This window comes from Homalodisca vitripennis, chromosome 3, assembly GCF_021130785.1.
Source record: "Homalodisca vitripennis isolate AUS2020 chromosome 3, UT_GWSS_2.1, whole genome shotgun sequence".
Taxonomy (NCBI): domain Eukaryota; kingdom Metazoa; phylum Arthropoda; class Insecta; order Hemiptera; family Cicadellidae; genus Homalodisca; species Homalodisca vitripennis.
The window spans coordinates 26,826,899-26,898,987 of record NC_060209.1 but is presented as its reverse complement, the minus strand read 5'-3'; the positions used below and the strand labels follow the sequence as shown (position 1 = coordinate 26,898,987).

The following is a 72,089-nucleotide window of genomic DNA, read 5'->3' as shown; positions in this document are numbered from 1 at the left end:
CGGCGGCATTACATTTTGGTAATAATTTATTAGATTATGATGTTTGTAGCTGATTCATGAAGAATCTCATTTCATTTATGAATACTAGTAACCTTTTCCAGGATGAATGAGGGCTTTGGTATATTTCAAAACAAGCAGTCCAAAATAATGAAGCCTTAATATTTTCTCTTGGGAGATATTTTTACTGGATTCAGTCCCTCTAAACTATGGCCGTTTATGTAGTTAAACCCAGAATTCACTTAGGTTGCTTACTTATAGGCCGATAGTTAATTTCTATTTCAGGTTTGATAAATATTTTAACACTTTAATGCATTGAGGTCATTTCTGTATTTATTATTATAACGCTTATTATTTAAAATTATAAGGGTTTGAGTAAATATAAAATATGCACACTTCTTGCACCAAAGAGTTGAAAAATAAATGGCTAAGAGATTTTTAATATATTACTTGGTTTTGTTAATACAAACATTCTCTCTAAACCAAAATTCAAGTATGAGAGCGATTCAAGAAGTAATAATATGAAGTGTAACGTTTGCAATCCTTATAACAAGCCAACATGTGGCATTTGTAAGATGATAATAAATTATAAATCTTTTAAAAGTAGTACAACAGAAAAAGAATATCCCTTTAGAGACAACATATATTATACCAAAAATAAACGTAATCTATCAACTAATCTGTACATTCTGTCCCTAAAATCATCTTGGAAAAACCATCGATTTTTCCAGTCTAATTAAGTCTGAGAATGACCAATGATCGGTCTGATGTTCATCAAAATTATGAATGACCCATTATATTCACATGCGATTCAACACTATGAAAATAAACTAAAAAATTGCTTCAACCTAAAACGAATTTATCCTTTAGTGCCAAATCCCATCCAAAGTACTAATCTAATTTAAGAAATGTTATAATCTCACATCAGTTAATTTTAAAATCTAGTCAACCAGATGGGTTGAACGTAAGATTTTACATAAATCTCTTATATTATCTCTATTACTTCTTCATATAAATGTTTAGTTCTATATAAATATTAACAAATATTCTACATACAGCTGATTGTTGTTTATGGTATTTATTTGTGAAAATTATTATTATTGGTAATGTTATTAATTATTGGTTTGAGTTATGTTTATTTGTTACATTAAATCAGTGTGTTTCTGATGAAGAGTTCTGGGAACCCAAAAAAAAAAAACATGAACACGGAATTTTACCATCTTTCTATAACTTCGACCTACTTGCTTGAGTATATATATATATATATATATATATATATATATATATATATATATATATATATATATATATATATATATATATATATGTATGTATAGTCCCGGCGGAGCAAGTACTTTTTGCGATTCAATGTTTATTGAAATTAAATAAGGCTATTGCCATTTATACAATTTTTATGTAAATAAAAGTCATTTGACAGGTATTTGGTCTTCCGATCATATGTTAGTTTGGTTATTTAAACGCATATGTGACAGATACAGCCAAATACAATATAATTTAATCGTAAAAAGTGAGGGATCTGTGGTGTAATGGTAGCACATTCACCCGGCAAGTGAGAGATCCGGGTTCGAGTCCCGGCGGAGCAAGTACTTTTTGCGATTCAATGTTTATTGAAGTTATATATATATATATATATATATATATATATATATATATATATACACATTTAAATAACCTTATAATTGTTAAAAAAAATTGTTTTATATGTATAAAATATCGTTAAAAATATTTAACATCTGGAATACAAAACAATATATACCAGAAACCGCTTACAAGCCCACTGGGTATCATATTTACAAGTGTAGATGAAACTTGCAAGAAAACTACATACAGGGCTGGTTATGTATACCACAACTTTAATTGGAAAAGTTTCCAAATGGATTTTGCTGACACGATAAACAATCAGAACATTTATCCTGTAGTGTTATTTGCTTGTGAGTTTTGTGATACCAAAACATTGTTCAAGAAATGCAAATGCTCCTTGTGTATGCATTAAACTCTAAGGAGGTAACTATTACTGATTTAACAGCAATAATTTGCATTGATGATTTCTATTCTTGCTATTTTCACTTTGTTAGTTTTGGAAAGTTTAAATAGACCCTGCTGTAATAAAACAACCTTAAGCTTTACTCCATAACAACAATGTTAAACTTAATTTTTAGTTACAGAAGTATAAGAGATTTTCCATTTTAAAATTATGATCAAAAGACATCCAGACGCTCTTTAGCTTTTCTTTATAATGTATACTTATTTAATATTCAAACGATGAATTACAAAACAAGTTTTAGATAATTTTCCTGAGTAATAAATAAAAATATAGAAATATGTAAAATAAGTTTTGTATCGTATTGATTACATTTGAAAAAGCCATACACCGTCCATAATTCTATGGCTGAAATAAGGCTGCAAGACCTTTTTAAGGTTTTTATGAAAATTTGTATTGGGGTCTAAAAGCAATAAGGCCACCATTACAACTATATGAAACCGGAAAAGTAAACGTCTCTTCATTTTTATTAATAGAGACGTTCAACCAAATCAACACACTTTGAGAGAAGCTTTAGCTATTTTTTCTCATAAAATAAATCACGTATTTATATCTTTAGGTGGGGGGGGGGGGGGCGAGAGCACAAAAGTAATCTAGAAGTACGTGGGGTAGGGGGAGACACTCGTCACATTCTGCCAGCACACCAATTGAGATTGATAACGTCACATCTTTTACTTGTCGTCTTTGTGGAACTCAGATGGACTGCTTCAGTAGTTTGTCATTGAAAATAAAATAAATATTTATTATTCTGAGATAATACTGTGACGGACAATGCAACCCGTGAAATATACTTAAAATATTATGTCTGTAAAATTGATACATGTCAAGTGATTGTAAATGTTGAATTTTGTATAATAATGTTAAAATACATCTATCTACCTACAACTGTTGATTTGGCGAACATAGTTTTTATTTTTAGAGTCATAATGCTAATGTTTTTTATTTATTTTTGTCAAAACGTAGTGCATCCTCCGACTAAACCAAAACTAATTATTCATCTCCGGTTTTTCGGAGGAGAATAGTATAATTTTCGATTATGCATATTTTTAACTACATACGAATTACTGTTTGAATACTGTATTACAGAGATTAGCACTTCTCGCTCCCACTTTAGAAAGTAGTAGTATCAGTAAGACAGTATAAATAAGTATTGATTGTTTGTGTTTTTTTATTTATTATGTTTCGAATCTCCCTTATCATTCAAATCAGAAATCTTGAACTTAGTCCTGTTCTGTGGAACTGAATTTGCATTAATATTGGAATAGCTTTATTTAGTCGATAAACAATTATTAGTAATAAAGTTAATGATAGTACACAATACCATGAGTCACTTAAGATTCGCTGTGGTTGCATGCGAAATTCAGGCCTGTAGATCGTTTTACTTATGACATGTCCTGTGGAAAAAGTAACAAACAGATGATTATTTAGAAAAAAACCATTAGATCCCTCAGACAGACAGAAGATGAATTGTGCTCCTCTGATATGCTTTAATTCCGCTCAGCCAAATGCCATGGATGGATATGTACCATCATAGAAATCATTTTTCTTTTGTTAGAAATGAAGTGTCACACACAACTATATGTATACAGATTATATCATTCACAAGATACCTTATGGACAAATGTAACACATGATTTATTACGTAAAATTTGAAAAAGTCATATGATTGTACACAGTTTTTTTTATACATTCATTTATTCTTCAATGTTCTCATTGATAGCTACTCATACGACCAATTTAGAAATATTTGAACTTAATGTTGCCTATAGAGAAATGAAGCTTTATGCAAAATTTCAAATATATAGATTAGTTTTTTCTCGATATATATCGTGTTGACAACCAGACAGAAATGAGTTTCCCAGTCTACCCCTCCCCCCCAAACCACGAGTAAGGCCAAAAAAATTTAAGACATTCTCACTTCGATTAAAAGTGATTAAAATCATCCTGTTTATGCAGATTTTTAAACGGAATAGGTTTCATAATTTTTGCTTGAATTTAAATTGTGGCTTATTTAAATAATTATAAAAAATATCGTTTTACTGTCACAACTAAGTCGTATGACCTCTTTCATGATCAAATCACATTAATAAATTATACTCAATCCTAAAAATAACATTATTTGAAATACTATTTGTAAAAATATAAAAAAAACATTGTTTTAATTAAGTTGAGTAATAAGAGTATAGTAAATGAAAGAGTATATTAGAGTATAATGCAGAATAATGATTATTGTAAAAGTATGGATGAAGTAGTTGATACCACGAGTAAATGTTTGAATTTCAATTGTTTAATTAAGTTAAATAATGAGAGTATAATAAATGAAACAGTATATAAGAGTAAAATACAGAATAATAAATGGTTTTAAATGTATAGATGAAGTAGTTGATACGATGAGTGATTGTTTGAACTTAAATTGTTTAATTAAGTTGAATAATGAGAGTATAATAAATGTAACAGTATACAAGAGTAAAATACAGAATATTGATTACTGTAAAATATTGCAAATGAGGAAGTAGTTTATACCACGAGTGACTCTTGAAAGGGAAACGTATTTACTATGTAATATTTATTTTAATATTTTATGATCAAAGGTTAATGGAAAAGGTATCAGTAAACTGTGAAGAGAACTCTGTAAGAGCTCCAAGCTATATGTGACGGTAAAGCAGGGTATATGTTGATGTGTGCGTATCATCGTAAATCGATTAGTTTATCGGGATTTCTTCCAAGCTCCCTCTCTATATAAATCCCACACTATCCTGACATCCAACAGCTGCCGCCAACAGATTGTTCATAACTCTTTTACAAACAGGATCAAAATATAACCTTTACAATCACGTAAGCTACGTTTTGAATGCACTATTTAAATTAAATCATTTTATTATGATAATAATATGTTCTTATAAGTGTTTTACGTATTAAATATATCAATAATTTTTAAGACAATTTGCTGAGCGACAGCGAAGTTTATCATTCGTGGGGCTGGAAAGCATTTCTATCTGGCTCTCTATCAGTACGATTCCTCGAGAAGGAACAAAACTCTGCCGCCAACAGATTGTTTATAACTATTTTAAAGATGCACTCAAACAGGGTCAAAATATAACCTTTACACAAACGCACACGTAAGCTTCGTTTCTATTATAAATTTTAAATTAATTTTATACGATTCTAATACTGTGTTCTTATAAGTGTTTTACGTATTAAGTATATCAATAATTATTTCTAAGATAATTTGCTGAGCGTTAGCGAAGCTTATCATTCGAGGGGCTGTAAAGCATTAGTTTATCTTTCTATCGGTACAATATCATGAGAAAGAACTTACTTATAGACTTAAAATTTGGCCTGAAGCTTCATTTATATTCAAGGAAATTCGAATTTGATAATGCTAAATTTCATTCCATGGAATTTGGCTGAGCGTAAGCTAAAGTAACACAGGTTATAGGGTAAGTATGATGGCACTAAGTAAGTTGCAGAATAAATAAATTTTAGGCAAACTGACTACAAGTATATGGATTTTTAAAATGTAACATACTAATACTTGTAGCCAATGGAATGAGATGTAGATTGTACATGTTACCTTGCAGTCTTCTGTGTTCTGTATTCCTGTTTTCCTTCTTGTATTTAAGGTATAGAACTTTCATCTTTTTCATTAGCCAGTCGTCTTAGGAAGACCAAAGTCTGGCTCTTTGCCGAAACAGTAGTGAGCTGAGGTTTCTCAATTTGGCTGAGCGTTAGCGGAACAACACAGGTCTTGTGGGTATGTATGATGGTAATGAGAAAGTTGCAGAATAAATTAATTTTAGGCAAACTGAGTTCAAATATATGGATTTTAACATATATTAACACTTGTAGCCTATGAAATAAGCTATACAGTTGAAATTGTACATGATACCTTGTAGTCTTCTGTGCTATGCACTCCTGTATTCCTTCTGTGTATTTAAGTTATAGAACTTTCAACTTTTTCATTAGTCAGTCATCTCAGGAAGACCAAAGTCTGGCTCTATGCCGGAACAGTAGTGAGCTAAGGTTTCTCAAGGTCATGCTAACACTTAGAGTACACAGGCTGGCGCCGAGCTGAAGGTTAAGCTAAATTGTAACTCCGAAACATTCCCAAATTGTTATTTCTAATTTTTTTTACAGTCAAAAATTTAGATGTACCATAAAAGACGTATCAAGACTAGCTTATACTTGATACTAGTTTTATTCAGAAGTATCTAAGAGCAAACTGAGAGCAGAGAGTGCAGTACAATGATCTTGGCATTTGACAACAACCGGGACACGAGTGCATTAGGATGCAGCGAGCGCGGGAATGGCTATGCCGATACCGTTATTAGGCTGTACGTGTGGCAGCACTGGTGTGTTATTGGAAATGCAATACAGCAGCATTGCAGCATATCGAGTTCGCCGAAAATCAACACTGGGAAATGTTATACTTTTCATGTTTATTTAGAAAGCCATCAAATTGCAATGTGCAATACTTGCGTACTACTTAGCGTAATAATTCCAAATTTAATATGAAAAAGTTACCATTTTATCAAATTATTTAAATATTAAGTAGCGAACTATCGTAACTAGTACATAACTTCATAGGATGAAATATCTTTTGTTATTATGGCAATTTGAAGAAGGAACTGTATACCTAAGGATGACAGTAGATATCCTTATTCTTACTAAGGATTTCTGACGCTATTTGCCATTCGTTAATAACTACAAACAAATTTTCTTTCATTAATTTCCTAGATGATATAACGAATGAAATTCTATTTCAACATTTAGATTAGGGTTAAACTTTCAAAGTAAAGGTTAAATACTATTTAATGATAAGTTTACTTTTTATTCCTTATGAAACTCGTGTTTTTAAAGATGAAAAATACAATTAATTTTTCTATCAATAATTGAGCATTTTTAGCTTACCATAAAGAGAGAGACATTTCAAACTAAGATTAATAACCTGATTTTGAAGACTTTTCTAAAACAGAATACTAGAATCATACCACATGGCCTAAGAACATTAGTGAAAGATTTTAGGGCGACAGAAACAGTTCGATTAAACAATGCTTCAGTGAACTTTAAACAAAGTTGAATGATGTAATGTCGCTGACGATTGGAAGTTTTGGTCGAAATGAACTAAATTCCTAAGTAACACCAACTCTTCTTCCATTAAAAAGTTTTATTACGAAATCGATTACGTTCCTACATCATTCATGGGAGAGCAATGTTGGCTATAATGGTAGTCAGTAACACAATGTTAGCTATAACAGTTGTCAGTAACACAATGTTTGCTATAACAGTTGTCAGTAACACAATGTTTGCTATAACAGTTGTCAGTAACACAATGTTAGCTATAACAGTTGTCAGTAACACAATGTTAGCTATAATGGTTGTCAGTAACACAATGTTAGCGATATAAAACTACGAGAATTACTAAAGCAAACACTCTACCTGCACTCTAGCGGAAGCACTTACTGTAACCGCACTTGTGTATTTTGCAATACAACATATAAATCGATAAATTACAAAGTTGTTTGTCAATTTTTAAAACTCAGCTTCCAAGAAATAACATTGATACGTACTATTGATTTATTTAGCTGATCGTAAGCGAAGCCTATGAAGGGGCTGGACAAATATTATTCCTGTATGCCTGTCCCATATGAAATCCTGCGAACAAACTGAAAATGTTTGCATGGAGCTTCTTTATATAAGCAACAATAAAATCTATGATGGTACATATCGTTTAATTAGGTTTGGCTGAACGTTAGTGAACACCTTTACAATGGTCTTTTGAGTAATCATGATGGAAACGAGAAAATCATAGATTACATCAATTTGTAGTCAACGCATAACGTTAAAATGTAACATAATAACACATGCAGCTAGACCCGAATATATTTTATACGTGACACCTGCAGTAATGTACTCCTACCTTTTAGCAAAATAAATTAATGTAAGTTTATTATTAGCTTACTAAGATATGAATTGGGTTATGAAAATCGGATTTGCTTAGGATTAACAAAAATATGCATATCCAGCAGGAACGTAAAGAAAATGTTTCTGACCAAACTCTAATATATGAATATAAACTTTATTGTACATCCCTGAATGTAAATTCCATGAACAGCAATACCACTTCATAGTTGTAACTTTGATAAAACAACAATGTTTGTGCGAAACGGTATGGCATTCTATTTATATTATACTGTAGTTACTATGAAGTTTAAATAACTTTGTACATTAGAAGAGAGCAAAGTGGTATCATTAAATATGAAAGAATAACAATTTCTTAGTGTTAAAGTGAAACCAAACTGTGTGCAGCAGGTTCGATAGTAAATGAAGTATAATCTAACTTACTAATTATGGAAGCGCGTAACACTATAAATCCTATTGACGCTTCATGCCGCTATGTAATTTATGCTCAATTAATGTCTCATTCATAACATGAGCTAATGGGTGGCTACTGAGGATGGCCCCCTGTAATTTTGCAGAATAGATTCCGTAGGATTTTCTTGTCATGATAGATAAGTTATTGCCTTTTCCTAACACCTGAAAACTGGTGGAACTTATGTTTCTTCTATCTGAAAGCGAAAACTATTAAAAGACGCAACTTGTTTTTTTTTAAGGGGAGGCCGATCCCCTTTTAAGCCTTATTCTGTCCGTCCTCATGGGCCACTGGCCTGTGCGAGAATCTTATCAAACAGAATAGAGCGGCTGGGTGTGTGTGAGAGAGAATGAGTGAGAAAGTGGAGGAGAGTGTGAGTGAATGTGTAAAAGGGAGTGAGAGGGAGATTGACTGAAAGGAGAGAGTGAGAAAGAGATAGAGAGATATATTGCTGAATTCGTCTTGTATTTGTTGATAGTTTCACATGCAAGACAAAAATATGCCAAAGTTTTACAGTGTTACATAATTTTATAAGTTAGGTCATTGTAATTAGCTTATCGAATAAGTAGTCTCAAATTGTATTACCTTTTTTCTGCTCGATTACTAATTCGCTAATGTAAGTTATTTTAAACCTATTCATACATTGATTACATGAGTTTAATTTTTTGTTTCTTTGAATTAATTCTACTATCTTATTTAAATTTATACTTTATGGTTGTTATATTTGTTTACTAGACTTTTAGAGCTCGTTCCCAGCACACAGGCATATGCCTTTGCTGGGAACATATTTAACTTACAAATATGTACGTATATGATGCTTACTTTGTGAAATAAAGTTTCTCATTTCTTTAATTTCTTCTTAATAAGGGTGAGAGTCGATACAGTACAAGGTCGATGGTACTAATAAAAAGTGTAACGGACACAGACAGGATTTCGACCTGCCCTATCTCTATCTCAGACTCAAAGTCAACGTCTTCGACATTTCGGCCATCTGCACTCCAAATAGTATTTTTCTAGGCAAAAAAAATCATCATAAATTTTAGCTGTTTGTTAATACAAATTTATAAAGCTTAGACCAATGTGGTTTTACAACACGAATTGAGTGCAATTTAAATCAGATGTATTACAATTAAGAGGTCAATGAAATTCAAAACCCCGTTAACTATTATTACTTCTTGCGGTATAATGTATTTTACTTGGGCTGCAACCTTGTTCCAAAGAGGCTGAGTTGGGTCGTTATGGAAGAGCTCTGGAATATTTTTACTCTTCAAACTCTCCCTCTGAGTAATTAAGTTCGTCTCACTTCTGAGTGTAAATTCGAGAGAAATTGTAATAAGCCAAAATAAACTTTGTTGAGGATAAATACTTTGAGGATGACAAATTCGTAAATTTTCGTGGTTTTAGTAAAAATAATGAGGAAATTACTCTTAATTTTCCTCATTATATTTTTCAATCTTAATTTTAATTTTTCAACTGCATTGTGTTTGTATTGAATTTTTATAATTTTTCTTTTAACAATAATGAATTTAATACTGGGCTTAGTCATTCATCGTCAACAGAATTAATGCTGGAAACAACATAAATAACAGCATAGTGTATAGCCTAAAATGGGTTTGTAGTTAGACAATATTCTTGTATTACATCATTATTTGATTATAAGACAATTTAATTATAAGATATTTAAAAAAAAATATGTTAACTATAATATAAATTTGTTTTCAAATATATATCAAACTAACAATCCAATTTATTTATTTCAGCCATACGAAATGTGTACTGTCTGTTGTTACTAAGTAAACATATTTGAAAGCCATTATTTAATATTATTACAAATAACTCATCTGGAAGGGATCAGAGTGTACAGACAGTAACATAAATTTTTGTTTAGTGTTTAAACTACTGCAGAACACGTCAATCTATTAAATAATATTATGAGTTCTGCAATCTGCAAAGCTGCAAACTTTTATAATAATCATAACGTTTCCCATCTGGGTTTTAAAACCGTTTTTGTAAAGAGCCAAGTCTAAACAAAGTTTAAACGATGTCGCCTTCAGTCACAAGAGACAGACCGTGATATCCAACGGATCAGTGATTCAAGTTTTAGCTTTAATCAATATCCCAATATTTCAATATTCCAATATTGGTTTTACTCCTCCAATATTTCAGCAACCTTTCCATTTAACAGAATTTGCATCTCGGTTGGCCCAATAGGAAGTATCACAGTCATGGATTATTAAAACTTTATTGAGGGCTAAATCGAACTGCATACAATGAATTTGGAATTTATCCGCTTGGCTGTTTTCCTTTGTCAGACTTTGAATTGGCCCTTTGTTGATTCATTTTATGCCGGATTAATTTGGCTTTCAGTAAAAATAATATCAACTGAACTTATTCGATTGGCTCTAAAGGTCGATTGACACAAATAACCAAAGGTGTCACAGAAATCATATCTGTGATTTTCTTTATTATATATATTTATGAAATTGGAACAGTGAGGAAAGTTATGATATAATATACTATTACTGTTCGAAACCAGGTTAAAGTTACATAAATATTTTGAAGATGAATTAAAATATAGTTTTGTTTCAATAATTATACTTAGTGTGTTGTGGGTTTTTAAAATATTTTCAAAAACACAACAGCAACTTTTGAGCGTTGAAATCTTACAGGATACCAAAAATTCATAACTTTTTATCAACGACACGGTTATTATAAAATCTAAACAAATTTCTATCCATCGCGTATCAGTGCTTAATATTTAAAAATAACGATTCTAACTGAAACTTACGAGACATCGAAAAATGCAAGTATTAAATTAGGTTTGAATAATTTTGTTTAAAAATTCATGCCTTTGGTTTATAATGTATGGCTGCCGAAATACAATTTTTCTAAAATACGAATTAAAATTGGCCATTTTGTAATTTGTGATTGGGCAGGCAAAAAAATTTTGCAAGCAATGTATAAATAATGATGGCTGCCGAAATAAAGTTGTTCTAAAATACGAATTAAAATTGGCCATTTTGTAATTTGTGATTGGGCAGGCTAAAAAAGTTTGCAAACAATTCATAAATAATGATTTTTATGCTATGTACTGGATGGAATATGTTATAGTATACCCAGTAGATTCTTTAGTGGAGGTGATTGTAAAGTTCTATATGTGGAGTGTACGTAGCAACTTTTATAACAGATTCAATATAGTCAAAATAGAAAATATTAATAGTTGATCCAACAATGTGTGAAGTGACATATTAGTCGGGTTGGCCAACTATCCGAATAGCAGAGTACTTTTTACACAGGCATATAAAAACGGGTATAACATAGGTGGTATTTTTGAAATCAGTAAAAAATTCAATTTCTTTTGATTTGGAAATAAAAGTTGTATTAAAAAATACAGCTCCTGTTTGCTTGTCTTGAAATATTTTTTCAGTATAGTATTTTAAAACGAATAAATTAACGCAAATTTTATGTAAAAATCCTTTCAATACTAATAAGAGAGATGTGGCAGTTTAAAAATTGTGATTAAAACAGTTTTGTGAGGGAAGCGACTGATCAATGCAACCAATAATCAAATTGACAACATTAATTTGTTTGTCTAGTTATTACGCTCAACTTTACCTAGTTAATCTTTGCTGCATCTCTTCTAGTTTCAAAGATACTTTCAGCGTGCATAAATTAGTATTATAATTAGTAAACACACGGTACAATAATATTAGTATTAAAACATTCTCACGAAGATGAATTATTTTATGTTTTCACATTGAAAACATGCACGCGTTTTCATATCAACCTATAACCAAAGAAAATATGTTTCAAATCATCTTGTAGTATTAAGGTTTCCCAACACATACGGCTTCTTCCAATATTTACCACCTGCGAAGAGTTACTTACCTGTGATCTTACTTCACCAATATCTTTCTTTAATCGATTATACGCCGCGTATGTGTCATTTATAAAAATATGTTTAGTATCTGGGATACATTAATAATACAAGCTTTTAGATTTTAAACACTATAATTGAATCCACACTCATTCTTGGTAGATTTTATCCACTAAAGTCTCCCAGATCATATTATATGTAATTTATATATCCTTAAAATGTCTATTCAACTTTAGTTTGTTAAAGAGTTTCAAATAATCTTTTTAGTAACATTTTTATGTATAAAGTATTCATTTAAATTTTACATATTGTGTCATTTATAAAAATATGTTTAGTATCTGGGATACTATTCAACTTTAGTTTGTTAAAGAGTTTCAAATAATCTTTTTAGTAACATTTTTATGTATAAAGTATTCATTTAAATTTTACATATTGTGTCATTTATAAAAATATGTTTAGTATCTGGGATACTATTCAACTTTAGTTTGTTAAAGAGTTTCAAATAATCTTTTTAGTAACATTTTTATGTATAAAGTATTCATTTAAATTTTACATATTTTGTCATTTCTAAAAATATGTTTAGTATCTGGGATACATTATTAATACAAGCTTTTAGATTTTAAACACTATAATTGAATCCACACTAATTCTTGTTAGATTTTATCCACAAAAGTCTCCCAGATCATATTATATGCAATTTATATATCCTTAAAATGTCTATTCAACTTTAGTTTGATTAAAGAGTTTCAAATAATCTTTTTAGTAACATTTTTATGTATAAAGTTTTCATTTAAATTTTACATATTGTGTCATTTATAAAAATATGTTTAGTATCTGGGGTTATTATTAATACAAGCTTTTAGATTTTAAACACTATAATTGAATCCACACTAATTCTTGTTAGATTTTATCCACAAAAGTCTCCCAAATCATATTATGTAATTTATATATCCTTAAAATGTCTATTCAACTTTAGTTTGTTAAAGAGTTTCAAATAATCTTTTTAGTAACATTTTTATGTATAGAGTATTCATTTAAATTTTACATATTGTGTCATTTATAAAAATATGTTTAGTATCTGGGGTTTTTATTAATACAAGCTTTTAGATTTTAAACACTATAATTGAATCCACACTAATTCTTGTTAGATTTTATCCACAAAAGTCTCCCAGATCATATTATATGCAATTTATGTATCCTTAAAATGTCTATTCAACTTTAGTTTGTTAAAGAGTTTCAAATAATCTTTTTAGTAACATTTTTATGTATAAAGTATTCATTGAAATTTTACATATTGTGGTTTTATTATCTACCATAACCAAAACTATCCTTAATTTCAAAGCACAACTAAAAATAACTTATATAGCACGTTTTGATAGAAAGCGATATTATATCGCAGTATCTTGAAATTTCAAGTTTATACCTTATTGGTAGGATGATGACATCATGCAATTAAGAAGAAATTGTCGTCTTAACAAGAAATGACACAACGAGAAAATTTTACATTATTATAAAGCGAGTGTGAATTCCTTAAGTTGCCTTATATTAATGAAGCAATTCACTCGTTTCTTCTGAGAAAACTTTACGATCTCCAAAATTTAAAGCAGAATATTTACAATCAAAGTATCAGATATTTATAGTTTTAATTTTTTGTTCCGATGCAATATAGGTTGAATAGCTATACCACTACGAGTACACAGATAATTACCATAGTTCGTGTGGATATGTTTTATAAATAGTTAGCAAGTAATTTATTAAATCAATTGTTCATATAACTGTAAAATTTAACGTTTTTTAGTAACTTTTCGAGAAATGTTATCCAAATAATAAAAAGCATATCAAGACATATTTTTGCTATTGTTGCAGGTGTTTGAGCAGTTGATTTTAACGAATTAACAAATACCATTCATAGTGAAAAGTATAAACAAGAATTACGTGAAACATCTGTTTATTAATAGCGATAAAACAATACAATGAATTACGTATGGAATACTAGAGCCGACCTAATTTATTTTAAATAACCATTTGTTGATTTCGAACCACTCTAATTTATTTTAATAAAATAAATAAAAATACCTTAAGATTATACATTTAAACACATTTTATTCTGAAAATCATGTTTTTTTTCTAACGTGTACCGTATTTGAGATAAGAAAAATACATATCCAAATTTAAATTCTTAAGCTATCAAGTTTGCAAAATTCAACAAAATTATTAGTAATGTGCCATTTTAAAATTTGGAAGCTATGATAATGTCAAACTTTTAAAACTTGGAATTGAACCTAAATGAGTTTTTTTTAAACAATTATATCATGTTACATACCAACATAACTCTTATGTAGAGACGGTAAATTTGAAAACAAATATTTATTTATGTGGACAAATTCATTCATTGAAGAGTAACAAGTAAAGATATGCATTTTACAGTTGTTTTAGTCTGTCAAATTATTTATTCAATCTTCAAGTTGTAAACATTATTTAGTTTGTTTTTTGCTATCATATTTAGTTAAAAAGATTTATATATTGGCACACAGCATTGCATTTATTTTAAAATAAAAAACTCGAAAATCTAAATTATTTTTAAATGTTCCAAAAGGTGATTTTTGTACGGAAACAGTTAATTTTTACAGATATTAGCTTCTTATTGTCATTATTATTAATACATAACAAACTATTTATTACATTTTTTGCCTGTAGAAAGAATAATCCGTTCTCTCGCATTCAATTTCAGACCTAAATAACTCCTTATAAGAGATTTACTCCAAACTAAAACGACCGTCATTTTAAAACTTATAATAAATAAAAATGCTTTATGAAGTTGCCAAAAATTATAAAAGTTGTTCACATTTTACTGAAGTTATAATATAACAGATAATAAAATATGCATTTAGAGCAGTGGTATAATAATAGTTGGTCCAATGTATATTAAAATTGTGACAAAAATCTTCATCATTACTGAAATTAAAAAGGATGGCGTCTAATAAATGTTAATTGTATTTAGATTTGTGGGATAAACTTGTTAATAGACCCGTGTGGGGATCGCCATGTTGTACTCAAACAAAACTCGAGTCGCAGAATAACTTCTGATAAGACTTAGACAACTCTAATCTGATCAAGAACTGACAGCAGAGCACTTAAGATCGAACAAGTCAATACCAAAGTTTCTCCTATCAACCGTGCTCTTCCCTTATCATCTTAAGAGTGTTACCCTACTTAATTACTTTTCACTGTCCCTCTTTAATACTTTTACTATAAGATTCCAAATTATTAGGAATAATTTACTCCGTCTTTTCGGGAATGTTGTGGCTATAATAAGTAATATGCCTCTAGCAGATTATCACACTTATTTGAAAATGTGTGTATTTATAAAAGATTTTTGTGTAAAATTAAGGTCCAGAATCATGCATGAATACCAGTTAATAGAAAAAAGACGTCTGTTTATAAGCAAATTATTAAAGAAATTGCACGTCGCCTACTAAGTTTTGACGCGATTCAAACCTTTCATGATATATAAATAGCTAGGATCTTTAGGTTTATTTTGTTTTTTTCGTATTCTTCTACTTAGCATGTATAAAGTTTAATACACCTGACGAAGAGAATAGATTTCAATCCTTGAAACGTTGTGTTATACATTTTGTGGCATATAACGATGACCGAAATCCTATTACACTTTTAAATCATCCATTGTCAATCATTACATAACGCGGATCTACTAAGTATACTAACATTAGTTGCATTTGTGAGTTTGTAGGATGTGTACATTTATGAAGACATGCAACAGCAGATTTTGCAAGTTACACGATTTCGTGTGACTGTTTCATGAAGTTAAGTTACAGAGAAAGAATCTTGAAATTTTTGAACGTTTCCTTGATAATAAATCGATTTTTATGACTACGGAAATAAAACCGTCTACTACTGATTCTTGAGTTTAGCTCCAGTTCACCTTCCTGTTAATGCAGCGTCTTCAATCTTATACTGTTACAGACATCCAGGAGTAAAGGCTGCAGTAGCATCAAATACCAGACTCTTCAATCTGATGCTGTTACAGACATTCAGGAGTCAAGTCTACAGTAGCATCAAATACAAGACTCTTCAATCTGATGCTGTTACAGACATCCAGGAGTCAAGTCTACAGTAGCATCAAATACCAGACTCTTCAATCTGATGCTGTTACAGACATCCAGGAGTCAAGTCTACAATAGCATCAAATACAAGACTCTTCAATCTGATGCTGTTACAGACATCCAGGAGTCAAGTATACAGTAGCATCAAATACCAGACTCTTCAATCTGATGCTGTTACAGACATCCAGGAGTCAAGTCTACAATAGCATCAAATACCAGACTCTTCAATCTGATGCTGTTACAGACATCCAGGAGTCAAGTCTACAGTAGCATCAAATACAAGACTCTTCAATCTGATACTGTTACAGACATCCAGGAGTCAAGTCTACAGTAGCATCAAATACCAGACTCTTCAATCTGATGCTGTTACAGACATCCAGGAGTCAAGTCTACAATAGCATCAAATACAAGACTCTTCAATCTGATGCTGTTACAGACATCCAGGAGTCAAGTCTACAGTAGCATCAAATACCAGACTCTTCAATCTGATGCTGTTACAGACATCTAGGAGTCAAGTCTACAGTAGCATCAAATACCAGACTCTTCAATCTGATGCTGTTACAGACATCCAGGAGTCAAGTCTACAGTAGCATCAAATACCAGACTCTTCAATCTGATGCTGTTACAGACATCCAAGAGTCAAGTCTACAACAGCATCAAGTACCAGACTCTGCATTAAGAGGAAGGTGAACTGGAGCTAAACTCAACATTTATATTAAATCAACCATTTCCACCATGGCTACGTCGTGTGAAGAAAGCTCGGTTGCTTCACTGTGCTTATATATCGTTTCAGAAACATCGAGGTGCATTGAATTGTGTACCTGATGAGGCAATGACATCATTAGCAATTCAACTGCGTTACACTATATTTTATATTTTGTAATATAGTTGTCTCTGATTTCAAAATTATTTAAACGTTTTGAGCTTCTTCGTCGTCGACTCTTTTTCGATCTCTTCAGACTAATATTTACTTATCGTACGTGTTTAAATAATGAGGCATGCCTATTGTTATCAACTACACATCCTGAAGAGATTATCAGAATAACTTCTATACATATCCGGGTTCAGTTCTTCGATACGGAACATCGATGACAGAGCAATACCGAGAAGTTGCAGAATTTCAAAACACGATAGAATGTCTGATCAGAATATTGGCCTTTTTCTGAAGCAGTACCTGTCACTCAGTGATGAGTCAATTCACCTGCACATCGACATGACATGGTTCGTGATGGCGAGTGTGGAGTGTGTGACTGGTTGCGTCAGTCCATGCATAGCCAACCGGCGGGAATGCGCTAGTCATGGCTTTCCCCGCCGGTGTAGCTGTGTGTCTGTGTGTGGAGTATACACAAACTGTGTGTGCAGTCGAGCACAGAGAGCAGTGGAGAAAGGCAACAACAGAGAAGAGAAAGATAGGAATCGAATATTGTTATAGAGAAGCAAGCAGAGAGATGGGGGGAGGGAGGTAGGATGGGAGGGAGAGAGAAAGGGAGAGAGAGAGAGAGGGAGAGAGGAGAGAGAGAGAGAGAGAGAGGAGAGAGAGAGAGAGAGAGAGAGAGAGAGAGGAGAGAGAGAGAGAGAGAGAGAGAGAGAGAGAGAGAGGAGAGAGAGAGAGAGAGAGAGAGAGAGAGAGAGAGAGAGGAGAGAGAGAGAGAGAGAGAGAGAGAGAGAGAGAGGAGAGAGAGAGAGAGGAGAGAGAGAGAGAGAGAGAGAGAGAGAGAGAGAGAGAGAGAGAGAGAGAGAGAGAGAGAGAGAGAGAGAGAGAGAGAGGAGAGAGAGAGAGAGAGAGAGAGAGAGAGAGAGAGAGAGAGAGAGAGAGGAGAGAGAGAGAGAGAGAGAGAGAGAGGAGGAGAGAGAGAGAGAGGAGAGAGAGAGAGAGAGGAGAGAGAGAGAGAGAGAGAGAGAGAGAGAGAGAGAGAGAGAGAGAGATGGTATAAAATTTTATATGTTCTGCTTATGTTGATGTTTGTTCACTATTACAGTATTTATTTAACAGTCACAGTTTTAATAGTCACACTACGTTTCGAGATCTGCAATCTGGTCTCTTCTTCAAGGTAAATAACTAAACTAACACACTATGAAAATAACAAACACCATGTTACGTGTCAACTTCAATCACTGTAAAACATGTACTGTACTTCATACTAAATTATACACAACACTAATTATTCTAACTTTACTCAATAATACAGGTTAAAATAGGACCAACCTTTGACTGACTGATATAGTGTTACTGATTTTTTGTATCACTGAACGATGTCAAATGTCCGGAAAACTCCTGTTTCCTTCACAATCCTTCTATCGTCAAAACAAACTTCAAACAGTCAATAATGTTTGGATACACATTTATATTTTAAATTGTAACTAAACTTTGTTTTTTTTAAGGAAATGTATATGCATTTTTATAATTACCAGATATTTAGGAGATAACAGGTATATCCTCAGGATATAGTTGTAAATAATATTCCAGAATATATCCAATGTTTGATTGCAAGCAGATCTCCGTACGTCGATTCCTAAAGGCGGCTTATTTATTTTTGTGTTCAGATAACCTTTACAGCCCAACGTACAAAGGAAACGTATAGACAAAGAAGTTGAAGTGGAAATACTTAAAAATTAAATACAACAAATGAATCTAAAGTCGCCGAACTGACATCAAAAGTCGGTTGCCGAAACTAACATGACAGTTTCTAATTAAAGTAAAAAAACTCTATAAGATTTACATTGTAATGTTTTGTTGAGAAAAATAGTTTGTTTTGTTATAAAATTCGTAAAAATGTGTAGTTTGTTTTTGATATTGTTTAAGGGTTAATGGAAGAGCATGAGAAAGATCAGATTGCAGAAATCAAACGTAGAATTACTTTTTCTTTTCTTTCTTGTAATAATAATAAATGTCATAAATAGTCTTATTAATTTAAAAAACTGTCCATTTTCATACTTTTTAAATCAAGAACAAATTCACAAATCTTAAAATTAATAATAATTATGCCCCTCCATTGTAATTTTGTGAACACTTCATGACAATTGGTCATAAATAAAAATATACACTAAACAACACTTACGTTTATTTAGAAGCTTTTTTTATAAATAGAAAAATTGATTATTAGTATATGGAGGAGAAATAAATTTTTCTACTAAAAACATATCATACTTTCTTATTAAATAATAGAGAGATGCCACAGTTATATCATGGAAAATGTTGGTGGTATAAGATAAGTTATTAAAATCCTCCAAAGTATTTATTGATTCGTCGTATACGAGAAACCTACATTTGTATTACTATCCATAGCATTATATAATTTATAAGGATAGTTTAATATTATGATAAATGATAAGTTAAAGATATCTAGATTACTGAAAGATATAGGTTTTCAATTTCTCCAAATATAGAGCTCTGTTGCTTTAAACATCGGCGTGGAGGATTCATCATGATGTTTAAATGATGCCAAAATCACACCGCGTAACCACTCCAACTTCACTTTGTAGTAATTTACCGCCATCTCACGTAATCCAATAAAAACCCAACGTGGTCTGAGACTGCAGCTTGGTGCAGCCAAGGTAATGTGCGAATTTCTAGAGCTCAGCGTAACGTCCTTTGTGCTCTAATTAGAGCCTTTATCATTGTGATTAAAAGCTCTGTAATTGTTTCTAACCATCTAACAGTTCTTGTTGCCTAATTAGGGTTCATATTACCTTTGAACGTGGGTTCCCTCTTTAAAACATATATTTACACAGAGGGTGTTTTCGGTAAACATTGGTTCAAATACAGACTATTTACACAGTGGGTGTACACTTTTCCACAGAAGTAGCTTCTGTAAAATAACATTCCGAATGTAATAATACCTCGAGTTGAATATACAACAACTGGTAAAACATTATTTGGAAGAATAACTATCGTAGGTGGTATATATGGTAGTTTTAACCTTTGAATTGTATTTCCAACTAATTTGATATTGTAATAAGTATTGCATTAATTACTTTTCGAAATATTTTATCCCGTTCATTTGTATTTGTACTAATACAATTTAAATAAGATCATCTTAAGAATGTTCTATAAAAATCATAATCAGTTTTATCCAAATAGAATATACAACCAAATTTAAAACGTAAGTTGGTGGAAATTTGGTTATTTTCAATGTTGGATTCGTGTAACAGAAAACTATTAGTTTGTGTACTACGAGTTTTCAACAACTTTTATTGGATATTCTTGGAAACTCAAATAACAGATTAAGTCCAGATTAAGTGGATGCTTTAAAATTGTTTTACCGTAATGAAATATGTAAAATAGCTTTGCGAAGTTTTATAATAACGCTTATTTCTAGCTTTTACAGAAATAAAAGCAATCTTCTGTCACTTAACACAATTAAATGCTGTATAAAATTAAAGGATGGCAACAGTTACTTTTATCTAACTTCTAAGTCTGAATCATGTATAAACAGGTAAACGATATAATGAAATTTATAAGCTTCTTTTGCAACTATGCATCAAGCTGACGTACAATTTATTTGTGAGATATTTTACTAGAAAAATAAAGTACACCTCTTCTTATAATTTTGTCAGTTCTTATTCATGTATTGCAGTTCGTATTTGTTTCAAATCAGAACGAGATACATGAAAAAATAGATTACATATTTGTTATTTTTATTTAAAGTAATGTTACAGTTAAGTTTCCGTATCTCGAATATTAAATTGCCTAATAACTGTTATAACAAGTAACGGTCGTAGTCTGCTCGTTGTAAAAAAACTGCATGATTTTAGTCAGTCCTGTCGATAATTGCATTAAAAATGTTTTTAATTTACATAAAATATTATATTTTTAATGTTTTTACTTTTTAAACAGTAGTAAATTATGGTAAATAATTTAAATTTGATTTACTATCACATTATTATCAGATTTATAATTATTACATAACGTTATTGTGGTGATTTAATTTGGTTAACTATCTTTGGTACAATTAGCAGTTTATAAACTGGTTTGAACCAGCCGATTTAAATAGTCATTTTAATCCTACATTTTTAACTATTTTGACCGTAGGTAGATTTTTCCTGGTTATATTACTTATAAATTAAACTGTTTTATAGCTCACACAGTCATCACCATTTTCAGTGGTGTTTTTAATACTTGCCATTGTTGGATTTATTCACTTTTTCTATACTTACGGTATTATGACATGGGCTTATAAATACTAACAAAGTGAAATTAAACAATAAACAATGATGCGTACACTAAACATTCCTACAGACAAAAATAAACATAGTTCGTACCTAGTTAATTTTAATATAACTATGAGCAACGAACCCACATTTAAATTTAAATGATTTGGTAAATAAACAATAAATTCATATTCTAAGCAATTAAAGAGACAAATAAACAAATTATAAATGTTTCATGTTAATTTTCCTTTTTTAGATTCAAAAACTTATGAATTAATAGTGCTATTTTGTCTAGAAAAATAAACCTTTTGCATAATCCATTCTGTGGACAGATAAGCCAGTTTTTAAGATATATTAGTGGATTTATTATAAAATGAACGTTTTCGGACCTTTTTAAAGCTATTTTAACCATGTTAGTTATTTTATTAAGGTTCAAAAGACAGCAGTCCTAATTATTTCAAACATCAATTTCAGAGAGGCTTGTTGAGAAGTGTTCATGAACTTTGGATTGTTGACTTTACCCTTCCTCTATATTCTTTCTCTTTATCATTTGATTCTTGTGTAGGGGTATCCAAGTATATTTCTAGAGGGATAACGTGAGCGTTCAGTAACATTGAACAGCAGTCTTTGAGAAGCTCCCTTCGCAGGCTGGTATTAGGGTAATCATCTGACTCCCGGAGACATCAAGCAACTGCTAAGTAAAAATCATTTCCAAGCTTGCATGCAAAACTTCTCGGTGTCAAACCCCTTTTATTCCCTTTAAGAGTGCATAGCTAGTATCCGGAATAATCATTTAATGCACTTTCCTTGTTTGCTCAGTGTAAAATAGTATAAGTAACATATGACTAGTTTTATTTACGATTTCTCTGCCTTTTTACAGTTAAATGAATGTTTTATGCCATGTGAGTATGGTTTTTTTACAATAAAGTATATTGGATTAAATTTTATTTAGGTAAGAATTATTAGAATAAATGATGATTTTGTTTATGGTATATGAGACCTTATCTCTTCATTTGTAAGAAACTTTTATAATGTGTTTCTTTAACAGTTCAGTGTCTGCACTAAGTCTATAGCAGATATTGAGTTATTACTATAAAAAAGCACAACACTATAGTATCAACTATGAAACTGTAAAAACTTGTCTGTATTATAAAATTTAATGACATTTTATTCCTCAAAAATGAAAGGAACTGTTTTCTTAATTTTGCAATATGCGATTTACCTAAATCCTTATAACAGGTTTCGTAGATTTAATTCACTAACATATACACGGAAAAATGTAATACTAACGTGTTTATCAAATGAGGTTAACCACAGTTTTACAACACGAATGTTGAATCATCGCACAGTCAACTGTGTTGTAGACGGACATGTGACTGTCTGTGTACGCACTCAAGGGAGTAGCCGGTACGTTACAGTCCCTAGGGACGTTATTCGCTCTAATACCAGTTTATGATACACTTCAAGTCACTTAGGTAATGCGACGATATAAAGCTAAATTGTATTTGTCTAGAGTAGGTTCAAGGAAAGTACTTTGGGATAGTGGTTTATGTCTGTGTTATTTTATTGGACAGTAACAATACAACTTTTTGAATCCTTGCGCTCTTATCAAACATCTGGAGAAATTGTGAAAATACCTGAGACAGGAAACTTATATTTTATGCATATACTGTATAATTTCAGAATATCGCATGTATATCATTACATTTTTGAGTTTTATAATTACTTTCAAGACTGAGGTTGGTTTTAAAAGTCAGGTTTAGTAGCTTTACGATTCTTCTCGATTAAATATTTATATCTAATACATACTACCAGACAGAACAGAGGTACTCATAGAGGTACCATATCGAATATTATTATTCTGGTTGTATATATATATAAGCATACGCTTATGTTGGATATTATTCTTATTATTATAGAAAAATGTTTTTTTTCACATTACCCAACCCAAACAGTGCCACAACACATCTAGATATTTCTCACTTCCAAGTAATTCACCGAATTTATACTTAGAACTTATTCCCTAATGGGTTTTACAAAAACTATTGTATTTCACCAACACCGATGCTACCGTATACTTATTTTGTTTTCATATTTTCATACCTATGTTACCTTTACCTTGGCATACATTAACAAATATGAATACACACCTGGAAGGTTAAAATAATTGCCAGTACGCTCCCCTCACAGATACATCAAAGCTGTTTTCCAAACAAAGGAATACAGCGTTGCTTGTGAAATGCTAAACCTTGAGTTCTATTTTCCCCCACTACTCCGACTGCAGTTCAAAATATGGATGAACATTCATTGGACACTGAATCTCTAAAATTTCTAATTTGGAAAAAGCCCAAGACACGGAAATTTGTGAACTGGGTCTGTTAGAAGTTTTCCTTATCGTCTTACTCTCTCAGGTCTCAGATATGCGTGTCATATTAGCAATCGATTACTCACAAAAGGTCCACAGATTTATACCGATGCCACTGTATATTTATTTTGTTTTCATAGTTTCATACCTATGTTTCCTTTACCTTGGCATACATTAACAAATATGAATACACACCTGGAAGGTTAGAATAATTGCCAGTACGCTCCCCCTCACAGATACATCAAAGCTGTTTTCCAAACAAAGGAATACAGCGTTGCTTGTGAAACGCTAAACCTTGAGTTCAATTTTTCCCCACTACTCCGACTGCAGTTCAAAATATGGATGAACATTCATTTGGGCACTGAATCTCTAAAATTTCTAATTTGGAAAAAGCCCAAGACACACGGAAATTTGTGAACTGAGTCTGTTAGAAGCTTTTCTTATCGTCTACTCTCTCTCAGGTCTCAGATATGCGTGTCATATTAGCAATCGATTACTCACAAAAGGTCCACAGATTTATACCGATGCCACTGTATATTTATTTTGTTTTCATAGTTTCATACCTATGTTTCCTTTACCTTGGCATACATTAACAAATATGAATACACACCTGGAAGGTTAGGATAATTGCCAGTACGCTCCCCTCACAGATACATCAAAGCTGTTTTCCAAACAAAGGAATACAGCGTTGCTTGTGAAACGCTAAACCTTGAGTTCTATTTTCCCCCACTACTCCGACTGCAGTTCAAAATATGGATAAACATTCATTTGGGCACTGAATCTCTAAATTTTCTAATTTTGAAAAAAGCCCAAGACAAGGAAATTTGTGAACTGAGTCTGTTGGAGTTTTTCTTATCGTCCACTCTCTCAGGTCTCAGATATGCGTGTCATATTAGCAATCGATTACTCACAAAAGATGCACAGATTTTGTTAATTAAGTTATCACAGGTTTAGTGATTCTGTTCAGATTTGTCTACTGTTGTGGAAATTTGATCCCAGAACCCATTTTCACGCAAGTCAAGTAGTTTATGATTTATACAAAAATATTGGACAGAACCTTGTCAGTACATCATAAACTAACTAAACTGAATAAAATAATTTACTTTGATTAAGGAAAATGCAAGAAAAAACATTGAGATCCAGGTTGCACTGCCTGTCCTTAATTTATTTAGAAAACCGATCGCGTATTCTTGTCAATAGAATAAGGATGTGCTCGTAATCTACCAAACGCATAATAATGTCGATCAGATGTGTACCCACCTAGCCGAATCTTACATATTCAGAATAATTAGCTTAATCAGCATCACTATTAACCAGCTGGTGCTATGGATGTTTTTTTTCACATGACGCGGGCTTTCTCGTAGGCTAATAAAAAATTCTTGAACTGTTGACTGATATGATCTTACAAATGCTACGTAAAACTGTACTGCCGGACCCATCTACTTTGAAATACCTTCTTCATACGATAAAGAGGACGTAAACATTATCCTGAACTAACGAAGAATAACTCATTTAATTAATCATCTATAAACTCAAAATGTTATAAATTATTGTTGATATTTTTCTAATATTAATGACTTGTTCGTTAAACAAGACATTTGCAGCTTACTGCAAAGTGTAAACTTGCCAGTAAAGTTTTGTCTTTAAGATATGGACAAAAAATTCCCTGATATGTCCAGTATACCCTTATATCTATTGAAAATTTGAATTTTGTATCTTCATTGACCTCGCTGTTCAGGGTTACCCTTATCTTCGTCCACTCCAATTAAAATCTACAAAAAAGTGTAATTTTATTTCATATTATGTATGACATACAACTATCCATATAATAACATAATACAACTATCCAAAGAATGCATTTTTATTTTGATGATCCATATTAAAAATTTGAGGATTGTCCAAACTATATTTATGCACTTATTATTAAGGGAATGTGCTTTATAATATTACGCATTTACTAGTTTTAATTAATTTTATAAAATTTTAACCGCTTATTTTACTACGATTCGTAATATTGAAAGTGTACACTATTTATTGTAATTTCAATCCGAATTTAGCAGTACAATATTTATAATAACTGCACAATACTTTAACGAAATAAACGAGTGCATTTGTATTAACTGGAACTCCCAGTTCTTGCGCAATCATTGATCTTTCCTAACCTCAGCCTCAGATTAAAGGGCGATTGTCCCTAAATGGTGCTTCCATTACTCGACACATTGTAGCAAAGTGGTCCTATCATTTTCCAAGAGAGTGCCTAATTTGGTTCCGTCCGTTTTCAGTACATTGAAGTCGAAATCCATGGCCTACTTACGCTTCATTGTGTAAATTGCAGTTGCAAATTAAAAAAAAGAAATTAGGATGGTTGTGGTCGACTTTATTCATTTTAATACTATATACAATTTAATAAAGCTTTTTTTGCTTTTACAAAGGCTCACATGAAACTAAGTCCCTTAACTATTTCCATGCAAAATTTGAAGTGTACTGTAACTGAAAGGATAAAAGGATTTCGGAAATTTTCTATCGTTATAGGTTATAAAAGGTATAACACAACGTTTCGTGGATTGTAATCTATCCTCTTCGTCAGGTGGGGGTTGTAACCTGTGCTAGTGTGATGTATGATTGTGAACCTTATACTTGTAATTTGTGCTCGGGACTTGCACCCTGTGCAGTGACAACGCTAGGGCTGGATTCCAAACCGCTTGAACCCTTTTCTTTCGCTTATTTACTTCTTTCTATCCTATTTTGGTATGTATTATTACCTCCCCCATCTGACGAAGAAAGTAGATTCAAATCCTCGAAACGTTGTATTATACCATTTATAACCTGCAACGATGGGAAATGTCCAAAATCCTGTTATTCTTTCAAACTTTCCTTCGTCAATGACAAACTTTAAAATGTGTACTATAACTATTACGTAAATAAGGTAAATATACATGAGGAAATAATATAATATTTTTCATTGTGGCTAATTACTAGCTGTACGGTACTAACGATAATCTGTGTCTTCTTATTTTCTTGCAAGTATGACAAGATCATAACTATTCTGAATTGCACCTAATGGACTCAAGAAATAGACTAATTGGTGGTCATACCTCCACCTCCAAAGCTACATCTGGGTCCCTGAGTGTATACATTTAATTAGAACACTTGTCAGAAGCAAAAAAATACGAAACATTTCATGCCACTTGATTAAGAAGGTTTGAAGAGTTAACTCGAAAAGTTGCTATTAAAATTGCTTGATGCCAAAGATGGAAACTTCTAAGAAAATAATAGAAATAATTATCCTAACAAATTACTTTCACAAGATTGTCAATCATTACTTACAATCTTGATGTATCTTACAATCATGATTGGATGATACAATGTTAAGTCCTTATCTAGACATTGATGCGACTAGACCTCGTTATCAGATAGTCCGGTCGGGCCCTTTATTACTACTTTACTATTACTAATTATACATTGTGTTATTTCGACTAGTTTATATTTGTATATTAATTTTTATATTTTCACATTGTGTTGTTGCACATAGAATGCCAGACACGTGTACGGTTTGCGTTACGGCTGTTAATGTGTTTATTTTGTTTTTTACTTCATTTAATTTAAGATATACTAAAACTTTGACGGTTGGAAATACCTACTGAGTACTTTGTGGTGACTCGTTCTCACGCACAGGCTTTAGTAGCCCATGTGAGATTATTTCTCAAATAATTAAATTAGAAATATAAATTTATTTTACACATTACACTTTAAACACCCAATATTTATTTAAATACTCGTATATATTTTTTAAGACAATGAATATATTAATATGTATTTTTTGTTGAATTTTCTGAGAATAGACGATTTGATTTTGATTTGATTTGGATTGTTGTTAGATTGCACTGTTGGATTGTCATTGTATTGTTTTATTTTTTGTGGAATATATACTCCTAAGATCTTTCTTTTTTTCTAAAATAATCAATTTAAACTTGTTTATCTGTCAAATAACTTTTTATACACGAAATAAAACGAGAGATGACTAGAGTAAATGAAATTATTCATATTTACCAGTTATTAGAAAAAACTGTAGTACTAAAAAATTCTACAAGTTTTGCAATTGTTTATAAATAAGCAGCGTTTAATATTCATGAACCTAAAATACGGTCTTTATATTTTTAAGAAAATAACAACTAAATTTCTTGCAATCCCGGTAAAGAGCGAGGTTAAAAGCTTTTTAATATCATCTAGTCCTCTGCTGAATAAATTATACTTATTAGAATCCTGGAGACTGATTTGAATGTAAATGGATTTTTTAAGGTGATTTATGAATTTAAATCCTATTATTCCTTTAAATTTTACACTACGCATTAACCAATATAGAGAATATTTAAAGCGTATTCCAGTGATGTAAAGGATCTGTCATATTATGTGCTGGCTGGACATGATAGGCCCATCAGTCAGCATATTGTTAACTCATTGGAAACTCACGTTAACTCATTGTACACTCCGTCAGGCAAAGTGTTAATAAGCTTATATTATAACGCTGTCAAAACTTCATTGTTACATGATGTTAGAGTGTAAGATCTTCATAAGTTGTGATCAAATACGTTTTGCATTTTATTCCACCACAAGGTGTTAATTATTATGCAGTAAACCGTTTATAAGTGTGATATAGCATATAATATTAATTTTGTTCGTGTTTTGAAAATACCTCTTCAACCTGTGATTACCGTTCCTTTTTAATATAGCTGAAAAATTTCTCAGTTATATGTTCTAGGTGTAGCAATATAGAGATCCTCACCAAACTGTAGTTGTTTTTGGAAGCTAGATGGAATTTTGTTACCGCAGTAACGCTTAGGATTATAGCTGCCAGGAAGGTTTTCCAGTATTACGTTAGCCTTTGAACATTCGTAAGGCTTTCCAATAAATCTATATAATTTTCTTGAGAAATATAAGGAAATGCAAGAGTAAACATTATATCCCAGGGGGAGGTAAAAAACGACAAAGAAAAACTGCTAAAAACCCACTGCTATTGTTGAGGCTAACAAATGCGTAAGCTTCTCCCGTTATACTTTAATCCGTTTGAAATTGATGTATCTTATGAAATCATAAAATAATTCCACCTAAAAACGGTATGGAAGGAAAGAACTAAAACATGAATTTAACATCAGCAATGCTTATTTAGACATGATTAGGTAAACTTTTGAGATATTTGAGCCTTGTGATTACTCGAATTTAATTACATTAATACAATAAAAATAGGTTTTAAATGTGAACCAGAACGTGTATCCTTCTCACTTAGTATCACCATAGAAGTAAATCAGTGTGTTCAAAAGTATTTCAGTAAAATATTGAGAACGTTTGGATTTTGTAAACCCCTTCCCATTATCTCACATATGCATTATATTTAAACATAAAATAATTCATCACGTGGTTTCGCAACTGAGATTTAAATATTTTGAGAATTGTAATTTATTTCATGAATGGTTTCATGAAAGGTGGTTTTTCGACTGTGTTTGCCTGAACCACATAAATCCAAACACAGATTGTATTGTTTGGAAACAATCTACTTAAAATGTACCCCAATATCGTATATTTTTGCTATAAATCGTATCTCAGTTCATGTAAATGTTATCGCAGTTAACCTGATGGTGCCAAAAAATATTAAAGCTATATTTATGTTCCAAAAATGTAGTTTATATTTACTAGGCAGAGTGAAAAATTAATTAGATTAAAAAGTAATATATTACTATTGTGAATAGTGACAATTATAGTTTACAAACATGGCAAGTGTAAATGGTGAGAATGTATTAAAAATGATAAGAAAAAAGGATTCCCGACATATTTCAAAATTTAAACAGAAATTTAACTATCGTCTCTATAACAATACACAAAGTAAATAACGTCATCATGTTTCTATTTGTTTCCGAATCCAAAACCAACACCAATGTTTATTCATTTTGTCCTTAATTTGGGTGACAAAGCCACTATAAACACTAATTGTGTTGATAATAACACGCTACCATATGCTGGATAAAATGCAATAATGAGAGATAAAAGATGGTAACTACTTATTCACCAGAAAATCTGGTCCAATGTAATAGTTGTTATTTTATAAAATAATGATATGCTTTGGTATAACCTACATAGTTTACCTCTTTCACTGGCCACACTGCCAGAGTTTGTACATGAATTTTAGTTGTGGTCGGTTCCCCTAAGTTCGTGTTTCATGTAAATAGACCTCATTTCCATGATCTGATTTTCCTGCTCAATAGTAAATATTTATTGCAGTCTAAAATTACGTTTAACAGCATGAAAAGTTTTTCAGTAGCATCTTGTTGCAATGAGTGAAATAAAATTTTAGAGGTTCGATTTATAAGTAAAATATAATAGTGAATACACTTAGTTATGGTTGAAACTTTTATATTCAATGACTGACGAATACAGATATACATATACATATTAGAATACGTTTTCCTACAACTTATAAAGGATTAAAAATTAATGTACAATTATACGTGACATTTATTGCGTAATGGCATTGGCTAACGTGAATATAAGTAAATTTAAAAACAAAATTCTGTAAAAAACAATGTACGAGTACGACACACCATTTCCAGTCTATAGCTCGAGTTGTCATGCAGACATATAGACAGACAGGCAATCATACATTAAAGAAATATTTATGTCTCTCCATCAGATAAAAAGATTATGTCAGCCTATTGAGTGATAGGCTTCAATGGCGCTTGGCCAAAAGCCACGGACAGGCACCATGAACTTGCATGCTCAATTTAAAATCTAAGATTTAAATCTTTCTCGAGGTATCTTTCTAAATTGCACAATCATATTTTTCACTGAGTTAGGTTTCATAGCAGTTCTAGTAATAAAATGGAAGATGGTACAGCAACGAAACAATGCGTTTAAAAAAATATTAAAAACTTTTAACATTGTCTTTACACTCTTTATTTTCATTTTTACTGTATGAATAAGTTAAATGTTTTAATACGCCACACGTTAAATTCTCTAATGAGTGTACTGGATTCTTACAAATGTATTTACTCTGCTATTTCCTCGTTGCTATGATAGTTATCCATAAGACCAATATAAAAATATTTTCCCTCGTCCAAATCCCATGAACTAACATGCACCATCAAACTAAGTGTTGATCATATAGAGTTCAAGCTTCGTGAATGATTCTAGTCTATAGGATCGTTCCTTTTCTAGGTATCGTGTGGACAGACAGAAAAAAATGAAAATTTTGTAGCCCCTCTTTGATAGTTTTCGCTAACTCTCAGTTACTTATTTAAATTGTATAAATCGTACTTAAGTGGTTAATAAGATTTCTGGCTTACATTTAAAACGAAATTTATCATCTGAGAACGGTAACCGTTTCCATTTTATAAGCATTATATACTTAAATATGGTATGTAATTTCTAAAATGGTTGCGAATTTTTCAAACATGAAATATATGTGTAAACTGGTACAATATAGTACCAAAAGTACATTTGAATTCAATTTATACAAGACATTATTTGTGACAAGAGTATATTTTACAACATTAGCAATAAAATAATTCGCAGATATCTGTAATGTGTAATATGTAACGTGGTTAACCAAGTCAGTTTGTAATCGAGGACAAGTAAGTAAGTATAGTTAGTTTTCAGTGTAAGCTGTAAGTATACATGATTATCATGAGAGAAAACTTCATTAAACTTATTACTAATCAAAATTACTATATGTATTATTAGTAGTTATTTTGTCATATAATAGTCAGTAGCTAACATATCTATTGTGTCGTTATAAAGAACTGAAAGGATAACTAGCAAACTGAGTTGACATTTATGAATATATAGTACATTTTCATGAGAGAAAACTTCATTAAATTTATGACTAATTGTAATTAATATTTGTCTTTTTATTGGATATTTTATCTTATAATAGTAATTTGCTAATATATTTAATGTGTCGTTATAAAAAACTGTAAGGTTAACTAGCAAATTGAGTGACATTCATAAGCATATAGTACGATAGTTCTTTTTCTAAAGATTTACAAAAATGAGATTTTATTGTGTTTGTTACAGGTGGGACGGTCCCAGAGGCGTTCTGGAAACGACAGAGAATGGAATGTTATCGCATTATTGGTAAATATATTATTGTAATTAATATCTCATAATATACACTTGCTTAATCCAGCTCTATGTATGAGACAGCCTTATCTGACATTAGTTCAATTATAAACGGTAATGCATTCTTAGTATTATTACTCGATATCAAATATTGTTTAAAAAATAAAAAAAAGTAATAAAATTACCCAATAAAAAAATATTCCACTGTTAATATTATTTTTTAGCTAAATACATAATTTTACAATTAATAGTTAAAGATTTCATGAATACAAATGTTATGTTATATTATGTTCTCTTGGGCCAAGAAGATGAATATACCTAATTGAACTGTCTTAAAGGACCTTGGCTACCTATAGTTAATTTCATTTTTTATTCATATAATATACAGACTGTTTTTGTATTTGAGTCTTTTTATTTGACTGTCTGAAACTTCGGTTCTGCACGGAAAGTAATATATTTTAAAACTGCGTTTACTTCGTACCAATAGAATTTTAAATGAATATAAACGTTAATATGCGATATTCAGAGAAAAAATTAAGTAGAAGCTTAAATTTTTAAGAAATAAACCTTTATATTTCGGTAAGGAAAGATCTGAGCTATGCATGATATATTTATAAAATAATTTGAACTAAAGAGTAGTATTCTCAACCGTTGTCATAGAACTACCTAGTACAGAGACACAATAAAGTAATAAAACATTCTTATTTATTTACACACACTTCCAAAAGTCGTTTTAAACGTAGATGCAGTCAAATCACTTTAGTAAAATGTGTGTCTTGAACAAAAAATGAGGCAATATACAACTATGAAATTTTGTTTAATACAAGTCTATATGAACTCATTGAGATACTACATGCAATATCTTGTCGATTTAAGTTTAAATTTATTTGCGTTTTACTAAACTTACTATGGTAGGGTGTAAAAGAAGATGTACCCTAGTAACTTAGATAAAAATGGTTTTTATTAGTATGAGGGTTTGTCATTATATTTAAAGCAGCATATAATATTATTGATACACTAATTTTACATTATTTTCAAAAACATACTCACAGTAAAAGGTTTCAGAAATGTTTCAATTTTTTCTGTATTATATTTCTATAAACAAAATTTAGTGCGTTTGAGTCTTATTTAGAGATTGTGGCAAAGTTCAAGGCAAATTTGGATTTTCTATTAAAATTGTAAATGAATAAAAATTTATAATACGTTAATTATGTACGTTGGTAAAGCTTCAAAGGCTCTAAATCTGTTTCTTTTGAAAACAACACGATTTATTGGCTGAGCGTTAGTGAAGGCTATCTCTTGAGGTATGAGAAATTTGATTTATATCTGTTTGTCCGCACAATATCCCGAAAACTAACTGACCCATAGATTTCAAATTTTCATTTCTGGATACCATTGAATTCAATAATGTGCATGACACTGTATAAGATTTCGCTGACCTTAAGTGAACAATTGTTATATTTCAGCAACAAACGTCTAATCATTTTGGCAACTAGAACATCACGTAATAAATAAAACCCGTAAACAATTTGAGTACCATAATATGAAATTCAAAATGTGAAATAGTACCACATAGACTTGAAATGTTGCATAGGGCTTCAGCAAAGCCTGTTACGCAACTGTGTATTTGTTGAGCAGCAATAATTAAATGGAAGTACAATCAAGTCAAAAATGGTCCTTGTGAATCAAAGTTAGGGTATAATCGTATGATAGTTTGTGCTAGATATGGGTTACCTCGAAAGTGTTCTATAATTTAATTTCAGAACGGTACAAAAATTCGGACTACTTGTTAAGCAATCGCAGGTCTTTTACAATTTCTTTTGAAGACCACATTGCAAGATTCCAATTCTAGAGTTGGACCACTCCAATTTCATACTGTAACATCGGAATAAAGGGCTTTCTACAGCGTCTTTCAACAAACTGTGCGTATAATGAGATGTGCAAGACATACGAAGTTAGCAAGTTGTGATGATTTGACAGCTATAGGACTTCGACGGAAGGGAAGGTCAAGGTCAAATATTCAACCTCAACCAGCTGACCTTTCTCGAGACTTCCATACAAGTAGAAACAAAGCCTCAACCATATTTTACATCCAGCTAATGATTGATACATAGAAGATATGCATTTTAAGAACATCTAAATTGATCATTAAGTTCATGACACGAACCATAGCTATTGGTCTTAAATTTGGATCATTAGCATGGATTTTATTTCCCTGAATGTTTTTTTGTTTTTATCAGAAACTACTTTACTTTTTTACAGTTAATTACATTAAAAGTTATAAAAGAAATACTACTTTTTAATGCTATACATTTAATGTAATTCTTGATTGTATTGGATTAAAAAAGTGTAGGATTTAGCTATTAATTAAAACTAGTGCAATTTTAATTTATTAAAAAATAATATAAGTTTTCATCAATGTAAACAATACATGTTAACATTAATTCCCTGAAAGGTAGACATCACTGAATGTTTATATATAGAAGGTATCCTCTTTGTCATGTCACTGCCATAGACGGAGGCAGATCATATACCCTCTTTGGCAGTACCATAGCCACAAACTGTATATATCATTTTTTTTTAAGGAGAGACCGATCCCCTTTTAGGCCTTATTCTGTCCGTCCTCATGGGCAACTGGCCTGTGCGAGGATCTTATCAAACAGAATAAAGGGGAGAGTCAATACAGTACGAGGTTGATTGTACTGATAAAAAGTGCAACGGTCACAGACAGGATTTGAACCTGCGCTATCTCTAACTCAGACTCAAAGTCCAACGACTTAGACCGCTCGGAAATCGGCACTCATAGAGTGTAACCTGGATATAGCTCGAACTTTAATAATACAAATATCTCGATAACACTTAGTTTTTTTTTAAAGTTTCTCGTGAACTTCTTGTAATACCCATTGTAGTTCTGTAATACATCCTATAATGTAGTAGTTTCAATGTGGCGAATTTTAAAATTATCTCACACATAAGGAAATAAACCTACACAATAAGAACTTCTGTATCAGTGAATCTTAATAACATATAGTCGACCTTCATAAGACGAATTTCAACATGCCATTTACCTCACTGGGCTCAGCTCAATTTTACTTCCTATAATAGCAGTGTGTGTCTTTTGTCTGACTGTAAAACTTAAGACACGGTGAGATGTCTCATTCTAATGCACTGAGTGTAGATTAAAAATGCGAACTTATTTAGGCTTTGGAAAAGTTTTATACCGTAGATTACTCGGACCATATTATCAGGAATGAATACAATTATTTTAAAAAATCAAACCAAAACCAATTGTATTTTATTGTAAGAGGTAACACCAAAATATGGCTTCCAATTATTTTGATAACATCAGAAAGAGATATAAATTTGATTTGTTTTTCCACAGAACTAGTACTGAATTAATGTAACTTATAATACTCTGGCGTATAGTTTTAATACTGGAGATTTTTTTAAACAGCTGGATGATTTCTGATATCAGACTGGATGAACCCGTATAATTCAAAATTCTGTGATGTGAAGCACATTATTTTCTTACATTTGTATGCCATAAACATAAAAATAGCCAAGAATGCGAAGTAAATTCATCAAGATGACGTCGACTGCGCAGGTCAAACATATTCAGACGATAAAAATGTTTTCGCAGAACATTATGAATTATTCAATGCTGTTGATGAGGACTGTCCAGTGGATCTCTGGCGTGCCATTGTTTATCGTTGGCAATCAACGAGATAGTCGCCAAATGTTTACACCAGGTGCCGTTGGGCCAGCGAAATTCATATAACCAAGCTATGTCTTTATGTTAAGTAAATTACATTTAAATACATGTATTATTTATATAGTTTTAAAAATATATCAGACCAAGTCTTAATACAATATTTTAACTTCTAATTGGGTGTAAAAGTAAACAGAATTTAAAAAATTTGCCAATCAACATTATTTTACCGAACTGTATCGGAAAAAGAGTTTAGTAAGTGAAGAAGATGTATTGGTAACTTTATTGGATTCAGTTATAGGATTAGTACTAGTAACTGAAGTACGAAGGGATTTCAGGCGAAGGATTGAAGATCGTGTCTCGGTCTAGCGTTTTAATGGTCAACATTATTTATATAAAAAAATTCTCTTATATATTACTTTCTATATTTTTGGCACAGTACTTAGATAGAAAAAATGCATTCCCAAGTGAATTTATGTTTTTCTATTAACAGACATGCCCGATTAACATATCATGCTCTTATTGTCTATACACATGATTTATTCTTTCCAATACTTGTTTCATTTCCATGTGGCACGTAAGATAATAAAAAGCCCGAATTTGTTATTATCTCCCATATGCATTCAAATGTTACTGTTCATCTTAATTAAGTGATAAAATACGTATACAAAAACGTCTCTTATTGGGATATAAAATATTTGTTATTGATAATGGAACACTTTAAAGGATAATAGGATTTCGGATATGCGCCGTATTAATACAAAAAAATTGTAACACTACGTTTCAAGAATTGAATCTAATCTCTTCTTCAGGTGGAAACCCTTAATCCATGCACCAAAAACTTAAATCTGAAAAGTACACCAATGGACTGCAACTCTAAAATGTACGTAATACTGACTGGTGCGCCAACACTATTAAGTCCAGACTGAATCGAATGAAACCAACCGATGTCAAAGGTGAGAAGCAAGAACACAAACAACACGTCACATTGCCCAGTGAAGGTGGAAGACTCACGATAAAGTGAATTTTATCATTTTCTTTAGTATCGGAGCCCTTCATCTGAAACACAAAAAAAGGAAGGCGATGGTTGGGAATGGGCTCGGGTAAAGAACGACCGCTTCCGGTCTATTTTTTTGGTTCTAAACCTAAGTGTTATGATGTGCTGCATTGTGATTTAGAAGACAATAGATTTCAACCTTTGAAACATAGTGTTATAATTTTTGTAACATATAATGATGGCAAATGATCGAATTACTGTCATCCTTTAAAAACATCATATTACTTGTAACTGTGATTTAGGAAAGATAAATATTGGTTTAGGTTTGATAGATCCAGTTTAGAATCAGGTTTAAAATTTTTTTGTTCAAGTAATTTTATAAAATGTGTAGGACTCAAAAGAAAATGTTCTTGCACAAATAGTCAACTTGCAAAACAATAAACATGACCCATTATTAAGATTGATAATTCTGAAAAATGTTAATAGTTAAATACTTAAAATATTACTCTGTAATACGAAGCTCTCTGGTAATTAATGTGTTTAATTATAAATTTGACTGTATGTAAGGGGTTGAACGTTAATCAATATTATAAATGCAGCATTTATTATTTCCAATTATAAACATCTGCATATGCTTTTTCTAGTTGTTTATTAATATTGTTCTGCATTAATTTTATTTCATAATATTTCTTCACTCAGGATTAACGTACCAAAGATAAGTATCACATACCGAAGAGACTTTATCTGGTTTTATAAATATAGATAAAAACTGTTTTAATCATAAGTTAAAAAAGTGTTTTCTTATGTTGCATTCTTAACAAATTTTTGCATTTACCGTTTGTTTGTTATAAATAGTGGTTTTATCACAGTCATCGAATCTAACAAAGAGACCCAAAGCCGCCACTTTCAGTGTCTGTAAATGGTTTCTTGGCGCTTATTTAACATTTATTTATGGGTCTGTCGGTTGGCTTTAAGTGATTCAAGCAGATAAAAACATGAGCTATGAAAAAGCAATAAAGACGCCCGCCATTCTCTGTCTTCTATTGAAAGCAGACATTTTGTGTTCATTAAAACCAAATACAGCGTCTTGTGTATACATGAGTGTAGTAAACCCGATAGTTAGTATTTTATGACTTATGAGATGGCATTTCAATGCCATAAAATAAATTGTAAAATCAATGTAGGAGACTATGTAAACTAAATATGAAAATCTATAATTTGCTATTTTCATATAATCGTTGATATAAAGACTTCACTTTTAAAACCTCTTTAAGGAAATTACGGAAATTCTAAATTCTTCAACCAAGGTTTGGTTACGTAAACCAACAGTTTATATTAGAGATGTAGACTTGAAAAGTGTTTGATAAATATGTGTAAAACCAAATTCATTGGTATTAATTATTTTCATAATTTAACTTAACCTTAGTACCTGAAGATGAATTCCCAGAATTCGAAATGTACGTTGTACGAAAATAAAAAAGTTTTAAAAGGTTTATAATTATATACAAACAGTTTATACTACAGTAATTTCATGCGAGGCTTTCATGTAAGAATCTGCCTTCACGAAGCCCAAAATCTCGAATTAATTTTTGTTCTGTGCTTTTTACGACGTGAGGGTTGCCCTTTGCTTGATTTTTTTACATTACAGGATTGTAAAGGAAACAGGATTTTCCAGACATTTCGGATTGTTCCGTGATACAAAAAGAACCATGATATTTTGTATCTCTAAACGATGGCAAAAGTAAGGATTGTCGTGGAAACAAGGTTTTCGGATATTTAATAGTGCTTTTCATTTAAGACAATGATCTTATCATTGCTAGATAACGGCTAATGGGATCAAAGTTGATTTTCCCATAACGTATTTATGTTATTGGGCTAGAATCTTAAGATTAAATCTAATTTAACAGGGATGTCACACACGAACTTTTAATATATCGGGATCCTTCCTCTCTTGATAAATGATTTCGATTTTCAGTAATACTTTTCTTTTAGTGCAGTAAGAGTTTCTGTTAATTTATTTTTTGTAAATGTATAACACTGTATACATTTTACCACAAGCTGTATGTGAATCATTGTAGCCTTTTTATAGGGATCTGACCCAGTAAGAGTTGTTGAAATGCTGTCTTTGGCAAGAAAGAAATCACAATGCGACCTTCAAGACACAGAATCCTTAAGATTGTTATTGTAGGCCTAACACCTACAGTAGCTTTACCATGTCAGTTCTAAGAAACCCTAGTAGGGTTCTAAAGATATGTGTTTTTACAATGCAGAAAAAGCGTTACTATAAAATAAAGCAAAGCCATTTAACATTTATCAATTTTTATTTAAAATTATATTTAAGTTTATAAAAGATACCGCTCCACTGAAGACGGTTAATTTTATTATAATTTTACAATTATTTAAAAACCTTATCCAGAACTTGTTTTATATATTTTGTTGACTGGATCTGTGTATTTGGTATTTTTGATGTTAAATGTATTAAAGTGCCGTATGATCCTAATTCTTCTTTGTACTTAGTGTAAAAATAAATAAATTATTCATTAATTCTTTATTCACCATTATTGTGTGAATATTTTAACAGATTTTTATAAAAACCATTATAAGAACATCAGTTGCGTAGATATTGGCATTACTATGTAAAGAAATAATAAACAGTGTTTTGCATTTTGATCCTTTTTCACTAAAAGCACAAATAACAATCCTTAGAAAGACGTAGCAAATTGTCCAGGACGGACGGCCCTGACCGTGTGGATTAGTTGGCACTCTCTCCTCCCCAGACCGGCTCCACGGCCTCGACTCTTACACAAGACTGTCAGGCCCCGGTCAAGAACAATGCCCGGTGGTCAGCTCACGTCTGCAGCGGATAGCGGCACTTTCTTGGTTCCGCCCACAATCATCTCGCTCAGAGATCAAGTTCAAGGTCACTATGGTTGTGCAGTCAACCAGAATATTTATAGAAACTGACGACTACTTTCTTTCCTTTTTTTGTTTAAATTTTGTTATTGACAATGGAAGGTTTGAAAGGATAACAGGATTCCGGACATTTGCCACAGTCATAGGTTATAAAAGGTATAAGCAACGTTTCGATGATTTAAGTCTACCCTCTTCGTCAGGTCCTTTCGTACTTGTGATTTGTGCTCGGGATTAGCATCCTGAGCAATGACTCGACTCCAAGCAGCTTTTGGGCATGTTTAAACCCTTTTATTTCCCTTCTTTACTTTTTTCTGTTCTTTCATTGTGTATGTATTCCCTCCCCCACCTGACGAAGACGGTAGATTCCAATCCTCGAAACGTTGTGTTATATCTTTTATAACCTATAACGATGACTACTTTCTGTTAGTACATTGTGTGGTGTTAGCAGATATATATATCTATCTATATATATATATATATATATATATATATATATATATATATATATATATATATAAAAGGTGTTTCGAGAGAGGTTAACACGACTATACGACATGATGGTAGACAAAAAAACCAAAGTTCATCTGAACATATGTCCTATCTCGTTTCGTTTAGTGCCTGTCTGTCTATATGTTTTTTTTTTTTAATTTAAAACATTGTATCTCAGAACCCGTTGGAACAAATAGCATTAAAACTGACATTTATGTTAGGTTAATTAAAGGGGAAGAAAATTAAAATACCTATTATCATTTTTCGTTTCAAAATGGCGGCATTTAAAATTTTTCAAACGGTGATAACCCAAACACTGTTATGCAACGTAAACATTGCAAGAACAATTATTTGTTACACATTTAATTACAAATCAAATTTAAAAGCCATATTTGTTAAAATCGGTTAAGAAATAAAATAATTACTTTCTTACATGTGGAAAGTATACTCGAACAAGTCCTAACTGTTTGGTCTTTATTAGTGTTGTTGGTATAGTGAAAATGACATGTCATCGTGACGATCGGTTTTTATTTTGTAACTCCCAAAGAAAGCGATGTCGGCTAGAAGTAGGTCACTCTGTCCTTAGCTACTACTTGTTATTACGTGATATATTAAGTTATCAACAATATTTTACTAGATACCCTTATGAGCTATCACGTGACCTGAGCTTGTCTTCGGGTACTATCTCGAGTGGTGTTTTTCATTCCTCGCCAGAAGTGCGGGATGGTGCCGAAGCCCGCCCTGATGGCCAGAGGTATTTTCTTTCGATCGGTACTCTCCCGACCTCAGATCACGTCCTAGATCATCCAACTTTTCCAACGTCAGATCACGACTCTCAGAGTGAACTAAATGTCTTTCTCAGCCAATCTCTTGCTACCATCCTTTGGCTGAATTGGAGCCTCAACCAGAGTGCACTCGAGCCAAAGTAAACTGTGTCTTGTAGAAAAGCTCACGAGCACCATTTGATCATCATTATGGTGACAAGTTGTATAGGAGGTTGTCCTCCAGGATGGATGGGATAATCGCTTCTCTATCGCCTGTCAGGAGTGTAAAGCGCATGCTCAATGGACGTAATTGGTCGCTCGTTGGCCGCGCGTGACGGGAGCCAATGGGAGCAAGGGCGCTGATGCGCAGTGTGACTCAGGACCTCATCGACCGTGCGCAGTGATATTAATGGGTGAGGTCGTCACCTAGGTCATTCTATTACACTTGGCATATTGATGTTCAATGGTATCATTGATGACTTCTGTATATCTAGTATGCAGTATATTTATTACCAATAACCAATATCAAAACTGTTGAAATACATTCCAAACGATATTCCGCATATATTTTAGAGGTGAATGGAAATAAACGGAAGCTTTTTGTAAAGAATCCCGGAAGTTTAAAGAATTTCGTTATATCATCGTTTATTAATTTCTACTTTACGTTTTTTTCCTTAGACTGCCAATAGTTGTGGTCATGGAATCATTATTAATGGAGAATAAGTATTTGTTGCAATTGATTAATATGGCCATTGTTTGAAGTTGATTAATATGTATATGTTTATATTAACAAACAAATTATGGTGTTCCTTATGAATTCAGTGTTTGTATAGTCAGTGAAAATGGATTTTGGTTTGGGCCAGCATTTACTTGCCTGCACTGTTTTTTTCACTGTAAATATTAGGTACCAGTCATTAACAGCATCGTCGCGTCGGTGGTATAGAAGGCATCATCAAATAATTAAGATGAGGATACGAATATAGTGTTGAAAACTTCAGAGCACATTTCTCATATGGTTGCCACTTCTCCAACTTTACTCGAATGCTGATTTTCGATTATTTAAATAGGTGAAAAATTTCAAAACAGAAAACAATTTTTTTAAATTTAAGAAACAGACAACTTTTTCCCTCCTGTCGATACCTATTTTTTTATTCTTTGTAATAATAATCTTATCGTCTTCATAATCTTAAAATTTTCCCCATATTTGACATATTTTTTGGACATCATCATAAAGTAGGCTACGTCAATATCTTCTATTCCTTTCTCTTGAGATTGTAATGTAAGAGTGGACAAGATGGATCTCGGTGCACTTTATCACTAAAAATTACGAAATATTTTAAACCCCACTGGAATTTCGTTTTTTTCCACTCCCATAAATGACTTTCTCTGCCCTACTTTGAATATACTGTAACGTTTTTTCTTCACTGAATTAAGGCCAGTACCAGTTTTTCTATTGATTTTTGTATGCTTTCATTATTTATATTCATCATTTTATAACTTTTTCTCATGGATTCCATTGTAAAATATGTAAAAAGTGTTTCCTAACTGTCCAAAAACTATTCTTTACTCTTAGTTACTATTAATGTAAGGTGTACATACAACACAACAACTAGAAACAAAACATCGTCAAGAAACGGACTGAAATAGCTGTGACAAAGGGCTTCTTCACTAAAGTCAACCAAAGTTCGCTCACAGGCCAAGCCCTTTAGCCGAACTAAAGTGGCGGCACGCTGGCCCCAACAATGTCGAGGCGTCTGCTCTTAGCGAACACGAAACATTCCTCAGCGAACAATAAAATGTTCGCTGAGAATGTTCGTCGAACAACTTCTTACATTTCTTTGACATGGGACCCAGGTATGATGTCCATAATACGTATACACATAGTTCTAAAAACATTTAAATGATAAATACTGTTGAAACAAATAAAATCAGAAATGAATTTATCTACCGAAACACGTATGCTAAATAAAGGATTGTATCATTCTTTAAGCCTAGACCATAATGCATTGTATTTATGAAACGATAGTAAGAGATTTCAATGGATTATCTGAGAAATATTTAATTTCATAACCAACATTATAGAAACTGTAGCCACAGATTTTGTGTCCTTGTCGAGTAAGGGCTTGAACTGAGGCGGCTATTAGCCCTACAACAGATTAAACCCACCGTTACAATTCGCCCTCAGCAGCAACCTTTTCTCACAACACTCCCATCTGAGTTCAAGATTCTCTTGAATTATTCAGTATTTTGATCTGCTAAAACACCAAAGAAGCTTCATTTGATGTGCTAATTTTCCTAATTGGGTATACAAGAACAAATTTAAATGAAATTGCAATTAACTTATAAATAATATTGTAAATGATTTTAATTAATTATCTATTTATACTTAAATGTTAAATCAGTATATCACGCACGTCTGTAGTACATCATGCAGAATTTTGATTCGATCACGCTAGTTTTAAATACCATATTCGTATTAATTTTTAATACATCTACAAACATTCATTCAGTTATTAGTGCTATTTTTCGGTTTTGTGACGTTAAATGTGCAAAATGGTTCTGTTTGTATACATTTACTTAATTTTCTTTAATATTTAAATCTTGGGAGAAACAAGGATTTCAATAGTAAGATTGGAGTAGTAGATCCGTCATCCCAAATGTTTTTGCGCGGTACAATAATATAATACATAATGATTAGGTTACATTTGCAAAAACATCTAAATTAACATTTAAATTAAAATAAAATCCATTAATGTATGTGTAGTGTTTCTAGCTTATGAGTAAGCAAACAAAATTGACTTAATTTCTGCTGTAATCGAAAAAATAAATTAAATAAGGTCTTTAATAGAAAAGTAAGATATAACAAGTCATGAAACATTATTATGAAATCTACAATTCATACTAAAAATCACGTGAGTCTAATTATACTCTGAAATTATAAAACAGTAAAGCTAAAAATAGAATAGTGTGGAATACAAATAACAGAATGTCATAATCCATAAGATAATGTAACGAAGGTTTTTTACTTTTTCTAGTATTTTTGTGTGTTAGTTCTTCATACAACGGCTAGAGCAATTTTGATTACATTTCTGATATACGATAGTACAGTAAATTGGTTTTTACTTTTATAACTAATTTTGGTTCCCTATTGTTTTAATTTTATTTATAATATTTGTTCAATATACTTACTGCATAAGTAAAAAAAGTAAAACAGTAAAGTTTAAACACATAAACCACTACAAACATTTACAACTAAAACAAAACATTTGAAACACTTGGACAGTTTTATTTGTGTTAATAATATTCCCATACTTGTTTTCGTAAAATCAGATTTTTATTTTACTATTATTATACATAAATTGATGTTATACTTACAATATCTTTATAAATAGGCTATAACTATTATCTCGCCAAATTAAATTAGTTTAAAATGTTTAAGATTGTAATCAATAAAATTAGTTTCTATAAATACATATACATTTTTAACCATGTTCATTTATTTTGATCCATGTTTTAGTGAAAGATTATTACTTTTATAAAGCAAAATAAACCGATATTTCAATTTTGAACTGTTAGGTTATAAGTAAATTCTTTTATATAAAAGTTAAAGTAGATTGTTTGTGGTTGAATGCAATAACAAAACACAAATAGTGTTTAAGGATTTTAAGTCACAGATTCCACTTGAGGAATCTATTTCCCGCTGGACTGCTGCTAGACATGTGTTTGGTATTAGCTTAAGTACTGACCCGGTCTGATTTAGGCCCTAGGGATTGCGAAGAGAGGGGGAGGGGGGAGAGACTGCAGTGATCGAAACTGTCCAACTGTTACTTAGGCTGGGTATTTACTCGGCCTACTGTTTGTGTTTGAACATAATGCAGCTATTGACCAACTTTGATCAGAACAAATAACCATTTTGATGGCATTGCTTCTATAAATCTCATCCTTCAAGTATAAAAAAGTTAATGTAAAAAACAAATGATTTGCTTCGATTTGTTGTTACAGTTACAAATTTTTATTGCAGTAAAATAGAATTTTGAAGCATTCAATTTTATAACAGTGAAAAATTAGATCTTTTGGAAAATTATTTTTTTTTTTATTAAAACGGTTTAGTTACTCAAGTACTAAGTACTCAAATTATAAAGTTTATACATTTTGTATTTAGGTGTCTAAAGAGAAAACAATACTAATATAGTCTCTTGCTAAAAATTGATATAGATTTTCCAATTGATGAAAATACAAAAACATACTCAGACCTAATTTTAAGTGCAAATACTTATAATAAAATATAGTAGAACGATCGCAACTAGACTTTGATTCTTACTCTTTACAGGATAAGTCTAAAATTTCTCCAAAAAGTAGACAATTTTTCTAGAATAATTTTATATCAAGTTATCAAAAGTTTATTATTGAAAAGACAGTATAAATTTGGAAAATAGAAAAATTACATGAATATTAAAACGAGCCTAAATTAGTTCATTAGGTGTTTGAACACAATTAGAATTGCTTTAGAAAACATTAAGAATTGAAAAAGTGTTTAACTAGGCTTATTTCTTTTATAGTTAGTTATAATAAGCCATAGATACAAACTATTATTTGGTCGTTGAGAATAATGGAGGTACAGTATGTCATTTAGTGTAGTAGTGAGAGTTATAAGATTAAAAAATAATGTATTACCAAGATAAATAAATATCCACCGTGATTAAAGTTAAGTTAGTATGTCTGTATATCTAAAATATAACCCGACCCGTCAGGCGAATATCCTAAGCCTTGACATTTCATTAGGAATTGGGACAGAATATATTAGAATACATAGCAGGCATTGTTGCGCGGAAATGTTGCTATATGCGGCATTTCTGCTGGACCATCCCATACAGAGAGTAGATACGGTTTGAATGGGTAACTTATCAACTATATACATTCTGTAAAGTTAGGTTATGAGTAATTAATGGTTACGCAATGACCTTTCAACCAATAAAGATGACAAAGATAGTACCAGCATTGTGAAAATTAATTTTATTAGCTACTCTAATACTTGTAACAATACTTTCACTACAAACTGCTATATATTCATTACATTTGCATGAATTGTAAATTAAATTTGAAATGTTAATTTATGTATATATATATATATATATATATATATATGTATATTAAGGAATGAACACAACGAAGGTATTTACTGATCTAACTGTAAAATTTTTTAGAATTATATGGAATTTTACTACGCTTTTTATTTTTACCCTTAATTTCTTTGGACCAAAATTATAAATATAAATAAATAAATATTTTTTTATTTTCCAACATTTACATTCATGTTTACAAATAAATGAAAAAAACTTAGGAAGTCACTGACCAAAAACAAGTAGCTGGTCAGTGTAACAGATACACAATACACAAATAAACAGTTTATAACTTGCTCTCACATAAAAAAAACTAAAATGTCAACAGACTGCTCTCCGCGACGTCTGCACAAGACTACAGAAAACTACAAACAAAATAAATACATATAGCCGACGTTTATACAATATAGAGTGACTAGGAACTAATTAGACAATGCAAAGAATAAAAAAAGCTATGACAAAAATACAAATATACAATCTTATGTACTACAATCATAAATAATATTACAAACAATTTATAAACAAATATATTGAAATAATGGAAAATTAAATTAATGTATCACATAAAATTACATATGAATATCTAAAAATCACATACGTACACTTACATGCATACTATAGAACATCCACACTCCAAAACATACATTCACAATGTAATAGGTGGTTGCATAAAACTTAAATTAATACACTCGTTAAAAAAGCAATGTCAGGTTTTGTAAATAGCCAGGATTTTAGTAAGGAGCAGAATTGTTTTAAGTTATTACTCGATTTGATTTCATCAGTCATTTGATTAAATAATTTTGGGCCTACGTATTGAATGGACTGTCTATAGAGTTCTTTATTAACTTTAGGTAACCTGAAGATTCTACTTTCACTAAGTCTAGTTTTATACGTCAAACCACTTGTACCTAAATTTCCACTTCTAGTATAAAATATTCTCAAAACATTATCCTACATTACGTTCTCTAGGATCTTTATATCAACACTCATCGTACATATGAACTTGCAGTCAACTACACGATTTATGAAGGATCTGTCAGGTCACTCTAATAATGTAATTAAACAGTAACAAAAAAATAAAAATAGAATAAAAAATATATTCAAATTATCTTAATTTAATCAAAAGTATATGTCAGCTTGAACATAATTTGGAAATGTGTACCTTTTTTATTTGCTATATTCATATATTTATGCCATATATAGATTTTGAAATAAATAATGTCACATTGTTGTTATTCACATACGCAAACTAGTACAGCTGTCACAACGAGGCCAATTTCAGTCGGTTTGTGAAACACTTTACACAATAAATTTAAGTGGAATACAGTAACATCCAGTCGTTTACCCAATTCCCCGACTCGACTGGATTATCTGAACGGTCAACTTCGCTTCGGCCAGAGATTGTGCGGTGTCCATTTACTAATTGTAATTGCACACATTGTGGGATTCAACTTCACAGACTAACTGAGGTTATTACAGAGGTTATTACAGAGGTTATTACAGAGGTTATTACAAATCAATCACCATTGTGTTTCACTAAGTGGCGTTGCTGCATTTTAATAATTGTTACTGCACAAATTGTGGGATTGAACTTCACAGGCTGACTGAGGTTATTACAGAGTTTTAAATTGTGTTTCACTAAGTGGCGTTGCTGCCATTTACTAATTGTTATTGCACACATTGTGGGATTCAACTTCACAGGAAGACTGAGATTATTACAGAGTTTCCAATTGTTTTACACTAAGTGGCGTTGCTGCATTTTACTAATTGTTACTGCACAAATTGTGGGATTCAACTTCACAGGCTAACTGAGGTTATTACAGAGTTTTAAATTGTGTTTCACTAAGTGGCGTTGCTGCCATTTACTAATTGTTATTGCACACACAGTGGGATTCTACTTCACAGGAAGACTGAGGTTATTACAGAGTTTCCAATTGTTTTACACTAAGTGGCGTTGCTGCCATTTTACTAATTGTTACTGCACAAATTGTGGGATTCAACTTCACAGGCTAACTGAGGTTATTACAGAGTTTCCAATTGTGTTTCACTAAGTAGCGTTGCTGCCATTTACTAATTGTTACTGCACACATTGTGGGATTCAACTTCACAGGCTAACTGAGGTTATTACAGAGTTTCCAATTGTGTTTCACTAAGTAGCGTTGCTGCCATTTACTAATTGTTACTGCACACATTGTGGGATTCAACTTCACAGGCTAACTGAGGTTATTACAGAGTTTCCAATTGTGTTTTCACTAAGTAGCGTTGCTGCCATTTACTAATTGTTATTGCACAAATTGTGGGATTCAACTTCACAGGCTAACTGAGGTTATTACAGAGTTTCCAATTGTGTTTCACTAAGTAGCGTTGCTGCCATTTACTAATTGTTACTGCACACATTGTGGGATTCAACTTCACAGGCTAACTGAGGTTATTACAGAGTTTCCAATTGTGTTTCACTAAGTGGCGTTGCTGCCATTTACTAATTGTTATTGCACACATTGTGGGATTCAACTTCACAGGCTAACTGAGGTTATTACAGAGTTTCCAATTGTGTTTCACTAAGTAGCGTTGCTGCCATTTACTAATTGTTACTGCACACATTGTGGGATTCAACTTCACAGGCTAACTGAGGTTATTACAGAGTTCCCAATTGTGTTTCACTAAGTAGCGTTGCTGCCATTTACTAATTGTTACTTACCACGTTTGTGGGATTCAAAACTTCACAACAAACTAACTGAGGATATTACAGAGTTTCCAATTGTTTTACACTAAGTGGCGTTTGCTGCATTTTACTAATTGTTTACTGCAAAAATTGTGGGATTCAACTTCACAGGCTAATCTAAACTGAGGTTAGTACAGAGTTTTAAATTGTGTTTCACTAAGTGGCGTTGCTGCCATTTACTAATTGTTATTGCACACACAGTGGGATTTACTACAGGAACAAGGAAGAACTGACAGACAAGTTTTCCAATTGTTTTACGACTAATGGCGTTGCTCGGCGTTGCCTAATTGCCTTACTGCACTAAGTGTTGCGCAACTTAATGCAACAATTGTTAGGATTCAAACTTTCACAGCTAGGCTGGAGGTATATTACAGTTTTAAATTGTTGTGTTTCACTAAGTGGCGTTGCTGCCATTTACTAATTGTTATTGCACACATTGTGGGATTCAACTTCACAGGAAGACTGAGATTATTAACAGAGTTTCCAATTGTTTTACACTAAGTGGCGTTGCTGCATTTTACTAATTGTTACTTGCACAAATTGTGGGATTCAAACTTCACAGGCTAACTGAGGTTATTACAGAGTTTAGTAAATTGTGTTTCACTAAGTGCGCGTTGCTGCCATTTACTAATTGTTATTGCACACACAGTTGGGATTCTACTTCACAGGAAGACTGAGGTTATTACAGAGTTTCCATTGTTTTACACTAAGTGGCGTTGCTGCTAGCATTTTACTAATTGTTACTGCACAAATTGTTTGGGATTCAACTTCACAGGCTAACTGAGGTTAAAAAATTTACAGAGTTTCCAATTATGTTTCACTAAAGTAGCGTTGCTGCCATTTACTAAATGTTACTGCAAACATTGTGGGATTCAACTTCACAGGCTAACTGAGGTTATTACAGAGTTGCCAATTGTGTTTCACTAAGTAGCGTTGCTTGCCATTTAATAATTGTTACTGCACACATTGTGGGATTCAACTTCACAGGCTAACTGAGGTTATTACAGAGTTTCCAATTGTTTTACACTAAGTGGCGTTTTTGCTGCCATTTACTAATTGTTTGTTATTGCACAAATTGTGGGATTCAACTTCACAGGCTAACTGAGGTTATTACAGAGTTTTCCAATCGTGTTTCACTAAGTAGCGTTGCGCTCTGCCATTTAATAATTGTTACTGCAAACACATTGTTGGGATCAACTTCACAGGCTAACTGAGGTTATTACAGAGTTTCCAATTGTGTTTCACTAAGTGGGCGTTGCTGGCCATTTACTATTGGTATTGCACACCCGGGCTCCCCCCCGATTGTGGGATTCAACCTTCACAGGCTAACTGAGGTTATTACAGAGTTTCCAATTGTGTTTCACTAAGTGGCGTTGCTGCCATTTACTAATTGTTACTGCACACATTGTGGGATTCAACTTCACAGACTAACTGAGGTTATTACAGAGTTTCCCAATTGTGTTTCACTAAGTGGCGTTGCTGCCATTTACTAATTGTTATTGCACACATTGTGGGATTCAACTTCACAGGCTAACTGAGGTTATTACAGAGTTTCCAATTGTTTTACACTAAGTGGCATTGCTGCCTTTACGAAAAATTACACGATGCATGAGTATTTATGAGCACCCATTAGAAATTAAGTGATCTAAAATAAAAATTAGAGCCCAAATTAATGGTCTATTTATTTACCGAGCACTAATGAAGACTATCTATCACCCAAGGTGCTGGGAAAATTAAATTTCTGTCAGTTTCTCTATAAGCATGTCATTCTGTTTTCATCAGTCTGTCATTCCGAACGATATCTCGAAATCTAAATGACCTATGAACTATAGTCTATAAACTTGAAATGATCATACAGCTTCATCTCTATCTACCCAAAATTGATTTCGATGATGCTGCATTGTACTCTGTGGGATGTAGGTGAGCGAATAGTTTTGCATTAGTCTTATCGGTAATCTTGATGGTAAGAAGAAAATCACAGAGCAAATAAATTTGTAAAAAATTGTAAAAATTGTGTGAAATTTTAACACAAAGATTTAAAATACGTAGTCTAAGCAGCAAGTTGCATTTACACACGTTTGACCTAATTTTTCATGAAATACATAGAGATTTTGTCACTAATAAAAAAAATCAAATCGTCTGACGCATTGGTTTTGGGGGTGCTAGATATAAAAGGGTTGGGTTAATAATACCAAACGATAATATTATTCTCAAATAAATTCTTTTGATATCGCCCCGATGTGATCTCCATTAAAACCAGCACATTTTGTGGTTAGCCTTCTTAGGAAAAATTCTTCTGTCTACTTCATAAAAATCTAGACTGTGTGCCCATATGGCTTACGAAGATTAATACTAGCAATCACTTATGCAGGTGATGGCTGTGGTAACTGCAGCGATGGCTGAGCGAGGCAGAGATGGCCGGGCTCTCAATGAACCGATCAGCGACAAGGAGATCATCGTGGATTTGATGGATATGGACAAGAGTCAATACTACGAACAGAATTTCACGACAAGTACGTGAATATACTTTTAAAACATGACTCATATATAGTTTATGCACAATTAAAAATGAATATTACTTATTTGATATTAATAACAATAATTAACTTTGTTAATATATAAAAAGAAATATTTGGATTAAATTCTATGATCATATGTGATAGAATCCTGTTCCATATAACTTTCAATTTCCCAAGTCTCATGCCATATCATTATTACTATGTAATTTGTAGCCAAGTCTTTTTAAGTACACGATGAATTGTGTCGATTATTTAACCTTTTAAAATAGTCTAACCTGACCAATAACATCCAAGTACTTATTATCCAAGTCCTAACTCAAAAATGTTTGACCAAAATAACGGGTTTATGGTTATTATTAAAAAATTTGTTTTGTATTTATCAAGAATTGTAAGTTCAGTTTTTAGTTATTCCAAGTTTTATACCTTACTTCAATGAGTAATGTTTATATATTGTAGAAACTCTTTATCCATTAAATACATCAGTTTTGTGTAATTCAATGAAATATGAAGCAACGTAGTTTTCCTGATAGATTGGATTTGATTTATTTATTAACAGTAAAAATAGTATTTAGTATGGTACACAAAAAGTAAATATAACATTTGTGTTTCAGTGGCATACATTTACGGCTACGAGGTTGGGAAGAATGGGCAGTTTCATCATGAAAACAAAGGACCTGACGGTGTAGTGTACGGCTGTTACGGTTTCATCGATCCCCAGGGCAAACTTCGAGCAACCCACTATGTTTCCGACGGTTGGGGTTATAGAACGGTCGAACCTGGTCAACCTGTAGAATTATTTCTCCACGAACATCACGAACACCACGAGGCGGTAAACGGAAATGCTGGTGAGGAATCTACAAGTGATCACAGTCATCATCACGAAGGGAAATTAACTCCTTGGCAGGATTTGTACTTCCCGAGAGGTTGTGGCTTTGGTGGAGGCAATGAAACCCGACCGCATTTCAATGGCACTAGCTGCAATTGCACTACAATATCAGCAGGGTTTCCACGTCCTCCACATCGTCCCGGTGGAATCCATAGACCAGGAGGAGATCATGCCCATAGGCCTGGATTACCAGGGGTTCATAGACCTGATGGACACCCCAGTTTTCCTGGAATTCATCACAACCATACTCAAAAACCTGGTCTTCCAAGTATTCACCATCCGGAACATCCAGGACTACCAGTAATTCATCATAACCACACTGGCATACATAGACCACAGGGCCCAGGGCTCCCAGGAACTCTTCACAACAACACTCATAAACCTGGGCTTCCGGGTCATCCGGGATTACCTGGCTTTAACAATAACCAAACCAATCGGCCAGGATTTCCAGATATTCACCGTCCAGGAAGTCAAGGGCTACCTGGTATACACCGTCCAGGCTTACATCATAATCATACACACAAACCAGGTTTTCCAGATATACACAGACCCGAAGGTCCTGAATCACCAGGCGCTAATCGCCCTGGTATTCCAGGAATTCCTAGCCTTCATCACAATCATACACACAAACCTGGAATTCCGAGTATACATCCCACATTAAGTCCAAATCAACCAGAAGGAACCCATCCTGGACTGAACCACACAAACAGACCAGAACATCCAGGTATTCACCGACCTGAAGGGCCAAGTATTCCAGATATTCATCGCCCAGGCCATCCACATTTACCAGGATTCAATCACACTCATAAGCCAGGACACCCTGGATCAGGATTGCCTGATATACATCGTCCAGGTCATCCTCACCTACCAGGTATTCATAATCATACTCACAAACCTATCGGACCAGGAGGAATACATAAACCAGGGTTCATTGGTAATAAGCCATTGCTGCCTGGCCATAAACCTGGAATTGTGGGAGTATTACCTGGACATCCACACCCTCAACCTAATCCGAGTAAGCCTGAGTACCCTCAACCAGGAACACCCGAAGGATCACTTCAACCAGAGTATCCCATAGGTCATCCAGGTGGAGCAACGGTGCCACAGGGCCCCACAAAACCAAGTGGAGGTTATCCAGATATACATGGTCAAGAAGGGACGGCAGGAAAACCAGGCGGATATCCTGGACAAGAAGGCAACGAAATACTAACGGGAGGCGGAACCGGAGGCCAACCAGGAAGTGGAGGCTATCCTAGTAAACCAGGGCAAGGAGGAACTGGTGGTTACCCTGGCTACCCTGGTCAAGGAGAAATCGGAGGTCAACCAGGAAGTGGAGGCTATCCTGGAAAACCAGGGCAAGGTGAAAGTGGGGTCCCTCCAGGAAGCGGTGGTTACCCTGGTTACCCTGGTCAAGGAGGTATCGAAGGCCAACCCGGAAGCGGAGGCTATCCTGGTACGCCAGGGCATGGAGGAAGTGGAGGCCAACCAGGAAGCGGTGGTTACCCTGGCTACCCTGGTCAAGGAGGTTCGGAAGGACAACCAGGAAACGGAGGCTATCCTGGTAAACCAGGGCAAGGTGGAAGTGGGGGCCATCCAGGAAGCGGTGGTTACCCTGGCTACCCTGGTCAAGGAGGTTCGGAAGGACAACCAGGAAACGGAGGCTATCCTGGTAAACCAGGGCAAGGGGGAAGTGGCGGACAACCAGGAAGCGGTGGTTACCCTGGCTACCCTGGCCAAGGAGGTTCGGAAGGACAACCAGGAAACGGAGGCTATCCTGGTAAACCAGGGCAAGAGGGAAGTGGCGGACAACCAGGAAGCGGTGGTTACCCTGGCTACCCTGGCCAAGGAGGTTCGGAAGGCCAACCAGGAAGTGGTGGTTTTCCTGGTAAACCAGGGCAAGGAGGAAGTGGAGGCCGACCAGGAAGTGGTGGTTACCCTGGCCAACCTAGTCAAGGAGGTTCGGAAGGACAACCAGGAAACGGAGGCTATCCTGGTAAACCAGGGCAAGGTGGAAGTGGGGGCCATCCAGGAAACGGTGGTTACCCTGGCTACCCTGGTCAAGGAGGTATCGAAGGCCAACCAGGAAGTGGTGGCTATCCTGGTAAACCAGGGCAAGGGGGAAGTGGCGGACAACCAGGAAGCGGTGGTTACCCTGGCTACCCTGGTCAAGGAGGTTCGGAAGGCCAACCAGGAAGTGGTGGTTACCCTGGCCACCCTAGTCAAGGAGGTATCGAAGGACCACCTGGAAGTGGAGGATATCCTAGTAAACCAGGGCAAGGGGGAAGTAGTGGACAACCAGGAAGCGGTGGTTACCCTGGCTATCCTGGTCAAGGAGGAAGTGGAGGCCAACCAGGAAGTGGTGGTTACCCTGGCCACCCTAGTCAAGGAGGTATCGAAGGCCCACCTGGAAGTGGAGGATATCCTAGTAAACCAGGGCAAGGGGGAAGTAGTGGACAACCGGGAAGCGGTGGTTACCCTGGCTATCCTGGTCAAGGAGGTTCGGAAGGCCAACCAGGAAGTGGTGGCTATCCTGGAAAACCAGGGCAAGGAGGAACTGGAGGTCATCCTGGAAGTGCTGGTTACCCTGGCTATCCTGGTCAAGGAGGAAGTGGAGGCCAACCAGGAAGTGGTGGTTACCCTGGCCACCCTAGTCAAGGAGGTATCGAAGGCCAACCTGGAAGTGGAGGATATCCTAGTAAACCAGGGCAAGGGGGAAGTAGTGGACAACCGGGAAGCGGTGGTTACCCTGGCTATCCTGGTCAAGGAGGTTCGGAAGGCCAACCAGGAAGTGGTGGCTATCCTGGAAAACCAGGGCAAGGAGGAACTGGAGGTCATCCTGGAAGTGCTGGTTACCCTGGCTATCCTGGTCAAGGAGGAAGTGGAGGCCAACCAGGAAGTGGTGGTTACCCTGGCCACCCTAGTCAAGGAGGTATCGAAGGCCCACCTGGAAGTGGAGGATATCCTAGTAAACCAGGGCAAGGGGGAAGTAGTGGACAACCGGGAAGCGGTGGTTACCCTGGCTATCCTGGTCAAGGAGGTTCGGAAGGTCCACCAGGAAGTGGTGGCTATCCTGGTAAACCAGGACAAGGAGGAACTGGTAGTCAACCTGGAAGCGGTGGTTACCCTAGCTATCCCGGTCAAGGAGGTTTGGAAGGCCAAGAAGGAAGTGGAGGCTATCCTGGGAAACCAGGGCAAGGTGGAAGTGGAAGCCGACCTGGAAGTGGTGGCTATCCAGGTAAACCTGACCAAGGTGGTACTGGAGGATTACCAGGGAGTGGAGGCTATCCTGGAAAGCCTGGGCAAGGTGGTATTGGAAGTCAAGAAGGTGGATTACCAGGAGGATCTGGTACACCAGGAGGATTTGGTACACCAGGATATCCTGGCAGTGGTGGACAGCCAGGTAGACCCGGTCAACCAGGACGTCCTGGACATCCAGGGAGTGGAGGACAAGAAGGAGGATTCGTTAAACCAGGAACACCAGGATATCCTGGAAGTGTTGGAACAACTGATGGACCAGACCATGGAGGACAACCAGGAAGACCCGGTCAACCAGGCAGTGGAGGACAGGGAGGAGGATCGGGTACACCTGGATATCCAGGAAGTGGAGGACAACCACCAAGTGTAGGACACCCAGGAGGATCTGGCACAGGATATCCAGGCAGCGGTTTACAACCAGTTAGACCCGTACAACCTGGAGGTCCAGGACTACCCGGAAGTGGAGGACAGCCAGGAATTCCTGGCACTCCAGGATTACCCGGTACTGGAGGACAACCTGGATCACCTGGAAGTCCAGGATACCCGGGCAGTGGAGGACTGCCAGGAAGGCCCGGTCAACCAGGCAGTGGAGGACAGGGAGGAGGATCGGGTACACCTGGATATCCAGGAAGTGGAGGACAACCACCAAGTGTAGGACACCCAGGAGGATCTGGCACAGGATATCCAGGCAGCGGTTTACAACCAGTTAGACCCGTACAACCTGGAAGTCCAGGACTACCCGGAAGTGGAGGACAGCCAGGAATTCCTGGCACTCCAGGAGTACCCGGTACTGGAGGACAACCTGGATCACCTGGAAGTCCAGGATACCCGGGCAGTGGAGGACTGCCAGGAAGGCCCGGTCAACCAGGCAGTGGAGGACAGGGAGGAGGATCAGGTTCACCTGGATATCCAGGAAGTGGAGGACAACCACCAAGTGGAGGACACCCAGGAGGATCTGGCACAGGTTATCCAGGCAGCGGTTTACAACCAGTTAGACCCGTACAACCTGGAAGTCCAGGACTACCCGGAAGTGGAGGACAGCCAGGAATTCCTGGCACTCCAGGAGTACCCGGTACTGGAGGACAACCTGGATCACCTGGAAGTCCAGGATACCCGGGCAGTGGAGGACTGCCAGGAAGGCCCGGTCAACCAGGCAGTGGAGGACAGGGAGGAGGATCGGGTACACCTGGATATCCAGGAAGTGGAGGACAACCACCAAGTGGAGGACACCCAGGAGGATCTGGCACAGGATATCCAGGCAGCGGTTTACAACCAGTTAGACCCGTACAACCTGGAAGTCCAGGACTACCCGGAAGTGGAGGACAGCCAGGAATTCCTGGCACTCCAGGAGTACCCGGTACTGGAGGACAACCTGGATCACCTGGAAGTCCAGGATACCCGGGCAGTGGAGGACTGCCAGGAAGGCCCGGTCAACCAGGCAGTGGAGGACAGGGAGGAGGATCAGGCTCACCTGGATATCCAGGAAGTGGAGGACAACCAACAAATGGAGGACACCCAGGAGGATCTGGCACAGGATATCCAGGCAGCGGTTTACCACCAGTTAGACCCGTGCAACCTGGTAGTCCAGGACTACCAGGTAGTGGTGGACAGCCAGGAATTCCTGGCACTCCAGGATTACCCGGTACTGGAGGACAACCTGGAACACCTGGTAGTCCAGGATACCCGGGCAGTGGAGGACTGCCAGAAAGGCCCGGTCAACCAGGCAGTGGAGGACAGGGAGGAGGATCGGGTACACCTGGATATCCAGGAACTGGAGGGCAACCACCAAGTGGTGGACACCCAGGAGGATCTGGCACAGGATATCCAGGCAGCGGTTTACCACCAGTTAGACCCGTGCAACCTGGTAGTCCAGGACTACCCGGAAGTGGAGGACAGCCAGGAATTCCTGGCACTCCAGGAGTACCCGGTACTGGAGGACAACCTGGATCACCTGGAAGTCCAGGATACCCGGGCAGTGGAGGACTGCCAGGAAGGCCCGGTCAACCAGGCAGTGGAGGACAGGGAGGAGGATCGGGTACACCTGGATATCCAGGAAGTGGAGGACAACCACCAAGTGGAGGACTCCCAGGAGGATCTGGCACAGGATATCCAGGCAGCGGTTTACCACCAGTTAGACCCGTGCAACCTGGTAGTCCAGGACTACCAGGTAGTGGTGGACAGCCAGGAATTCCTGGCACTCCAGGATTACCCGGTACTGGAGGACAACCTGGAGCACCTGGAAGTCCCGGATATCCGGGCAGTGAAGGACTGCCAGGAAGGCCCGGTCAACCAGGCAGTGGAGGACAGGGAGGAGGATCGGGTACACCTGGGTATCCAGGGAGTGGAGGACACCCAGGAGGATCTGGCACCGGTTTTCCAGGCAGCAGTTTACCACCAGTTAGACCCGTACAACCTGGAAGTCCAGGATATCCAGGCAGTGGAGGGCAACCGGGTATCCATGGACAACCTGGAAGTAGTGGACTACCAGGTGCCCCTGGCACACCGGGAGGAGCAGACCTTGGAGGACAATCTGGAAGACCTGGCACACCTGGCAGTTCTGGTCAACCAGGCAATGCAGGGCAACCAGGAAGACCCGGCACACCAGGAAGTCCAGGATATCCAGGCAGTGAAGGACAACCAAGTAGCCCCGGACAACCTGGAAGTCCAGAATATCCTGGGAGTGGCGGATTACCAGGCCAACCAGGCAGTGGAGGGCCGCTAGGAGGTTCTGGCACACCAGGATATCCAGGCAGTGGAGGGCGACCAGGAATACCTGAACAACCTGGAAGTGGTGGAAAACCAGGAGGTACTGGCATGTCAGGAGTACCAGGCCATGGAGGACAACCAGGAAGACCCGGCTCATCTGAAAGTCAAGGTGGTGGTAGTGGACTACCAAGTGGCCCTGGATCATCGGGAGGACCAGGCCATGGAGGAGAACCTGGAAGACCCGGAACACCTGGAAGTCCAGGAATTCCTGCAACTGGAGGTGGGCCAGATGGATCTAGTACACAAGGAAATGTGGGATACCCAGAATATCCTGGAGGCAGCATACCAGCTCAAAAACCAACTCTTCCTCCTGGGATTGGATGCGTAGATTATACCGGCCGCCCAATATCACCACCACCGCCAGGATGTCAAGTGCCAGGAGCTCCGATTGGAGTACCTGCAGGTAATGCATTTATCAATGTTGAGAATATATATTGTATCATAAGTTGGTATAGCGTAGGTTTACAGAGAATAGAATTTTAGGAACGTTTGTTTTGCAGAAATAACGCAAAGTTTGAAATTCATATAAACGTATATTACTTGTGTTTTGGATAATTTTTGTTTTGAAATTTTAAGTTTTGTAAAGTCCAAGGAAGGTTTAAAAGCTGAGAAACATTGGGAAAGTTTCGCAGAATATTTAACAATTCTGGAAAATAATTTAATATTTACAACACTTAATCCAAAATCAACTGACCTTAAACAGCTGTTCACATTTTCAGCTGAAGTTCACAAAAGTGACAGAAACATTGATTTACATTTACATTTTAGAAAATATTGATTATTTATACAGTGCTTGATCGGTAGTGTTATGCAGATTGCAAAGACATATTAACTATCTAATTTTTATTTTACGTTATACCAATAACGAATATACCATCTAATGCATTGAAAATCATATAAAATCATAAAACCCACCTTGATGAACAAAGCTGTGAATTGTTTGCACATAAGGTTATCGAAACTGGTTTTCTTCCTTAACAATTTGCTTGCAGTTAAAGCAAAATAAATATATAGGAATATTATACTCCCCTTATATCAGAAACAGAATACTAGCGATGGAAGTGGATGTATTTTGACTAAAGTAGTATTTTTAGACTACGTATGCACACATTTTCTTAATCGGAATAAAAATCAATATTACTTATAGCGCCAAAAACATGGCAGACCGCATATAAACGCTTTTAAATCTTAGTTGGATTCCAAAACCCAAATGTGTGTCAATTTTTTTGGTCAGTGCAACAACATAAACTCAACTGTGTAACCGTAAATAAATTATAGCGGAAGTGTATTTAATCAGCCTTATCTGAATATTTTGTATCGCAGTAACTACTTTTGGTCGTACGTAAGTTATACATTTTCTTTATCGGTAAATCAAGCAAACTACCACTATGGCACTTAAAAACATCTTAGACAAAAGTAAATTAAAAGAGCTAAAAGTAGGCGCTTGTTAATCGAAGTTGATTTTTTTTGTATATATTTTATTAGTCGAAGCATAGGTCAAACTCAACTATAGCACTTAAAATACCTTAGATAGAAAATTAATGTAAAAGACGGAATTTGACACTTTTTATTATATAAAGGGTGTAAATTCCTGATACACCTGGATAATTTTAAAACGGATTGAGGTATCAATGAAAATTTTCATCATACCTATTAAAATACTTCTTTGAACTTTTTTGAAGGGTAAAAACACTTTGCCCTCCTTTTACAAAGGGGGTTGAGGGGTATTACTTAAAAAAACAATGACATGAACAAAAGATCTCTAGGAAAATCCTAGCAAAGTTATGGGCAAACACCCCTTATATCTAAAGGTGTAAATTAAGCCTTCATACGCCTGGATATAATCCAAACGGATTGAGATATTAATGTACAACAATCACCATACGTCTTAATGTTTTTTAATGTTTTTGACGGTTTTAGAACCCTCTTTTAAAAGGATGGTAGAAGGGAGTAACTTTAATTTTTTTAATTACAACTTGACATGTCATATATTAAACACTCCATAGAAACACCACGGCACTAAGAGAACACCTCTATGCCATTTGTAGCAAACTTTATGGGCAAATAACGAAAAAAATAGTCTGTAGGTACAATGCCAATGTCTTGCGCACATTAACAGAATGCATGCGTGATACCTTATACTTTGAGGGGCCCAGCTTATCCCTTAAGTTTCTTCCTGTACATATAAATGTTATGTTTATGGTATGCATAGTTTTGGTAAGAGGTGTATTTTTCTAAGGAGCATTACAATGTAAGGGATTATTTGCCTTGTACTTGTATGAGGTATTTTCATAATTTATAGAGTGAATAAGGAGAAAAATCTTGTGTGTCACAATATGGTGTTATCTAGAGTATTAATATACTTTTGACATTTTCAGGATTCCCCGGCTACCCTGGTAGTCACGGATATCCCGGTTACCCCGGATACCCTGGCTATCCCGGCTACCCCGGTTACCCAAGCTACCCCAGTTACGGCGCCTACCCTGGAGGTGTCCCTCCTGTCTATATCATCCCCTACCCTCTACCTATCGGTCCAAGCCCCAGTTCGTGCCCTTGCTATCTCGTGACCTCCAATCATACTAACAACACCCTCCCCACCCCTCAACCGATCGTACCCACTCCTGTGCCCCCTCAACCGACCATTCCTCCATTCGGAGTCATCGGCTACATCCCTGTAGTGTTCTATCCGTACTGCCCCGGGAGCCAGGGAGGCCAAGGGTTCCAACCCGTGTTCCCAGCGGCTTTCACCGTCCCCTATCCTTGCAACCAGTGCAACTCCAGGAGAGCTAGAACTCTCTCCCACAACGACACTTCTTCCTTCGACCAGGTGCTGAAACAGCTGCCCGACAACACCGTCGTCCTCAGGTCACCGCACCGCAGACGATCGCAGTTCGGCACTCGCCTGAGACCCGCTGACAATGAAGTTTAAGGGAGAGAAAAGATAGAAAGATGCGTAACCTGTCCACAGGTTGCATCATGTCTGGTAGCATGGGTTCAAAACTGTTGTCGTTCAAGATTATCATAAAGTTATAAACAATTATAAATCAATATTTGATATAAAATGTTTTTTCTACAGTGAGCAAAATTAGATTATCCAAAACTAAATAATGCTCCCATTGGAGACGGTAAACCACTTTTTATCATTTCAAATTTAAAAAATATTTCACTTTTTATAGCACATTTCCTACATTCAGTCACTTTCCGATCGTCCTGTACTATTCTTTATTGAGTAAAAGAATTTTTTTTGTAATGTGCACCAACCTTATTCAAGTTCAAGGGATTTAGAAAATGGAATTCCTCCTATAATAAATAATGATAATAGTTTATACAATCGGGATAGTATTTTGACATTTCTATAATTGGTATTTTTATGAATGGCTGTTGTATGTTCAATATTAAAGTGTTGTACTATTTATTATTTAGGGTATTATATTTTCAAATATAAAAAGAGTAATGCAAAATAACATTTGATATATATTTATAACTTTCATGTTTTTATTAAATTTTTTCTTGAATATTTTGACGAATTAAGCATTTATTTAAATATAAAGAGTTTAAAACTGAGAAAAAGTTTCAAATTTTTTCATATTATCACAGTCAAAACTAATAGAATCGTTAATTAATATTGTAAAAATATATACCAAAACATAAATTATTTTCTTGAACTTTACAGGTAATCCGATAGACATGTACAATGTATTATTGTACTTTGTTGGTTCATATTTCAAAGTAGTTATTAGTAGAATTTTGTTTTTATTGCGTCCCAATGCGATGAAGACTATGACCATATATTAATACAATTGTAATATGTTGATAAATAATCATACAGATCTCTTATTCACAGTAATACATTTTTTATGTTATCACACTTAAAAGATGTACACTTTTGCTTTTTATTTTGAAGATGCTATCTTAGAAATAATTGATTTATAACTTCATTGACGTGATTGATACAACAGTATTTCAATGTGAAACGTATTTCAATAAGGATAAAACATGTACTAAGGAAATATATAAATTTAGTTTTGAATAATAATTATTAAACAAATCTATATTCAAACATTTGCAACATCTATTTAACTAATTTACATTTTTTGGGTTCCATATTATCTTTTTACTGTATTTATATTTTTTCACGGCAGCAGCCTCTATTTTGAGAATAGCATTGGTTAAACATTACATGATATATGCATAACCGATAAAAAGTGATTTTACGTACCAATTAATGCATTGTATTCAAGAAGCACAAACAAATATTTTATAAAGAAATTGTAGACAGGTTTTCAGGTTCTTAAACTTTTTTATTTAAATAACGGCCCACTGAAAAAAAATTAGCACATTAATCATTCAATACTATACGTAAGTTTTTTGAAAGAGGATTAAATAGTTTGTTAGTAAGTTAAGTAGTTTGAAGATGTGATGTAACTTCTGGATGGCTTACTATGAATTGCTAGTTGCCAGCAGAGAGATAACTAACTAGTAACTAGAACATGTGTAGACAACACAATATACTGAGTACATATATTGAGTATAGTTGTGTGTAAGCTAGTCGCTTACATTTAGATAACGAAAAGACCTGTTCGTATTTTTATTTAATTGTAATGAAATTTTGTATTTATGATAAGTTATTTTATAATAAATTATTTCTTAGTTTTGTAAATCGCCTTTTTTATAGATCCTCTTCATTAATTGAATGTATTATATTTAAGTTTCAAGAGTGATACATTTTAATTGTAATGCTAATTGTTTTGTGTAAATCACTGTTCACGCTTTGAAAATAATTGTTTCAAAATCGGTAAGTTTAAAATAAATGGCTTTAAGAGGTAAATAGATATACCAAAATATGTAAGTATTTCTTACTGAGTAAGTTAATCTTTCTTCTATACAAATGGACATGGTATGTCTTAATATTCTTGATTTTATTATTTAATTCACATCCTAGAAAAAAATAACGAGAAATATAATCTAACAAGCTAAGTCTTTATGACACATTTTGTGATGTTCCTTGTCTTGTATTAGAAAATCTCATAAACAATATGAATGGAATTGAACATCTCATACTTGAATTGAATATAAACTCCCAATGAGTATATACGATCGTGTTAGAGTTGGATACCAATATGAATATGTTGTAACCTCAGTCTGTTTAGCTGCTTCAGTAAATCGAGAATTAATCATGAACAACTGAAACCGAGTTCCGAAGTTTTAGTACCAGGGTTTCAGGCGTTCCAACTCACGACAACTAATATGCATTCTAGGCAAGGTAATGACTGTAGAATTGAATAATGTGTTGAATTAAATCTCTAATGTTTTATTTTTGAGATTGTGTAAGAGATATGCACAATAGCTTTGATACTAACAGTTTTACTTTATTGTGTTAAAAACAGAATATTCATTTTTGCAATGATTTTGAAGAATTATAGGTTAGGATGAAGCCATTTCAAATTATTTACTAAAGTAAACTGAAAATTCAGGGTTATGGAAATTTGGAAATCTGTTATATATAATAATGGTTGCAAATAGAATTAGAATATTATGGAATGATCCTTAAGTAAAAATAAACACAATTTACAGAATATAGTGGTCAAAATATAGTGTGGGCGTAAAGTGTGATAGGCGTCTTGTTCTTCATCTTCTAAAGGGTAGTGTCGTGCACGCAAGTATGAAATAAAGTCATAGCATTTTACAGTTCCAGCATTAATGTTGAAATGCTAAAAATTCATTACTGTGAAAGTGTCGAAAACAACTGATAAAGCCTAGCTGAGTAAAGTTTACCATCCTTATGAAAAGTTCAAATAATTGCAAAACTATTATTGGTTGACAGATGATAGTCAAAAAGCAAATTTATATATTGAAATAAAAATACATAGGCAATTGTAAAAAAATCTATTTGTATACTTATAACAAACGTTGGGAAATATGCATCATTAACCAAGTAATGTAATAATTAAGGTAAATGTTTCCTCTCAAAGTACAGTGTATGCCTTTTTGCATTGAACAGGATGAATGGTTTCTCATTTGTCTTGGGGCCAATCATTACCAGTAATTTCTAAAGGGTTAGGGGGCGTTTGTATTCATCAATCAAGGCATTATTTACGCTACCATTCCTCTGAAAACCTTTGAGCCAGGGATTATATGAACCGTACAAATAATTATAGCAGTTTAAGATTTAAACCTTCAATCTGATTTTGTGTAAGAGTTTATGTGCCCTATATCTATAAAAATGAATTTTAGTAACGTTATTTTAATAGCAGATATAGAAAGTGTTATTTCTTTTTCTTCAAAATACAAACGAAACAGGATTCAAACAGATCATAATGTAGCACAAAAGCAATTATGAGTCTATTAGAAAAAAATTATACTTTATGAATGTCTTGTGTTATTAAAATAGAGTATTTGAATAGTACGTTGGTTTTATCATAGGAATATCAAGTAAATAAAGAATTATTCATAATTTTAGCACAAGAACATTCCAACAGTTTCCCTCACACATATTGATTCTATGAGGGCCGTTTATTTCAAACTTCGATCTAACGCCATGACAGTCAGACACGTGGCGGGTTCGCGGTGTGCGCAGTAGTCGATCGCGCATCTTCCCCGCTACATTTGTTGCTGCCGAGTTCAAGTAGACAGTTTGCGTTGAGTTGCAGTCACATAAAAGTAGTTGCCTCTATTGATTTTCCTTCTAAACGTAAATCGAGGAGTGTTATTCGATTTCTGCAAGCAGAAGAGAATAACGCAGCAGAAATTCATCGGAGAATGTGCCGGGTTTACGAAGAGAACATCATGAGTGAAGGTGTTGTGCGTGAATCGTGTCTAAAGTATTAATATGGTCGAATGTCAAATTCAAGGATAGATTTGAAAAATGTAAAAGCTGAAACTATTCGGCGAGTGTTGTTGGTGTCTGTCAACATTTTTGGCAACCAACGAGCGCAAACCTTTTTAGCCTAAATGTTCAATACAAATTAAAGTAAAGAGAGGATTTTTACACGTCTGAAAATTCCAAAGAAAAAGCATTTCTGTATCTATGGTTGTCTCTGAAAAAGCTACCTTTGTACATCCATACAAATCTTAACCTATCACCTTATACGATAGCATTTCTATGTTGTAATATTTAAGATTTCTTTGTTTCGAGATTCCAGACTAGGTGAAACTGGATTATAGCTAAACTAGGTGAACTGCCAAATATTAAAGAGTCATTACATTCTAATTTAAATTAACTACAACATTAGCATGTTTTAAGGATAGAGGGGAGGTTGTTGTATAATCTTGGGTCAAAATTGGAGAAGGTCCTGCCTAAATTTACAAATGTATTATGTGGAAAGCCGTGGCTGGTGCATCGTGGCGAGACTTCCTCCTGGAAGAACAATTACTGGTTCAGGTACTGCAGTGATTGCGTGACAGGACCTTGTGAACCATGCAAATTAATTCCATTGGCAGCAACTTGACTACAGTTTGAAAGGGGAATATATGATTAAATCCTTTCAAATGGAAAATGAAGCGGCTAGTAGAGCTTTGAAGTTTCTGAATACGATACAAATCACCGGCTAGCAGTGAATAACGAAGAATGTATTGACTAAATGAGCTGAAGCTTAGCGAAATCTGGGAACAAATTTTGAATCTGTGTTGTCCATCCACTCTGATAAAAACATCAGATTTCTGATAAGGAACTACCTGGTTTCTTCCTTCAAGATAAAGACTTCATCCACTTAATAGAATTGTTACTAGAACAATATAGTACGAGGGACATGATCAGAGAGTGTAAGGTTGCTATTGAGCAGGATGCAGCGAGTTTTAAACTGTTCACATACTGCTAAAACTTACATCAATGTCGTGGAGGATAGTACATTATTGTCTACATTGAACCTTAGAACATTTTATATATTGACTATTTATTTATTTTTTAAGGTCCGAGCTTATACAGTCAATGGCCTTCTAAACTGAGGTATGGTTACAGGAAAAATCCAACTGGCAGTCAACTGCATACATATTTGCCGTATAATAGTTAATCCACGTAGGAAAGTCAGAAAATCTTTCGTGACTCAAGGATTCAAGAGTACTTGGACTACTTCCCTGAAGTACATCTCACCTTCTAACTAGAAAGACAGATGCGTCATTCTCAACTTTGCTAACCTGGCTTCTTCCTTCAAGATAAGACTTCATCCACTTAATAGAACTGTTACTAAAACAATATTAGTGCATTGAAGGAGGGTGTCTTTTATTTGGCAAAGACATTATTGCTGTAAGATAAACCTAACGAAGGCATCAAGGATCTTGAAAAGTAGTGTGCATTTTAGTCAGCAATATATAATTGATATATCAGCTGATTGAGTCGATCGCCTATAAGTACTCCAATATAACAAAACATATTTGTTACATAACTATACCTGATTGTATTTTTGACAAATTATGTCATTGATGCGTATTATCAGGTGACGAGTTGTTCTCCAATACATTTTAAATCGCGGGAAAACATTGAAATGGACTGGTAATAGATACGAGAGTTGATTACCTTAAGCAGGAGATAAAATATAAAATCTGTTTATCTCTGAAGAAAAACGCATTTGGAGAAAGTCAAAAGCGTAATGGCACTTCAAGCATGAGGGCTGATGGATGATTTTAATAATCTGTTCAGATATTTTATCACTTATTTCTGCTACTGCATTTTATTCGTTTATTGCTGATTTAAAATTATCAGTAGTGGTCCATGAAAATTAAAAACAACTAACGCATAATTTGCATTGTTCGCGTAAAAATAGTCAGTTTCTATTGCCAGCAACACTTGCACTTAAATCCAGGTTAAGTGCCAGTTTCTTACCTGTTGATGTTTCATTCATATTGCATATCTTAAGACACATCCAGATATATTTGGAGTTATTTAAAGATGTAAAATTTTTTTTTCGGTTCAGAATATGCTATAGTGCTATATGGTTATAGTGGTATATGCTTTTTAAAATTTTCAAGGTATGACAATGATTTAAACTTTAAATGTTTATTCATAAAACATGAACAAAGCAGTCAATACTAGTCTTAGACATATGCATTAACGTACCGGAAACTAAACATATGCGAGGATAAATGTTGTTAATGCGTTCTGTTAAAATGGGGTTGAGGGAGTTTCAAATTCTTTGGATGCGATATTAATGACTTCTTGATCAATAAGAAGCGGGCCATCAACAATTTTCAACAATTCGTGTGACCTGGTAATAAGAGGAATTTCTATGGAAATAAACTAAAACTCTAATCTGAGCGTAATTAGTAATAAATATCTTTTCTTTAATATTCAAAATCTCGTCAATAGAAATAAACGCAGTAAAATTATTTTCTTTGTAAGGAAATTACGAGTAGTACTTATAAATAAAGATAAGTACATCAAAATAAATGCACCTACATAACTATCAAACGTTGTCATATTGTACCAATATTAAAACATAGCTATATCATTTAAACCTTTACGAGCGCCATATTTCTTCCAGACGCCTTGCAGTTCAAAAGCGATAATAATAGAACAGAATGTAGCAACATAGTATATTTCTATTGAAGGCGCCAAGAAAAATTCGTCGTAGCGACTGTGCAGGCAACCCACACAGTAGGACAACAGTTAGTAATGGGACAATTAGAGTGGTGATGTTTATAGTACCAGCTGACTATTATTGTACTACCATGTAATAGGTCATACAAAGTTGTCCATTCAAATAAAGTCTTTGTTAAAGAATTGTCACGTACAGCGAATTGGATTTAATCCAGGTATGAGGGTTTCATCTCATACCTCACTGATAACGTAAGATTGCCGATGACGTTATCCTCGAAGTCCGTTTTCGGGTCAGGAGGAATGAATAAATTATTCTATTCCTTCCAAAAACAACAAAGTTAATATGAAAATAATGAACATCTTGGAATTAACTGGCCACTTTTATTGTTACAAGTATTGTGGCCACTATAATCACAGAAAAATAAAATACACTGTTTGTGTCAGAGTCCAGTTTCTTAACAGTTATGAGGGCCGAGATATGGTCCAAATAGAGTGCGTAAACATTTTCCCTGTGCTAGTTATGATCTCTGTGACAGTTAAATTTATTCTGCAGGACATTCCTTATGAAGTTCAGTTGTTAGAGAAAACAGGACTGAGTGCACCAAAGAACTTAACTATCCTTGTCTGAATTTCATTTATCTGGTTTAATCTCCATCTGACTAGATAAATTATTTCAGTTACCTACCCTTTTTATAATCTTTAATAAAATTCCAATCAATGATTTCAAGATATCTAGATTTATTTGTTTTTTTGTTACATCATATTAATCCTAAGAAGCCAAAAATACGTATTAACAGTGCATTCCGCTAAAAAGTCAGATCTAAAGGATAACACCAGATTTATTTAAACTAAATATAAATAAAACAGCAATTTTACTATAAACTTAGATACCCAATTATTATATTAGTATTAGTGATAAAATTTTGAGTTACACTTTATTTTCCTTGACATTCTTAGGTAAATGAATAATCTATCTACTTTAGATGAAGCTGACGGAAAAACAGCTTATAAAATAATACTGTTAATGTTATGTCATTGTGGCTAGTCCAGGGTGGTTTTTTATTACTAAAAATTAGGATTATATTGTACTGTCAAACAACCCCATGTTCATGTGTTTCTACGCTGATGTGATTCAAATACTTTTTATTCCTTCATTTTTTGATCTTTGTATCTATGGTGGTAGATGACTTCGTCATAATATTGAAATATATAACACAGCACATACACAAACGATTAAATATCACTTCACACATACTAAATAGCAGACTCCTAAGGGTTAAAAACTGGAGTTACGCAACCCCCACGTTGTTTATCAGTGTTATCTCTAGTGCGGCGTTATCATTCTGATCAGCTGTCCTTACTGTTCCTGCCACTGTTGATAGCAGTGTTAAAGGTAATATTTGATTTAAATTGAAACATCTTTATTTCCCGGAATGATCACTCACCAATGCCATCGGTCGCATGCGATTAACCGGCTATAGATCTACCCCAGACGCTGCTCCTCAAGACAGTGATGTATCTTTCATACAAGTGGCACCAAAGAAAACGATTTGATTCAAATCATCTGAAATATAAATTAAAATCAAGGATGTCAGCATTAAAAATATAAAATATTTTAAACTAAGACTGTAGAACAAAATTCAAATTCCACAACTACAATTTACTGTTGTGCACAGACCTGTTCAATCAAAACCGCCTCCATCAAAGTTTAAGAGGTATCACCATGGTTGGGTAGCTGAATTCATACAATATTAACTTCACACCTGAAACGGACGTTGTACTTACAATTGAAAATAATCAATAAACTACAATATTTCACCAAAAATACATGGAAACGGGCGGGTGGCAATTCTAACCAAAGAAAGACTGGATTTTGACAATTCAAAGTTGAGCATAGGTTCCATATACACATAGGTTCCATAGGTGTACATTTTGAAGTGGAGGGTATAAAAGTCAACCGTAATTTTTGTGGATAAGTTACAATATTATTGGTTTATACGCAACCTAAACGATTGCTGCGTAACTTTGATTAAATAAAACGAATATTTTATAATTTTTCTCTGTTCTATTTGTTTGACGTTTATTATTCCTGGCAACTTCAACATCGAAGTTTTGGATCATATGAACCCACTGCCCCAACAGATATTTGCTATTTCCACCTACTTCGGTTTAATTTGACTCTTGAACTTGAATCACGTTCTATATTTGGCAGCATAAAAATAAAATCAACATATTGTAATTGTGGTTGAAGATATGAATCATGTTCCTTACTGAAACTAAAGTACATGAAGTACAAAATGTGGTCTCTGGTAAAACCGGGTAGTGGTATAATTCAGAGCGCTCACAGTTTTGTAATTACACTTTCTCGGTATGCTAATACTTCTTAGTACCTAAGCTTGTTTACGTGTTTCAATTTGGATATTTAATTCTATCCTTCCGCTGAGAAACCTTCCCGTACCTAGCCACTACATAAAACAAATCCTTAGTTAGTAACCCATTTGACACGTACCTTTTAATGGTACTTTTAGTTTCATGTTTTAAAGTTAATTTTATAACCTAGGTTATGTATATTTTTATATGAAAACAATAACATGACATTTGTACTTATCGGTGATAAAAACTGTATTTGGGGTTTTTTGGTAACTTAATTAACAAGATACTGTATTTTAACGAGATCAACTCAAAAAGTTTAGATACAATCGGCAGTGGCTCGGCTGGTTTGGTGCCTGTGATGGTACTGCCTCTAACCGAATGTTCGTTAATGAAGACATTCTGATCATCGGTGTATATTGTATACTTTCTCCTCATCCAACAATAAAAGCTTAAACTTTCCGTCACAATTTACAAGTATAAAAAAAAACAGTAAAATAATTGAGAAACATAGTAAATTGTTCAACACTTTTTGTAAGCTAATGTAGCCCTTTTAATATAGTAATTTCATAAACCTACTTAAAATAACAGTGACCACGAAAAAAGATTATTATAGAACATAATTATGAGTAAAACTAGTAGTTACTTGAGGCTTCACACGCAGTTTCGAATGTTTTGCACTTGTATGAGCACTTCCGGTTCGAGTGAATTATTTTTCTGACACTAATATTGAATTCGCCTTCTTCCAAAATCTAGAAAATATGGCATTAGATTTATTGTCATTTATGGTTTTATGGTATTCAGATCAAGAATACATACACATACAACTCTGAGAAGCCAAATTTTTTCAAAAGACAACTTAAATAGGTTTCATAACAGTCTTCAAAGGTATAATAAAAGTTAGACTACATTGTCTCTTATATGTTCACTGCTAGCAGTTACCCGGTCCTTTGAACGCAATTTAGTAGGCGTTGCGCGTGTACGACTACTGATGGTTCGAGTGGATTATATTTATTACGCCAATTATGATTTTGCCTTGTTGCCACGATCAAGAAAATACGCCAAAAAGTTTATAACTATGGCCATTGTAATTTAATTTGTTCTTAGGATGTTTTGTTTCTTAGTTGGTTTTGTTCCATTTCCCGATCAAGAAAATATACAACACAGATCAGAGAAGGCTACTTCTGTCGAAAGAGAACTTAGATGGGGTTTATATCAGTCTTTGAATGTATTATAAAAGTTTAAAAATATTTTAGAACATTTAGAGCTGGAATTAATACATTAGTTTAAAAGAACAGTCCAGCAAATTTTATCTAGCATAGTTCTTGTCGATTGCTTCAAAAGAAGTCTTTGAACTCAAATTCTGTCCTTCTTATGTTTTAGGACATTTTCTAAGGCAGATTAGTACATATATAATCATTGAAATGTAAAACGGCATTAAAATATATAGTTACTTATTAGAAAATTTACTCACAATGTAAAAAAATTGAAAATAATAAAAAATGTTTACACAGAACAGTTGATTAAATTTAAAAGGCTCTCTCAATTAGTATTACCTAACTTTGGAGACCAACATGGGATTTTTTCGCTACTTTAAAGACCAGTCCGGTGTAGCCCGGAGCGATTTTCGAAATAAGGATAGGCCTATATTCTTACCAGGAACCGCTAGATTGTCTATGTACAATTTCAGTACAATCGGTTGAGTAGTTTACGTTTGAAAACAAAACAATCAAACCAAGGCCCATTCACATTTATAGTATTATTAGGATATTATATTTTTACAGATTAATTGTAAAAAAAAACATTAAAATATATTTTATTGTAATACAGACTAGTAATGAAAAATTTAAACTTAATACCTCTGTACTTTAGGGATTAACAGCGTGTTTATTGATAAATAAATCGTTAGCACAAAGCAAGAAACGTTCATTTAATATCCATAATAAAATTAATCAGTTATAGATTAATAAGAGTTTCTAAAATATAATT

At 34.1% G+C, this 72,089-nt stretch overlaps 1 protein-coding gene across 1 annotated transcript; it reads left to right on the top strand.

Annotated features, from left to right (window-relative positions):
- The first annotated feature begins 32,018 nt into the window (after nt 1-32,018).
- Nucleotides 32,019-61,669, top strand: LOC124356703 (collagen alpha-2(IV) chain-like). The gene is made up of 4 exons (XM_046807865.1): nt 32,019-32,073; nt 51,144-51,285; nt 51,903-58,601; nt 60,577-61,669. The coding sequence occupies exons 2-4, from the start codon at nt 51,147-51,149 to the stop codon at nt 61,125-61,127; spliced, it is 7,389 nt and encodes a 2,462-aa protein (XP_046663821.1). The 5' UTR covers nt 32,019-32,073; nt 51,144-51,146; the 3' UTR covers nt 61,128-61,669.
- Nucleotides 61,670-72,089: the final 10,420 nt, after the last annotated feature.

Bases quoted from the DNA above. Each gene is read 5' to 3' on its own strand.
- LOC124356703 (XM_046807865.1), top strand. From the start codon at position 51,147: ATGGCTGTGGTAACTGCAGCGATGGCTGAGCGAGGCAGAGATGGCCGG. The intron at 51,286-51,902 runs GTACGTGAATAT...TTTGTGTTTCAG, and splicing joins CGAACAGAATTTCACGACAA to TGGCATACATTTACGGCTAC. The intron at 58,602-60,576 runs GTAATGCATTTA...TGACATTTTCAG, and splicing joins TCCGATTGGAGTACCTGCAG to GATTCCCCGGCTACCCTGGT.